Source organism: Cornus florida, unplaced genomic scaffold (genome assembly GCF_030987335.1).
Source record: "Cornus florida cultivar Cherokee Brave unplaced genomic scaffold, ASM3098733v1 CherokeeBrave_3.0.0_Hap2_Chr04, whole genome shotgun sequence".
In the NCBI taxonomy this organism is placed as follows: domain Eukaryota; kingdom Viridiplantae; phylum Streptophyta; class Magnoliopsida; order Cornales; family Cornaceae; genus Cornus; species Cornus florida.
The window spans coordinates 105,899,642-105,952,173 of NW_026775574.1; the positions used below are offsets into that span (position 1 = coordinate 105,899,642).

The 52,532-nt window shown below is 36.2% G+C and overlaps 2 protein-coding genes across 2 annotated transcripts; both read left to right on the forward strand.

Annotated features, from left to right (window-relative positions):
* Nucleotides 1-3,018: 3,018 nt before the first annotated feature.
* On the forward strand, nt 3,019-15,816 carry LOC132304526 (NADP-dependent glyceraldehyde-3-phosphate dehydrogenase-like). The gene is made up of 9 exons (XM_059802254.1): nt 3,019-3,368; nt 3,533-3,726; nt 4,121-4,249; nt 11,483-11,602; nt 11,755-11,891; nt 12,224-12,379; nt 12,725-13,103; nt 14,865-14,981; nt 15,330-15,816. Exons 1-9 carry the CDS (start codon nt 3,224-3,226, stop codon nt 15,441-15,443), a joined length of 1,491 nt encoding a protein of 496 aa, XP_059658237.1. The 5' UTR covers nt 3,019-3,223; the 3' UTR covers nt 15,444-15,816.
* Nucleotides 15,817-18,968: 3,152 nt separating this feature from the next.
* LOC132304527 (sister chromatid cohesion protein PDS5 homolog C-like) lies at nt 18,969-31,044 on the forward strand. Its single transcript, XM_059802255.1, has 15 exons — nt 18,969-19,537; nt 22,025-22,228; nt 22,333-22,514; nt 23,151-23,277; nt 23,361-23,555; nt 24,278-24,325; nt 24,489-24,536; nt 24,658-25,854; nt 25,979-26,089; nt 27,320-27,393; nt 27,912-27,963; nt 28,081-28,173; nt 28,308-28,351; nt 30,054-30,128; nt 30,220-31,044. Exons 1-15 carry the CDS (start codon nt 19,436-19,438, stop codon nt 30,749-30,751), a joined length of 3,084 nt encoding a protein of 1,027 aa, XP_059658238.1. The 5' UTR covers nt 18,969-19,435; the 3' UTR covers nt 30,752-31,044.
* The last annotated feature ends 21,488 nt before the right edge of the window (nt 31,045-52,532 follow it).

Consider the following 52,532-nt stretch of genomic DNA (forward strand, 5'->3'; position numbering starts at 1 on the left):
GGAGTTGCATAAAAAGAGAAAAAAAAATGCATCGGTAATGCTCCATTTTTGTCAACGATTGATGCAACAACTCTTGAGATAAACATTCCAAGAGGAGAAATAGTCTATATTATATTAAAGTGTTGTTTGATAAAATTTAAAATTAAGGTCTTGTTTGCAAATGTTTTTGTTTAGTGTTATTTTTACTTCGGACGTTGGAATGCAATAGAATAGTACGCAGAAGCGTGTTTGTTAATGTTTATTGTAATTTAAATAATATTGAAACGGTGGAATGCAATAGAGTAGTACGCAGAAGCGTGTTTGTTAATGTTTATTGTAATTTAAATAATATTGAAACCTTTATGAAAAAGAGGCCAAAACTGGAAGCACCAAATTAGTGTTTCCGATTCCTTCTGCACCGTAGTAAAAATACTGTAGTAATGAACAATATCAAATAAAAAATAAATGACCCCTTTAACTAACTATTTTATTTTTCCAATTTGTAACATTTTTTTAACCAAAGGTGCTTTCATGCTTTGCTTGTAAAAATTTTGTAATAAATATTTTTTTGAATTTTCAATATTCAGTATGGGGTAAATATTCTTGACACTTAAAATTTTACTCCATAAGATACTTACTATTTTGAATGACATTTAAATTTTGTTATCGACTGTACTTAATTAATATAAACACTTAATCCATTAAAATTAAGCAATAAAATGGATTATCAAACACGCCGAGAATCTTTGTGAGATAATATTTACTATAGTAGCATAAAACGTTAAAAACACACATTGATATGTCGTAATTCTTAACTCGATAGTCTCACCAACTTGACATGTGAAAAACAGGACATGATTCTGAAACACTCTTGAAAGTATATAACAGATTCCAAAAAAACTATAAAAGAATTCTCAGAAAATAGGATTTGTATTTCAACTCAAGTTTTAGAAAATAATAATTAATTTTTTTCCCAATTTAAAATTGTTTTGAGAAATGAAATAAGCATCTATGGAGCCATTCCCAAAAACCCTAATCTCTCATCGATGGCACAACAGTCAGTCCCATATAAAAATCTTAGTTTAGGTGGGGCCCTTATTTCTGAAGAATATGGAACCCTTGTTGACATTGATGAACTTTCGCTATGGTGGGGGACATCACACACCTACCTCCCCTCAGTTGCACCACTCTTGTCGAGTCTCTCTCTTCATGGACTTTTTTTAATTCCTCCGTTTGTGATCGTGTGTATAAAATATAGGTGTATATAATTATGTATATATATATATATATGTACCATATTTTGTCAGATATTATTGAACAAAAGTTGAAGTTGATGTAATACTTAATAAATTTGTGATCACCATGAAGATGCGTGTTCAGACCACACCCACCACCATTTGCATTTCTCAACTCTAATCTGTCAAAAAAAATATTGATTAGGCTCTGTTCAGTAGATGTTATGGTTTTCCAATTTTCACAACAATGAAAACGTGTGACACTCAAGATTTTCCCGCATTTTCTTGACAACCAAATAGGAATTCATTGTGCTGCGTATAACTCGAAAGAGCATTTTTATTGTTGCATAACTAATGTAATAATATACTATACGTACATGATAAGTATAAGAGAGTAGAAAATCGAAACCTAACACTTTAAAAACACTGATCACCGGATTATTGAGGCATCTTTACAAAATTATAGAATTAAAGTTTCTTTTAGAAGAACTCCTGATCTATCTTGGAATGTTACCAAACAGAATACATGGCTTGACTTGAATATGATTTGTTTGGTTCTCGAGAAACTATATGAAGTAAATGATAGGAAACCGCGCATTGATGAGTCCCCTTTCACGTATGAGGTGCCACCAAAATCAATTAAACATGTCTTCTGATTTTCAAATATGTCAAATAAACGTAAGTGGTGGAAATGAAGCATTTTCATGATTCAATTGAATTGAGCCAAACTTGAGGCTGTTCGATTTCAATTCTTTCATTTGTGAACATGTTCACGTTTGGTTCGACTCGTGAAGTCGGGTCATTCATGTATCATGGGTGTGTGTGTGTGTGTATATATATATATATATATATTAAACAAACTTGTACCACTGAGACCAATTAAATAAAATTGAATAAATGCTAACTTCCCATGTCGTCATCATCAATCAAATCTGGTACTATCAGATGAGTCATACAAGTCATAAATAATTAGGAAAAAGGATGGGTGCCAATCTAAATGAAGGAAACCCAACATATATTAAAGTGTGGTAGGGTGGGTGATGGAGATGAGCGTGTAAGGTTTATATGATGAGGTACTTGGAATGCCAAATTGTTTGGTACCAATATAAATGGGGTTTAGGTTAGGGTTGTAAATGAGCCGGCCTATTATTGGCTTGTTCGAGCTCAACTCGGTCATGTAGTCAAATAGTTCGAGCTCGGGTCGAACTCAATTCAAGCTCACAGTATTTTCTTCACCTATTTGAGCTCAGCTCGACCAAGCTTATTTACATTCAAATTTATGCATTTGTGTGTGAATATCATGTGTGTGTGTTTCACCTACTTGAGCCTATGTTTTTTTTAATCTCTTCACTTAGACATAGGGCGCGGACTAGTGATTCTAAGAGGGCACTGATTAGTGTGGCGGCTAGGGTTTGGTTTGGAAGAAGAGGGTGAAAATGATGAGACAAGGGTTATACTAGTTTTATATATCTATATATGATGGGCTTGAGTTATTGAATTTTTTAAAAAATGAAACTACAGTATTAGGCTTTAGGTTGGGCTTTATAAATGAGTATTAATGTTGAGTTGGGCTTTAAAATTTGTGTAAGTGAATAAATGGTTAATTTGGGTCAAACATATTTATATGATGTACTCCGTGTGTGTGTGTGTGTATACATGGGCTTCGAGGGTGAATTTGATGCACACTTGTTGCATTTTATTACCACGTGGCAGCCCAAATGAAATAGTAAATTAGCCCAACCCAAAACAAAAACAATTGGCCACTTGGCTCTTTCATGAACCAGCCAACAAAATCAATGTCCGCATACAAATGTTCCAGAAAAAGAAAAGAAATATACTAGCGTTCATCTTACTAGTCAAATACTACTACTCACCTCTGAAATTTTCTCACACCTTCACCAAATCACCATAATTCCCAAACCCACCTTCTCTCTCTACCCTTTCTCTCTGTAATTCTAATACTCACTCAGAAAAAGAACAACAACAAGAACTAAGATAGATTTTTAAGAATGGCAGGAACTGGTGTGTTTGCAGAGATCATAGAAGGTGATGTATTCAAATACTACGCAGATGGCGAATGGAAAGTGTCAACCTCTGGTAAATCTGTATCTAACATCAACCCAACAACCAGAAAGACCCAGTACAAGGTCCAAGGTATATATCTACATCGAGCTTTGATGATCAATTTGGTTTCTGATTAAAAAAGAAAAAAATTGGTGTCATAAAAAGGGTTTCCAAAGTTGTAAGATTTTAATGTGTGTGTGTGTATATATATATATATATATATATATATATTTATGGGTATTGAATTTGAGCAGCTTGTACGCAAGAAGAAGTGAACAAGGTCATGGAATCTTCAAAGCAAGCACAGAAATCGTGGGCGAAGACGCCCTTGTGGAAGCGAGCTGAGTTACTTCACAAGGCAGCAGCAATCCTGAAAGAGCACAAAAATGCCATGGCTGAGTGCCTTGTCAAAGAAATTGCCAAGCCAGCCAAGGATGCTGTGACTGAAGTAAGTTGTACTAGTACTACTAGTCTTCTTTGGTTGCAAGCTAAATGGTCATTTTGGGCAGAAATTGAAACTATTCATATAAATAAATACATACATATATCCCTATATTATACAACTTCTCCCTTGGGCATCATCCCCTTGTGGCTTGACCCTCGTGGGCTTGTACACTCTCTTCATATTTCTAGAGATTGGCTCTGATACCACATATTAGGATCCACTATTTAGATATTATCCGCTTTGCACAAGCTCGGTTTTAAAACATGTCAGAGGGGCTTACTAGATACACACATAATATTTGACATTATTTGCACAAAGTTTCGCTTTGGCACAGTTAACAATTAATGCGTTATGTGAGTATATATTGATTTTGTGTTTAATGTGATTTTTAATGAAGGTTGTGAGGTCTGGGGACTTGGTGTCATATTGTGCTGAGGATGGTGTAAGAACTCTTGGGGAAGGGAAATTTCTGGTGTCTGATAGTTTTCCTGGGAATGAAAGGACCAAATATTGTCTCACTTCCAAGGTAATTTCTTTCAATTTTGCTATGCATTTATTATATTTATTTACTTTTTGGCCAAGTGTCTCTGCTTTGGTTATGCTGATAAAGTCACTTCAGTAAAGCTGTTTTGTCTTCATATGGAACTAAAATTTATCAAGGGAATATTTTTGGGATATTCTCATGAGATCCATTCTTCTATTTGGAGATTATGAAATGAACCTCTCCATATATATTTTTTATGTAGGGATTCATTGACTATTCCTCATATGAAGCAGAACACCTCATGTAGCAAAGTCAATTCCAATATCCCAGATCATTGTTTTTTATTTAAGTAGACCCATATTAAAAATTAATAAAATAGCTAGAAGAATCCTTGTAAAAAAGTTTTATCCTTTATTTTTATTTTTTATTACTTCATTTGGAGCAGTTGACCAACGTAAGTATGGTTGGAGGTGAGCAGGCTTGAGTGCTTGACTAATATATAACATGTGTAATGAAGACAATGACTACACTAACAAGGAGGTGTCATTGATTCAAGCTAAAAGTATTGCAAGGAATAAGGATAACATTGAGGCTTATGAGTTGAGGGCCTTGAGGATGTGAGAATGATGTGATCCCATTTTAATGCAATTTCAGTTCAGTGAATAAAAATACAAAACAAACAAAACAAATTTGGCGAATTTTTTGTGTCTTTTGACTGTGCTGTGTGATTTTCCGTCTGAATCACTTCAAGGGTGGTTAAGCTGTTACTTGGTGATTTTATTTTTCTAAGAGAAAATGTAGACAGTTAACCACCGTGCATCCCTAAACCATAAAATACTTTATTATAGGCAACCGAAAAGAACGTGAACATAACTAATTTTATCTCAAATAAGGGTCTACTAATACCAGTGAACTTTTCTTGGGGACAAGACATCTATGAAGTTCCCTCCTGGATTGAACGGTCGAGTGCCTTGTCTTAAACCTTTCCAGTAATGACAGTAAGCTTGCTTTACATCTGAATACTGGCTTAATTTGGTTGTTGTATTCACGAGGTAGGCATATACTCAATGTCTTGAATGGAGTGAGCTTTTTGGATAGTGGTAAAACTTGATTACTTCTTGTTTCTAAAAATTTTGTTATCGTCTTCGGTTTTCTGTGGCTTCATCATGATACAAACAATTATTGTTTCCTCTTGTAAGTTGGCTTTCTGAAAACACATTATGAACATAACTAGAGATGGCAACTGGGCTGGCAACCCCTTTCCATCCCCAAATGGAATAGGAAATATTCTTCCCATGCCCATTCCGAACTCGTGACGTTTTTGAGATGGGCTTTTCGTCCCCATTGCAGCTAGTATCAAAAAACCCCTCCCCGCCCGTGCTACTCACGTTCTACACAAATTCAGTGACAATAATGAGAAGAAGAAACACTATTTTTTTTAAGTACACTTAAATTCCATATATTCATGTTATTCACAGACTTATACATAAATACAAATATATAAAAAAACCTATATATACAAACCAATAGAGCAAGCATGTACCAGTGATGAGCCGAACTTGGTGGCATACAACTTCAAGCAATGATCCGCCGATTTCATCCTCCTTATATAGCGGCATATTGAAGCCTAAGAAGAGAGATCTAACATTGGTTCATGAGCTACAGAATAATACTTATGAAATCAAGCCGTCATTCATGCCTAATTAGAGGTTGCAACTGAAAATATAGGTGACTATGAATGGGTTTGAGGGAGAGAGAAGAGTTTTGTGGGCTGAAGGGGTTGTGATAGAAGGGGAGAAGCATAGCGTCGAAGAGACGGGAGAGGTGATGACATAGTAGTGCGGAAAGAATATTCGGGTTAGGTATAAAGACATTTATATATAGGGGTATGTGACGTCCCACGTTGCCTTAAGGGAAGAAGTTGTTGGCACATATAGGGGGATGCGTCCCATCTGTGCAGATGCATGTTTCTAGGTACTATTCATGGTTGTATTTCTGCAAGTGTTATATTGATTTACTTATAAAAAATAATAGGCGATTTCAAGATTGAAAGAAATCTGTATATTGCCTTCTTTTGAATGGTTTACAATGCTTTAGTTAAATAGGACATACAAGGGGCTAAAAAAAAAGGAAACTACAAGCTGACTACAAGCTGTGACAGCAAACTATAGGCTGTAATTACAGGCTGTATACTAACAGAAGTTACAGGCTGTGCACTAATAGAAGCTATAGGTTATACACTAAAATATCCCCTAAAATCTGGTCATTGACTATCTATATTTACACGCCTATTATATCCCCTAAAATATGGTCTTATTAAAACCAAATATCTCTTTTTCAACACTCCCCCTCAAGCTGGCTTGTAGATGTCTTCCATAGCTAGCTTGCTTCTTAAAACTTCAAACTGTTTCTTGTGTAGTCCTTTGGTAAGGATGTCTGCAGCTTGTTCAGTAGTAGAGACATAAGGAATGCAAATCATACCACAGTCAAGCTTTTCCTTGATAAAGTGTTTGTCAACTTCCACATGTTTGGTTCTGTCGTGGAGGACTGGATTATGAGCAATTGAAATGGCAGCTTTGTTGTCACAGTAGACTCTCATTGGAGGAGAAACAATAACCTTCAAATCTTCAAGGAGTCTTTTTAACCATATAGCTTCGCAAATCCCATGGGCGAGTGCTCTGAACTCGGCTTCTGCACTACTCCTCGCTACTACATTTTGTTTCTTGCTTCGCCACGTGACTAAGTTTCCTCCAACGAAGGTGCAATATCCTGAGGTAGATCGTCTATCAACTATACTGCCTGCCCAATCAGCATCTGTGTACACCTCCACTTGTAAATGACCTTGTTTCTTGAACATAAGTCCTTTACCTGGTGAGCCCTTTAAGTACCTCAGAATCCTGTACACTGCTTCAAAGTGTTCCTGTCCAGGAGAGTGCATGAACTGACTCACCATACTGACTGCAAATGCTATATCTGGGCGTGTGTGAGATAAGTAAATTAGTCTTCCCACCAATCTCTGATATCTTTCACAATCAACCATATTCTCGGGTTCGGCAGTATCTAACTTCAAGTTGGCTTCAATTGGAGTGTCAGCAGCTTTACACCCGAGTAGTCCTGTCTCATTAAGCAAATCAAGTACATATTTTCGTTGATTCACGAAAATTCCTTCTCTTGACTTGGCAAATTCCATTCCAAGGAAGTATTTTAATGCTCCCAGATCTTTGACTTCAAAATCTTTAGCAAGTTTCTTCTTCAGTCTGGTCAACTCTTCAATGTCATCACCTGTCAAAATTATATCATCCACATACACAATTAAAATGGCAATTTTCCCTTCCTCACCGTGTTTGTAGAACATGGTATGGTCTGCCTGACTCTGATGATACCCATGACTCTTCACAGCCTTTCCAAAACGTTCAAACCACGCTCTTGGAGACTGTTTCAAACCGTACAGGGATTTTTTGGAGTTTACAAACTTTGCTCTGACTGTGTTTTCCTTCGAACCCAGGTGGCAAGCTCATAAACACTTCTTCTTCCAAGTCTCCATTTAAAAAGGCATTTTTTATGTCCAATTGATGTAATGGCCAATTAGAATTGACTGCCAACGACAATAAGACTCGGATAGAATTTATTTTTGCTACAGGAGCAAACGTCTCTTGGTAATCAATGCCATACGTTTGCGTAAAACCTTTCGCCACAAGTCTTGCCTTGTACCTTTCCACACTACCATCAGCTTTACACTTAATAGTGAAAACCCATTTACACCCAACAGTTTTCTTTCCTTTGGGTAAGTCAACTATCTCCCACGTTCCACTCCTTTTAAGAGCATTCATCTCCTCTAACACTGCTGATTTCCAATTCGGATCATCTAGTGCTTCCTGAATGTTTCCTGGAACAAACAAGTGAGAAATATTTGAAGTAAAGGCCCTATGTTTATGGGAAAGTTTATCATAAGACAAGTATTTGGCAATGGGATGCTGGGTACAGGTTCGGATTCCTTTTCTAACAGCTATAGGGATATCAAGGTCTACAGGAACTTGGCTAGGTGTCTCTGTACGGTTAGAAATAATAGGGACAACTGTAGACAAGTTAGGATTTAGAGTACCTTGAGTGTTCAGGGAGTCATTGCTCGGGACCTCTGATTGGCCTTGCTCAGGTACAATAGTAGGCTCTCTACTCTTTTGATGAGTCTTTTTTCTGTTATAAACCAGAAGCTCAGGATTCGGTTTTTTTGGAACCGTTGGTAGGATTTTTCCCCCTGTTGGAGATACAGTAAGGCTCGGCAGATTAGGACTAGGAGGCCCCGGGTTTCCTGATTCTAGAACATCATTTTCTTGTTTAAAAAGATCAGTGTTTGGAGTAATAGAGTGTGAGACAATAGTTTTAGGTAAGGGAATATTAGTAGAAATCTCCCAAAAATTTTCTTCACTCTCTTTCTCCCCCTGAAGAAAAGTTTTCTGAAAATAAGGATGATTTTCTAGAAAAAAAAACATCCATACTGATAAACATTTTTTTTGTTGTTGGATTGAAGCATTTGTACCCCTTTTTATTCGGGGCATACCCAACAAATACACATTTTTCAGCCCGAGGATCCAATTTAGATCGAAGTCTACTAGGTAAATGGACAAAGACAGTGCACCCAAATACTTTCAAAGGCAGGTTTGAATAAATCCGAGTTTCAGGAAAAGATTTTTTAAGGCTTTCAAGGGGTGTAAAATAATTAAGAACACGAGTCGGCATCCTGTTAATCAAATATGTTGCTGTTAAAACGGCTTCACCCCACAAATACTTAGGAACATTCATTGAAAACATGATGGCACGAGAAACTTCAAGTAAATGGTTATTCTTTCTTTCAGCAATTCCGTTTTGTTGGGGTGTGTCAACACAAGTGGATTGGTGAAAAATTCCTTTTTCTGTTAAAAAACTTCCTAAAACTTCATTAAAGTATTCGGTGCCGTTATCAGTATGAAGAATGCCAATTTTTGTTTGAAATTGATTTTTAATCATCATATAAAAATCCTTGAATAATTTTTCAACTCCAGATTTTTCATTCATTAAATACACCCAACACAAACGTGTATGATCATCAATAAAAGTCACAAACCATTTTTTTCCAGAAAGAGTTGTGATCCTAGAAGGGCCCCAAACATCGCTATGGATTAAATAAAATAGTTTTGATGTTTGGTAAGGTTTAGGAGAATACGTAGTACGATGACTCTTTGATAAAAAACAATTCTCACAATAAAAAGATGAACAATCCAATCCTTTAAACAAAGAAGGAAATAATTTTTTAAGATAAGGGAAACTAGGATGCCCTAGTCTAAAATGCCATAGCATTATTTGTTCTCTAATAGGGATAGAACGAAAACTACTCAAACCTTGAGCCTTTTTATTACTTGAAATATCATCTTCAAAATAGTAGAGACCATCTATCATCTTAGCACTGCCAATCGTCTTCCCCAAGCTCTGGTCCTGAAATTCACAATAGGATTCAAAAAAGATAACACGACAATTAGAGTCTTTGGACAATTTACTAACTGATAAAAGGTTACAAGCAAGCTTAAGGACATGAAGGACAGACTTAAGATCAATAATTTTTGAAAGTTTCACTAAACCTTTGCCTGCAATAGGAGAATAAGAACCATCAGCTATTCTGATTTTTTTTTCAGAGCCAGAACAGGGTGAATAAGTTTGAAATAAATGAGAACAACTTGTCATATGGTCAGAAGCCCCTGAATCAATGATCCATGGGGTAACACTGGAATTTGAACGACAAGATAAGGCCTTCGGGTTGTTACCTGTTTGAGCAAGAGAAACATTAGGAGTACCAGATGAGGAATTGAATTTCAGCAATTTTAGAAGATGATCCATTTGTTCTTTGCTGAAGGGAAGTGCCTCGGCTTCATGAGCTGATGGGGCTCGGTTGAATCTGCCTTCCTGGTTGAATCTACCTTCCTGCTTACTCTTCCAATTCGCTGGTTTACCATGAATTTTCCAGCAGGTTTCACGGGTATGGTGAGGCTTGTTGCAGTGGTCACACCAAAGACAGGGTTTTTAATTATGTTTCTTGCCAATATTTGCTTCAGATGCGACCAAGGCAGAGGTCTCAACAGCACCATTTGATAACTTTTTTCCAAGCATGACCAGCCTGCGACTTTCCTCTCTTCGAACCTCGGAGAAGACTTCACCGATTAAAGGCAAGGGTTGTCGTCCAATTATTCTGCCTCTCACTTCATCAAACTCGACATTGAGTCCAATGAGAAACTTGAAGATGCGGTTGTCTTCCACCTTCTTTTTGTAATGGTTGCAATCTTCAGATGATTTCCACTCATAATCGCTGAACAAATCAAGGTCCTGCCACAAACGTTTCAGAGAGTTGAAATATTTTGTAACACTGTTATCTCCTTGACGGATCTCTCCGAGTTTCTGCGTTAGTTCATAGACTTGAGACTGATTTCCCAAGTCTGAATACATTTTGTTGACATTGTCCCAAAGTTCTTTTGCTGTGTGGTAACACATATAATTAGAACTGATGTCCTCCTCCATAGAATTCACCAACCAGGTCATCACCATCGAATTCTCTGCATCCCAGGTCGAGTAGGATGGATCTTCAGGTTTTGGTTCCTTCTTTTCTCCTGTTAGGTAGCTGATTTTGCCTCTGCCTCGGATATACATCCGCACGGACTGGGACCAGAGAAGGAAGTTTTCACCATTTAGCCGAATTGTGGTAATTTGGACGTAGTGTGTCTGAGAGTTTTGGACTTGGGACTCAAAGGTCTTGGTCTTGGACTCAGGTATGTCATCAGACATGGTGATTAGAGTTGTTTGGAAGAGAAAAAAAAGGAACAGCTAGGGGTTTTTTTTTCAGAAGAATCGGTAAGATGCTCTGATACCAAATAGGCGATTTCAAGATTGAAAGAAATCTGTATATTGCCTTCTTTTGAATGGTTTACAATGCTTTAGTTAAATAGGACATACAAGGGGCTAAAAAAAAAGGAAACTACAAGCTGACTACAAGCTGTGACAGCAAACTACAGGCTGTAATTACAGGCTGTATACTAACAGAAGCTACAGGCTGTGCACTAATAGAAGCTATAGGTTATACACTAAAATATCCCCTAAAATCTGGTCATTGACTATCTATATTTACACGCCTATCATATCCCCTAAAATATGGTCTTATTAAAACCAAATATCTCTTTTTCAACAAAAATAAGAAAATATATAAATTGCATATTGAATTTGACTTGCATGGCTGATGGTTGCAACCAAATGCAGATTCCAATTGGAGTGGTTTTAGCTATTCCACCATTTAATTATCCTGTCAATCTTGCTGTCTCAAAAATTGCACCTGCACTTATTGCGGGAAACTCCCTTGTTCTCAAACCTCCAACCCAGGTATTGAACCTTTGAGATTTTATCTTTCTCCTGTTCCATGCATGGAAAATTGTTATATGAAACTGCCTTTCATTTAACAAAATAGCCACCCCAATAGACTCATTTTTGATAAATTTAGTGATTCCATTGAATCACGGATTTATTCCTTGTAGGGTGCTGTAGCTGCACTCCACATGGTGCATTGCTTTCACTTGGCTGGTTTCCCTAAAGGCCTTATTAGCTGTGTTACAGGAAAAGGTTCTGAGATTGGTGATTTCCTTACAATGCATCCAGGAGTGAACTGTATAAGGTATTTATTTACTTACCTTGAAATGCTTAAAACTCTACTAATTTCTTGTGTTCTTTGACCTTTTCTGACTATATAGTGCCATTCATATCATGCATTGCAAACCACATGCAGGCGCTTTTCTCATTCTAATAAAGAAAAAGCTTTCACCTACGTTATTTGGTGGAATGAAAAATGTGCCCCCTTCATTACTTGGCCTGTAAATTGGGAACCAAACAAACTTCAAAATCAGGAACAAAATGGAAACATTGTTCAAGCTTCTTTCTTTCACATGCTTCTAGCTATCACTGACTGCCCCATGCTCCAAGCTAATGAGTTTCCCTACTCTTACTCAGCTTCACAGGTGGAGACACTGGAATTGCAATCTCAAAGAAGGCAGGCATGATCCCTCTTCAAATGGAACTGGGTGGAAAAGATGCCTGTATTGTTCTTGAAGATGCTGATTTGGATTTGGCAGCATCTAGCATTGTCAAAGGAGGTTTTTCTTACAGGTGATTGAACATGCAATACTTCATATTTGCAGTCTTTCTGATACATTGTTCACAATGTTGAACAAGTCCAACTTTTGAATTAAGGTGTGGATTTGTGGCCCGAATTCTAAAAAATTCATGTATATCATCTAACAATAAACTACGCACTCTCAAATCGTCCAGAAAAATACACCGGTTCCTTCCATGGGTGTACTTACATATCACAAATTTTCTGGTACCTTAGATTATCTCAAATAGTAAATGACTTCTAGAGGCTGTTCTGCTCTATGAATGCTTTGGATCAACATGGCTTAATATACCAGTGATGCAATCATCCTAATTGCTGTGTACTTTCACATCTAACAGTGGTCAGAGATGCACTGCCGTTAAGGTTGTCCTGGTAATGGAATCCGTTGCTGATGATCTTGTCAAGAAAGTTAATGCGAAAGTTGAAAAGTTGACTGTTGGACCGCCTGAGAATGACTGTGATATCACTCCAGTTGTCACAGAGTCCTCTGCTAACTTCATTGAAGGGCTTGTAATGGATGCCAAGCAGAAGGGGGCAACATTTTGCCAGGAGTACAAGCGGGAGGGCAACCTTATTTGGCCATTATTGTTAGACAATGTTCGACCGGATATGAGGATAGCTTGGGAGGAGCCATTTGGCCCAGTTGTACCAGTCATCAGGATCAACTCTGTTGAAGAAGGAATCCACCATTGTAATGCTAGTAATTTTGGCCTCCAGGTATGATGACATCTATTGATCTTCCTCTTCTAGGTTTATGTAAAGTTAAGCATATAGGTGGTATTTTTTAGTCAGAGCCCAATTGCCAAAGTCCCACTTGGTCATCTCTTTTGACTTACTTTCTTTGTTTGTTTTTATCAAAAAAAATTCCCACTCCTAATGCTAATTGGTTTCATAGTTGTAAATAATAAGTGATAGGAACATAGCAATCTTTACTGTCTCTAGTAAATGATCAAATTTCAAATCTTGTTAGGATTTTTTTAGAGATAGTGAAGAATTTATTGAATGATGAGGGGCTCCTAAAGAACACAAAAGATACAAAGAGTCAGATTCATTTGGAAACTACGTTTCTAACTTTGAGCTGCTAACATTTTTCATTTTCAAGATGTTCGATTTCAAAATTTCTATATGGCCCGTCTATAGTTAATTTCAATGAGATTTTGCATTTTTGTTAATTGAATGCTTCCTATCCTTGATTTTGATGAAAATTGCAAGTTATAATAATAGTACTGATCAGTACAGGCACTAGCCGATATGGATTAAATTTTTGTTGGAAACTGAAAAAATATGTCGTTCTTTATTATTTCCATCAGATATTTATGCACAATCAGCAAAACATGAAAACAAGGCCTTCACTCTTTTTGTTTCCCATCTTTCCTTTATTTTGGAACTTTTCTCTGAGTATCGAAATAAGAGATTGATTTCCACCTCTCATTTGCATAATGTGCAATTGCTTCAATGACATTTCATGCCTCCACTTGGGTCATATGGATGTTTTTCCTATCTGATGGGCATCCTACCCTCTACCACATTATCTTGGCACTGGCATCAGCTCCTGTTTTGGTCTTAGTCAGCTTTTGTTTCTCTTTGTTAAGCCACCCCCTCTATTAGGGGACGAAGCCAAAAATACTTTTAAATTATAAAAAAATATATAAAAACATTATGATGTGTTGTTTTTTTGAAAACATTGATCTTAATATAGATTATTACGAGCATGTCTATCACGAGGACTTTCACAGGGTTGCATCCTAGCAACTGTTAGATTGAGAGACTGACATTTACAGCCTTGCAGCTCAATGGTCAGATTGAGCAAACTTAGTGAGAGTACTTGCATAATAACTTTTCTATTCTTAATATAACCTGAATAATGAGGAACTTATAACCTAAAAAATTAGGATAAAACAACTTAAATAAATAAAATGAAGAAACTAATACGAAAAGGCAAATCAAAAAGAGAGAGAGATAGAAGAGCACACTTCCAGCCAATAAATGAGACTGTCAAGTGCTGAACTTCCCTCTCGTGAATTTATATAGATAATAGATATTATATATATAAATATTGAATATAACATTGATATTTTGTTTGTAAGGACTACCCCCAAAATAAAATTATTTTTTCTTTCCCTGGATTTGAATTTTCTAAAGCAAGAATAAAAAGGTGTTAATGAATTTTTAATGAGTCTCATGTAAGTTTTTTAAACTCAACATTAATAATTATTAAGATAACTCTATAAACAATATTTTTCAAAAAAGGAAAAAGAAGAAAAGAATTGTGTGGGGCAATGTAGTTTTTTTTTTCAAAGACCCACCATTAATGATTATTATAAGGGACCTATAAACAAAAAAATTCAGTGAGAGAGAGAGCAACCAGCGCATGTGCATTCCATTTGTGGAATATTGAAGAAATGACTAATAATATGCGACAGTTGCAGAGAAGAGACTTTTCTTTCCTTACTGATACTAAACCATGCATAAACACAGGGCTGTGTCTTTACGAAAGATATCAACAAAGGAATTTTAATTGGTGATGCCATGGAAACTGGAACGGTTCAGATTAACTCAGCCCCTGCTCGTGGACCAGATCATTTCCCTTTCCAGGTGCGTTCTCGTCCCATACTCCTGATTCAACATACTGAAGTTGTACATTTTTAGTTTGGATCGAAGTCTTCAATTGTTGAATCATATTATTTTGACATTTTGAGAAAGTTATGGATGACTTCACACGATTTTACAAGAGCTTTGCAGAGAAAATCACTCATCATAAACAATTTGGGACCTTTTCGCAATTCAAATGAATGACATCTTCTGATCTATTTCCTTGACTTAAACCACTTTCTGTACCGCACTTTTTGTTCCGGAAACTTGATTTTCAAGTCTAAAAGTTTGTAGCTGATTTTTTTTTACCTTGCTTCGAGAATTGAATGCTCAATCATTGGTTTGTGACAGGGCTTGAAAGACAGTGGAATTGGTTCTCAAGGGATTACCAACAGTATAAATATGATGACGAAAATCAAGAGCACTGTAATCAACTTCCCCACTCCTACTTATAGCATGGGTTGATATTGTCATTAGGTTATAAATTTACTTGTATCAGTATATATATATATATATTATTCCGGCTAGTTTCAAGCCGTTTTTATGATGACGAAAATCAAGAGCACTGTAATCAACTTCCCCACTCCTACTTATAGCATGGGTTGATATTGTCATTAGGTTATAAATTTACTTGTATCAGTATATATATATATATATTATTCCGGCTAGTTTCAAGCCGTTTTTATGATGACGAAAATCAAGAGCACTGTAATCAACTTCCCCACTCCTACTATAGCATGGGTTGATATTGTCATTAGGTTATAAATTTACTTGTATCTGTGTGTGTTTATTTATATATATTATTCCGGTTAGTTTCAAGCCGGAGTAGTTTTTTTTTTTTTTTTGGTCAGTTTGGTTTGATTAAACAGGCTGTTCGAATGTTTAGTGTTGGTAACATAAAACATTGTTTAATTCTGTGTGATGAAATAGGATTAGGATTCATATTGTCTTAACTCCAAGCAGTTGGGAAAAGTTCAATTGAATTGTGTTCTACTTTATAAAAAAGTGTTTGTACTGCCTACTTTTCTTTCAACTAAGCTAGTTGATCTGTCATATGCAGTACTTCTGAATTTATTCCTCTGGAATGATGTATCTGACAAACTGCTTTATGTTAATAAATAAAATAAGGAAAATGATTCTTTGATATTTATAAATAAAATAAGGACAATCATTCTTAGGTCGATTTGTTTATTTGGCTAAACAAATAGGCTTAACTAGCATTATCCATATATTAAATTGTGTAGAAACCTCAGAAGAATAAGACAGAATATACAAGTATGATTGGGGCATACCCCCAATGAGCCGTATGTACCAAAAGGCCATTCCAAAATTGGGCAATTCTGAAAACAGTTTTTAGAAAATAGAGAATAGTTTTTATGATTGGGGCATACCTCCAATGAGCCGTATATACCAGAAGGCCATTTCAAAATTGGGCAATTCTGAAAACAGTTTTTAGAAAATACAGAATAATTTTTATGATTGGGGCAGACCCCCAATGAGTCGTATGTACCAGAAGGCCATTTCAAAATTGGGCAATTCTGAAAACAGTTTTGAGAAAATAGAGAATAGTTTTCAGAAAACTATAAAAGACTGTCTTCTAAAAATAGACATTTTTATAATTGAGTATGAACATATTCCTTCGGGGGCGATTGGGACGTACAAAATAATTTTCAGAAAACTAAACCAAGTAGAGTTTTTTGTTTTCAGTTTTTCGAAAACAGAAAACTGTTTCTATAGTTACAAACCAAGCAAGCCAAAAATACCCATATGTTTTTCGGTGTTAGAGGGGTGGAACTTGGGTCGGCCTAATCGGAGCAACCTAGTTTTACAGGAGTGGGCAAGGTTATTGAGATTACGGGATGAGATTGGATTTGAACTTTAGAGCCCGAATTTATTATGGATGGGATTTGGACAAAAAATTTAGTAACCCAAGAACCCAAAGAATCAAAAATAAATTAGTATGATACATTGTAGAGTTGGATTACTTTGATGGGCTTCAATGTAAACGTCTTCGATGACTATGATAGATGAAAAATATGAATCTTTATACTTTTGGAAAGAGAATATTGAGAGAGTAACTCACCTAAAAAAGAGGAAAAGGTGACTTTGGTGAAGAAATATGACATCGTATTTACCATTTGTGATACAATCTTGATTTTTTTTTTTTTGAAGTTTAGCACTGCTCTAAATGAAATTAGTCATGGATAATTGTTTGATGCATTAAATAGGAGAACTACTTTGACGGGCTTCAATGTTGACGTTTGACTATGGTAGAAGAAGAATATGGATCTTTATATTTTTGAAAAGAAAATATTATCAAAAATATTAAGAGAGTAACTAGCCTAAAAAAAGAGAAAAAAGTGACTTTGATGGAAAATTTACGATACAATATTGATTTTTTTTGGGTGAAGTCTAGCACGCTCTTAATTGAATTTTAGTTAAAGAAACAAAATATTAAAGAATATTAAATATTGAGTTCTTTCCAAGTTAATATTATGGGAACTTTTTGGACCACCATGTTACCTATTTTTAATTACTAGAAATTATTTCTTATTGCTATAGGATTATATTACACATAATTTTGTTGTTTTTTTCACACACACACACACACACATATATATATATTTTTATGTCTAAGTTTATGTAGTTATACAAGTTGAAGTCGATGTTGATGTTGAAGACAATTGAAAAGATACATCACGCAGCTAAATCCAGCTAAGGAAGCTTCCTTTACATTTTCTTGAAGACTGTTAAAGGTGTCCAACACGTTGTAATGTGGATTGCTTGGCCCAGTGGTTGCGTCATCTTTCTGAAGCCCAGTTTATTGGAAGGTAATGGAAGGAAAAAAAACAAAAAAAAAAAACAATTAATGAAAAAAAAAATATATGTCTGGTATAAATTATTAAAGGAAAAGAAAAGGAGGAGTTAAATTAGGCACGTTATGTTAGTTTTGTTATAGAAGGAAAGGAAAAGAAAGATAACATTTTATATAGAAAAGGGTGTATAATAGTAAATTTATTAAAATAAATTTTTTTTTCTTTTCTAAACATAATTATTATTATTTCTTTATTAATTAACTAAATACCATAAATAATTAATAATATTATCTTATTTTATTTATTTATTTTTCACTTCTAATTAACAATATCATTTTTTTTTCTTTTTCACTATACTAAACATAATTTATCTTTTCTAAAAAAAAAAAAAACAAAAAATTAATGAGGGAGAGCTTCATTTTACGCCCTTCATAATTCATGACCTGAAAAATGGAGTCGGTTACAATTACCTGAAAAAGAAAAAGAAAAAAAATAAAATTATTACATATAAATAGTGTTAATGATTCATATTTATCATTTAATAGAGTTAAAGTTTCATAGTTTCGAAAAAATAAATACATAAAAAAATATTGTTTACCTTCATAGAGGTACCACATTTAAGCAAATAGGTACTACTTTTTGTGCATCATGTATTATTTTTTGTAAAAGTGATACTTATATGTATAAAAGTGGTACCTCTATGTTCAAAATAAAAGTGATATTTGATACATAAAAAGTGGTACCTATGTGTCAAAAAGTGGTACCTCTATAAGAATGGATAATGTTTTTTTCATGTTTATGTCAGCATTTTTGTCAATTTTATTTTTTTCAAAATTACTAGAGTTTAATTTCATTAAATAATAAATATGGGCCATTAAAACCATTTATACGTAAAACTTTCAAAAAAAAAAAAAAAAAAATTGTCAACACCATCATTTCACGTGTATGTACTTACGTAGTGCATGGTGATAAAATGTCAATGCGCAGCTGTTTCCAAATGTCAATACATGGAGCCAAGTGTCTCAACCCCTGAAAATCTATTGGCGGACTCGAATCAAAAAATTTAACTCAAATCCAGAAACTTGACGATTCCGACCCTCCCCCTGGACCATTTCACAATATTTCAAAAAAAAAATTAGTAACAGCATTACAATTAATTTTACTTTCTTTTAATAAGTGCTCCCCTCTTTTCGATTTCCCTTTTTCTCTCTCTAAAAAACCGCACTCTCTCTCTCTCTATCTATAAATATTTATATTTGTATAAAATAGTCTTCGATTTATTTTTTATTTGAAAGGCCTTGTAATCTTCGATTTCTGTCTTTTAAAACTTTTGATTTTCTCCTCTCTCTACAAAATTGTTTTGCCTCTCAAAGATCCCTTTTTTGTTTCTTTTGTTTTTGGTGACTGTTGGTTCATCTGTGCTCGTGCTGGTAAAACTAGGGTTCCGTCAGCTCTGTCAATAGATTACGATTTCTCTCTCAAAACGTTCCAGGGCTCTATAAGGATACTATTGGCAGGATCGTTCAGGCTTGGCGCCGTGTTTTTGAATTTTTCCGTTTGGTTTCTAGGTTTAGGATGGTGTGAATTTGAATTGGAATCTGGGGATTTTATTTGAAGGTCTTGATTCTAGACAGAGAAACAATGGCGTCTGCAGACAAAGAGCTTGCGGAACAGCTCATGGAAGCTGGGAATAGGCTTCTTGAGGAGGCTTCTTCGGTCGACGAGCTCCTTCCTTTGCTCGACGTAAGCCCTAATTTTATTTTTTATTTTGGTCTGTTTGATAGTATCTTCATGTTGGTAGTGTTATTTATAGAGTATATCCTTGTTTTCAGTTGGATATCAGTGTATTTCTGATTATTTTCCTTCAAATTGTCTTCAAACTTTGAATCATTTAACGCTTTTATATGGGTTTTGAGTATTTTTGTAATCTATATCGTCTTTGTCGTGTTGCATGTTGTTTATGGAATTTGGTGATAGTTTGGAAAATTTATCTCCCCTAAAACAGGATACGTTCTCTAATTTTGTCACGTTCGAATGGTTGGATAAAGCCTTGCTTCAGGGAAGATGGTTGATAGTAGTAGATGATAGTAGTAGATTTTAACATCACTTCTATGAGTTGATTCACTGAATTATGATGGAGAAATTAGAGGCTGGACTTTTTCCCCCGCTGTTGCTATGCCAATGAAAAAAAAATTGTTGCTGTTCTATGGGTTCAATCTTTAGATTTGGTTTATTAATGTGCCTGTAGGGCAATTTTTTTGTGAACATATGTAGATGTTTTCTGGCATAGGTTTTTACATTTGGAAGCACAAATGATGTTTTGCTTGCCATTACCATTTTTCATCCTTAATTATTAGTAACTTCAAACATTCAAAGAATGACCCCGAGCGAGGAAATTCCTATTTTGCACAATTAAAGTTGGGTTTAGTAGAGCAGAAGTACTTTTATTTGAGTTGTGCTATCTCATGGTTCATCTCTCAAAAAATGTCAGAAGGGAAGAAATAAGAGGGACAAGAAGAGAAATTTCTTCAGATCCCCTTCCTTCAATAAAAGGAAAAGGCAAAAAAGTACGATTTACCTTTTTCTTGTGAAAATACAAATAACATTTGACACTTGGAGATTTTGACTTTAATTGGTAACTTAAAAATATTATGAGATTTGTATCGTGCGAAGGATCTCCTAGTTTGTGGAACATCATGTGCACAACTAAAGGTTAGATTCAGGCAGAGAAGAAAATTTGGATTTGGATTTGGATTATGCTGACTCATGGTTCAATGTGGAGGAAATATCACTGAGGACAGAAATAAAAGAGTGACACGAGCATAGTTTTCCAAACACTCTGTCCCTTCTGACAAAAGAAATGGCAAAAATAAAATTTTGTAAAATTAGAGGAACATTGACGGAAATGAAGGGGGGAAAAGGAGAAAAAAAAAAAAAGGGTCGGTTTTGGAAGGAAAAGAAGTTTAACAGCCTGAGTGTATCATTATACACCTACATATTTATGAATTCACATTGATATGCATTTTTCCTTTATAAGTTCCTAGTTGTTTTCGACTCTTCCCTGAAAAAGGGGAAGTCATTACACTCCCCCCCCCCCCAACAAATGAAGTGAGCAGAAAGACTCTACACCAACAAGTGCCTCTGAATGGTGTAATGGAATTTGTTAATTTAGCACTTAGTTTCCATTATTCAACATTCTTTAAAGTGAGTTATACACAAGTTTTATTGTATATTGTATACAAAGTTCTCATCATTGTTAATAAAAAAGTTCTTTTGGCTTAAATATTGCGTATAATTTATTAAAGAAGGTTACAAGACTCCGTTTGCTGTGAACTACAGAAATATATGGGTGTTGTCATGAGACATTTGAGGGAAAAATTAATTATTGAAATTCAGAGCATATTAGTAGTGAATAACATATAACTATCAATTTTGTGTTGATTGAGAATTTTTATATGTTGAAATTTGGCATGTCCTTTTAGTAGATCTAGAAGTCTTGCATCTGTTTTTCTTTGATATACTATTATGAAGTAGTCATGAGAGATTTTGAGGGAAAAATTAATTATTGAAAATTAAGAACATATTGGTAGTAAATAACATATAACTATCAACGTTTTGTTGATTGAGAATTTTTATATGTTGAAATATGGTTTGTTCTTTTGATAGATCTGGGACTCTTGCATGTTCTGATTTTCTTTGATATACTGTTATGAAGTTATCTTTTAATTATTTATTGTGCTCAATTTGTTTAGTTCATTGGTGAATTTTTTTATCTTTTGCTCATGTACTTTGCTCTCACTGCAACTGCATTCATTATCATGCAATTGCTAATTTACTCATTGAGGTGTTGAATCTGTTACTTAGTTTATTGCAAACTGTACACTAACTTCACCCACATGCACTGGACCAATTGTAAGATTGAAACTTGATTTTGGTTGACTTGCTGTCCTTCCCCCTTCTTATTGGTGTGTCTTCTTTGAAAGTAACGCACATAAGCATGTCAATGAATATTGTAAAATCCCATTTAATTGGACAAACCATGAGATTTGTCACTGTTGTGCTTTTAACTGTTGAGCTTCAGGTTGATATAATATCACGATGGATTGATAAATATCTTAATTTTCTATTAAATTTTCAGTTGTGGGAATGTTAAATTTGTCCTTTTTTTTTTTAATTTTATTTTCTGTAAATGCATTTGTATAATATAATTTTTTCTTTTATGCTTTTAAGCAAGTTGAGAATTTTCTATCAAGGGTGGAACAGTCACCATCCAAATCTATGCAAACTGCACTCGCTCCATCATTGAAGGCATTGGTTGCAGACAAACTTTTAAGGCATTCTGATACTGATGTGAAAGTTGCAGTTGCCTCGTGCATCAGTGAAATAACAAGAATTACAGCACCAGATGCTCCTTATAATGATAATGAGATGAAGGTAGTTGACTCTCCTAAATTCACTTAATTTGCTTACAACCCCCACCTTTTCCCCCTCCCCTTTTCTCTCCCCTACTCTTTAACTTATATTTCATTGGTATACAGGATGTCTTTCAGCTAATTGTATCATCCTTTGAAAATCTACCTGACAAGTCCAGTCGATCTTATAATAAGAGGACATCGATACTTGAAACTGTAGCCAAGGTCCGGTCATGTGTGGTCATGTTGGATCTAGAATGTGATGGGCTGATTATTGAGATGTTCCAGCACTTCTTAAAGTCAATTAGGTATGAACTGCTATTTTAGACTGATCAAATTATTTTGCTTGTGCAATTGTTAGAAACAGTCCTGGCTGTGCAAATATCATGCCATTCTTTTCTTTACATTTTATTTTACTTTGTGGAATTGGATTTTTGTTCTTTTAAAAATAAGTTTCTATTAGATTTTAAACATTAATATCTTTCACTTCTTATTTTCCTTCTTGGCTCACATATAAAATTATCATGATCCACGTTTTAGGTAGATAATTCTACTAGCTGTTTGATGTAAATAGTTATGAGCTACCAGTTGGGGACCATTCCTACTCATGGGCATGTACCTGCCCAATTTATCTTTGCTACATAAATATGCCTTAATGCATGATTTGTGAGATTCTTCGGACCTTTATATGATGTAATATTATGTTGTCACCTTCTTAAGTTCCAATCATAATTGATGGTACGAAAATCAAATAAGGGAAAGAAACATCAATTATATTTAAAAGTTTGACGTTATAGTTTCAGGAATAGAAGTTGATAGAATATTTTTCAACTTCAACGTTCCCTTCCATGGGAATACAATTCGAGATTCAAAATTTTAAGAAACTTATTTTCTTCTAAAGAAGTAGATTCAGATGTTGATTATTGCTTTTGTTCAACATTCAGGGATTATCACCCAGAGAACGTCTTTTCATCCATGGAGACAATTATAACTCTTGTACTGGAAGAAAGTGAAGATATTTCACTAGAGCTGCTCTCCCCCATCCTAGAAAGTTTAAAAAGGGACAATAAGGTTAATTAAGTTTGAGGGATGGATTACTTTAGTTATCTATGCCGTTCATTATTAACTTCACTGATCAGTACTATTGTTTTCAGGAAGCTTTGCCAATTGCTCAGAAATTGGGGGAGAGAGTGTTTGAAAACTGTGCATTTAAGCTTAAACCTTACCTAAAAGAAGCTGTGAAGTCCTTGCGCCTTCATTTAGATGATTATAGTAAAGTTATTGCTTCTATATGCGAAGGAAAAGGTGCTGTTGAGCATAATGATGACAATGTTTTTGGAGAACAGCTGGTATGTTTCCTTTGATGCTCAAGATAATATCATTATTGTGTTTGTGTGGGTCATTTTTAGTCACTTAATTCAGCTGGTCTGCCTTTTTTTTTTTTTTCTCTTTAAAAAAAAAAAAAATCAAATCTGTATTATTTCCAATAACCTACGAATCACATGTGCCTGACAACGCCATTTTTATTTTCTCTGGTCATTTTGATTAGCATTGTCGTAAGTTTTTCACATTATTCCACTGTTATTGGAATTTGGAATGGTTTGGATTAGCTTTTGTTGAAAAGAAAGTTTTACTTATAATGCTCTTGATGAATGAAGGAGTGATTGTGCTAGTTACTTGATCAATTACTCTTTTTTATTTATTGTAATTGAGCTTGAATATTGTTGTAGCTTTTGACTGGTGTTCTTCAAAATGTCATAGCTTTCCTTGTTGAGAAAGCTAATTTGTAAAAGGTGGTGCTGTGGCACATTGTCTAATTTGTAAAAGTTTGTAAAAGTTGCTACTGCCCCACTGTCAGCAGTCTCACTTCGCCATACAACCATGGAAATCTTGCACAATAACCTCAATCGGCACCACCACAACTACCACCAATCTAATGCCAGGTCTCCACCGTTAGTATCATAACTTCACTGCAAGTCTGCAATGTTGCTGCATTGGTTTATTAATGTTATTATTTGTCATTTATACATAAATGAATCATGTTTTGGCCTTTGTGACTTCTGTTCTTCAGGCAGATGGAGGCAAATTGGCTAGGACATCGTTAGAAGAGTCAGCTCAGGCACGTTGCGCAGTTAATTGATTTTTTTCACCGATTCTTTTTTGTTTAAGTGTAAATTTCCAATATTGGCTTCATTCGCCATGAAAATCATGTATAATGTAGTGTTTATCATTTCTTTTGCATCTGTTGAGATAATGTCAAGTGTTGGATTATTATGCTTCAGGCTGATGTGGGCAAGGTGGCTACAGCATCTTCGGATGAGGCAGGCCAGGCATGTCCTTTAGTTATCTTTTATATAATTTGTCTACCTGTAGTGTATGCTTCATCAATAAAATATAGTTGAGCATCTGAAACCTGAACTAATTATTTGAAACTAATTGTTTGTTGATCAGGTGGCCAAAGAGAGTATGACGGAGGCGGCGACTGCTCCTGAAGACGTTAATCCTTCTAAGGACAGGTCTCCGAAATCGGTGATGAGTAATGGTGCTGCAGAGACTGGGAATGAAGGCACTTCTGTGAATCCAGAGTCTTTAATGAAGCCGGAGGATGGTCACCATGCTAATAAGTCCATCAATGTTGATGAAACAAGCGATGTTGAACCTGTTGATTCGGATGCTAGGAAGGTAGATATATCAGAGGTTAAGCAAGAACAAACTGCCAAGAGAAGAGGAAGGAAACCTAGCTCTTCAAAAAAACCTTCTGACACTCCTCAAGTTGATAGTGAGAAAGAAACTGAGAGACTTCCAGACCGTAGAGGAAGTCGTAGCAAGGAAGTTCATAGTTCAACTAGCAAGGACCCGTCTGTTGAGGCAGCTGTGCCTTCAGAAAATGAAAAAGAAACTGTTATTGAGCTTTCCTCACCGAAAGCAGTAGATGGTGATTCTGTAAATGCTGCTAATCCATCGCAAAGTGGGAGCCTTCCTGATGAGAATCGTCCGAAAAAGCTTGGTAGGCCAAAGAAGAAAGGAAAGTTAAGTCAAAAAGCTTCACCATCTACTGCTGATAGTTCTATCAAGGCATCTGAAAGGACAAGTGATTCAGAAATAAAATCACAGAAACGCTCAAGGACAAAGGCACATACTGGATTTGCTAATGAGGATAAGACTTCAGCACCAATAGATACGTCCAAGAATGAAGGTGAGGCCACCAGTGATTCAGAGGCGAAACTGAAGGAGTTAGGTAAGAAGATGGATGCAAACAATAATATTGATGGATCCCCATTAAAGGAGGACGGGAAACGCCGTGGACGGGGAAAGGATGTAATGAAATCCTCTGCTAAGGATGAAGGTGAGGCCACCAGTGATTCAGAGGCGAAAGTGAAGGAGTTAGGTAAGAAGATGGACGCAAACAATAATATCGATGGATCCCCATTAAAGGATGGGAAACGCCGTGGACGGGGAAAGGATGTAATGAAATCCTCTGCTAAGGATGAAGGTGAGGCCACCGGTGATTCAGAGGCGAAACTGAAGGAGTTAGGTAAGAAGATGGACGCAAACAATAATATTGATGGATCCCCATTAAAGGAGGATGGGAAACGCCGTGGACGGGGAAAGGATGTAATGAAATCCTCTGCTAAGGATGATGACAAAGTACTTTTCTATTAGCTTGGGAATTGTTCTTTTCATGATTCTTTTAATGCTTGAGCTCACCTTTTTTTATTTTTCCCTCCTTGATGCCACTTTCTAAGAAAATTCTTGTTATGAATTTTTATAGAAAATTGTTTCTTCTCCGAGGTCTACCAGAAAGTCGGCTAAAGATGAAGGCCACTTAGAGGAAACCCCTAAGACGAATTCAAAGAGAAAGCGTACTCCCCAAATTGAAAAAGTAAGTAATTGCATTATGTATTTTTTCTGATTCATGTTGATGATTGTCTTGGATTGTATCCTCATTTTTATAGATATAAGACACAGACAAGGTGTATCCCAGCAAATTTAGCTGGATTATTGGCTTAAAATTTCCTTGTATCCTTGGTTTTCTATTCCTGTGATAATTTTTCAGGACCCAGTTTTGAGTACTTTTTGAAGCATCAAAGTGATTGTGATGGGGTCAGAATTATTTTGCATTTGGTCATGTATCTTTCACATTATCTTACTTGCTTGTTCAGTATACCGTTTGCCTACTAAAATATTCGCCAACATTCTTCATGGAATTTTGTTCCTTAAATATTCCTTAAACACCTCCACTTGGCTTCCAATATTTGCTGGTCTCAGGTTGAGTTGCCAGGCAACCTGTCCTGCCGAGCTGATTGTGAATTTGTGACGTAGTGCCATGTCATGGGTTACTCTCCGAAGACCTCCAAAAAGCATGTTTTTTCTTATAACCTTTAGCTGTTATCCATGGTTGCAGAGTTTGTCTCTGCTGCAGAAAGTCCAGCAACTTCTCTTCTTTCAAACTTTCTTCTTCAAACTCTCTCAAGCTTCAAGGAATTAGGAGGGTATAGTTTTTCCAAGGTGGATTTGCCAAGCATTTTTAGTTCACAGAAAAGAAAGGATAAGGATATCTGAACATGGAGATATTAGTACTTAAAAAACTACTAGAAAAATTGATAAAAGCAGAGTAGAAAGTGAAAAAGGAGTCAGAGAGAAGAGATTGAATGAACATAGAAGTTGGCCGACAAGCTTGAACTTTATTAAAGCTTGACCCTGCTTGATGTAATCATTATATCAAGTACAGTAACTGCTTGTTGAGCTTGTGTTGAACAGCATGGTTTTGTGGTCGCTGGTTGAGGTGCCTGTACTTTAAGGTTGCATTTAGGATGGCCACTAACCTTCGTTAAATATCTTGAGCTACATTACATCCCTTGCCTAATTCCTCTCTCTCTCTCTCTCTCACACACACACATCAACCTCAATTAAATCGACTCTTCTTTAAATGCCAGGCATCTGATACACTAAGGTTGCATTTAGGATGGCCACTAACCTTCGTTAAATATCTTAAGCTACATTACCTCCCTTGCCTAATTCCTCTCTCTCTCTCTCTCTCTCTCTCACACACACACACACACACACACACACACACCAACCTCTATTAAATCGATTCTTCTTTAAATGCCAGGCATCTGATACAGTAGAATGTGATGAGAATCTGGTTGGTTCAAAGGTCAAAGTTTGGTGGCCAGAGGACAAAATGTAAGTATTCTATGTCTCTATACTTCTCCTTTTTTTTTTTTTTTTTTTTTTTTTTTTCTGTCTTTTCTAAAAAAAAATGTAGTAGTGAGTGGTTTGCTCAGGGAATGAGTTTTGGTTCTCCATTTTTGTTCTACTCATGTTTCAGTTATATGATACCTTGTTTTCAGTTGTGCAACATTTGTCCTCTTTTATTAGCTTTTTAATGTGTGGTTATGTTTAGTAATCGCATTATGTTCCCTACTCTATTGTCTAATAATGTCATCCGTAACGCATCCCCTCTTTTAGTGATTTTTGCAGAGTGGGTAGAAGCCTTCTCTTGCTGCTCTAAACTCTGCATTAATAAGTGATATTTTGATCTCAATATTAAATTTCAGTTTCTGCATTGACTACCAGAAAAATGAAGATAATTCTATTGCGACTTTAAATTATTGTCTATTGAAGTTTGCAATCAATCAAGGAACCTTCTTAAAAATGTTCTGCCTACTCAAAGTTGATAACGTTGAGTTTACTAATTTCAGGTTTTATGAAGGTGTTATTGATACTTTTGATTCTGTTAAAAAGAAACATAAGGTAAGGGCATTACACACTGATGCTAATCCATTTAAGTTATACTTTTCGTGCAGGATTTGTAGCCTTTTTGGGTTACATAGCTGATTTTGACCTGACATTATTGCAATTATCAAACAGGTTCTATATCGTGACGGTGATGAAGAAGTATTAAATCTTAAAAAGGAACGGTGGGAGTTGATCAGTGGTGATTCTGACTCTGTGGAAGACGGGGTAGGTTATCAGTTGATTTTTGTTTTGTAACCTCTTTCTCATGTTTCTATATTTATTTTATCCTGATATATTTTTCTCCATTTTGCTACCTTTGCTTTGTCTCATGTTCTATATCTGTGATGTTTGTTTGACAGGAACAAGAAACTGAACATCCAAGTCCTGATGCTTCCTCTGACAGGTACATGTTACTTTCTGTTGATTATGACTTTCTTAATACAGGTGTCACATTATTCTTTGTTATCAAATAATTAAAGTAACGATGCTACTAGCTATTTTTAAGATTTTCTTATTATTTATTTTTAATGAACTCACCCTTGTATTTTATAAATAGGTATAGTCTTAATTTATTAAGCAGGTTCTGACTTGAACTTCATTCTCACAAGTTTGTCTTGTTAAGCTGCTGCCTGCTGTTTGGGTTGCAGAAATACAAGTTTAAGATTGACCGACTAAGACCATATACCTAGTTGCACTGATGTATCCAGCTGTCGTATGTAACTAATTTACCGGGGAAAAAGGGAGTCATATGTAACTAATAAGATTCAAGTTCTCAACAATAAATGCGTCGGATAGATATTTCTTTGTATAACCACATTATGTTGTGTCCAGAACCTGTACTTCGATAGTTTTGAAGTGTCCCTGTAACAAAGCAACTTGGATCTATCTAGTATATCTCAACTCAAATTTCTCATGTAGAATTGATTTTAAAAGGGCAATGGCATTGGCAACAATGTACTTGCCATTGCTATGCGGCCTACACCAGCTATTGCTTTGTGGAACTGGAATTGTTTGTTGTCAAATCTTATTAAGCAAAGACATCCTTTTGGGATCAAAGAGGGTTTTTTATTTATTTTATTTTTCTTTCTTCTTTTGGTCTGTGTTTCTTTCATTTCTTCTTTCTTGTCCCTCACAGTTATCATCCTAGGTATTCTGGTATTATTGCCTTGTGCATGGTTTATTTACTATTAAGTTCATCCTTTTTCTGGCAAATGTTTATGGTCTATTGACTCTATTTTCAAACTTCATTACTATTAATTATGAATGTAATTAGTTCATTAAGTAGCTTGCAAATAATGTTGCTAGTCAGAGTGTAATGATCAAGGTTGGAAACTGTAGGTAGTGGTGCCTCAGGGAATGGTAAGTAGGTCCTAGGCACGCCAGCTTGGAGCATGGAAAATTTTCAGATATGACGATTGGCCATGCAGTTTATTTAGGTCATTTAGGTAACAATGTAACATTAGTTTTTGGCGCGCTCTTAAATTTTTTGGCTTGTGTACATATACTTGTTGGGATCTTTAGATACACTGGAATGGCAAAACAGGATTCATGTATCCCAAATAGTTAGAAAAAGACTCTGTCGTGTGCATACATTTGCTGCTGTCTGAACATGCAATAAAATATTAACTGATATATGTTGACTTGTTTTTAAGGTTTGTACGGTTGAGATCTATTTGAATATTAACGGGTTTCTATATCAACTAGTTTGTACCGTTGAAATCATAGAAGTAAAAATATTGTCCATTAGGTGTATGTGCTAGTAACTAATTTTATGTAAAAACGAAGATGTTGTAACATTGCTTGTGTTATTTATTTCTTCTGTTTGGTGTCCCTGACTTTTAGGTTGGAATAGTGTTGTCTATTAGTTATAGTTCGTCTCCCAGGTTTATCTTCATTCATGTCTACATTTCTATGCGCTGGTTAACGGAACTGTAGTCCAAATCAACTGATGAGAATGGCATTTTGAATTTTAAATTATTAAAACGTTTAAAGTTGGTTATGGGTTTTGGGTGGTAGGGTTGTCGATTAGTTTTGTTTGTTCCCTTGATGCTACCTGACTTGTTTGTTGGATTTGGCTGACTTGTGATTTACTTGCTGGCTACCAGGCACAGAAAAAAAAAGGCAAAAACAAATTCTGATCCATCAGCTAAGCAAGGAAAGATGGAGGTTTCACCCAAAAGGTGTTTGCAATTCTTTTAACTCAAATTTTAGTGCTCTATTCAAGTAAACTTGTAAAAAATGGTCTCAGAATGTATGAATAATGGTCTCCAGGGGTGGAGCTTCATCCAGCAAATTGAAAGGTGCAGCTGCAAAATCTAGTCGTAAACCGAGAGATGATGGTATAGTCGATAACAAAAAGAAAGATAACAGTGGTACATCTGAGGACGATGCCAGTGGTACATCTAAGGATCATCCTCGAAGTGGTAAATCTGTTGTTGATGCCTCTAAAAGAGCCAGAAAATCCAAAGACGATGGTGGCACACCAAAGACAAATGCCAAGTCCAAGCATGACACCCCAAAATTTGTCCCCAAAGATACCCCAAAAAGTATCACCAAAGGCGCCCCAAAAAATGCCACCAAGTCCAATGCAAAATCATCCAAGAGTGGCAGCAAGCCCAATGTTAATGGTACTGGCAAGGTAAAATCTAGTTCGGTGAAGGTGAGAGGAACTGAGGATGAGAAGGGAAAATCACCTGAGCTATCGAAAACACCAGAAAGTGCAAAGGGGAAGAAGTCACTGAGTGCATCAAAATCAAGAGAAACCGGGGCAAAGAGTGGAAAAAAGCGCAGGAGGAGGGGTTAAAAGCTAATATTTAACTCATCTGCTTCCTGTTTACGCTGTTAAGCAGTCGTCTTTTCAGCTGCATGCCTACCAACCTTTTGTTAAGGTTCCTCCCGAGGTTGAAGTTAGCAGCAAGCCATGCATTTGGTTTTTGTAATCTTATTTGACATAGTTCCAATATAATGGCTAGCATTGTTATATTCCTAGGTTTTGTAGTGGGTGCTATGGTTCAGTTAGTCTTTCTATATATTCTTGTTTCTTAGATGGCGTTTCTGTTATTTTTTAATACTAAGGTAGAACTAATTTTAAGTTTAGCTTATGATTTGCAAAAAGAAGTCTTAGATAATGTGATAGTATATAAGTTTTGCTGCAAATGGTTTTATTTTTCCTGTCATAATCCACTGACTCTCCGTCTTGCAAGTTTAACAACTTTAACAGCAGTTGCATCTGTAGATGATTGTGACGAGCGCGCACAATTGTGTTAGCACAAAGAAGTGCTTGCCTTCAGAGTTCAGACCTGGTGCTATCAATGAACATAGCGAGCCGGGTTATTCGTGAGTTGTGTGTACCATGCTCGCTCTGATGTGTATTGAACTGAACTTATTCTTTGAGTTCTTACGCCGTGTAATTTGATGGGCTTAGTTTTCTCTTTTAGTTAATATTTATTCTTTGTTAAAGGAGTTATATAATAAAAGTTTTATGGGGTTGATTAAGATATTCTGTTGAGAGCTCCTCTCTCTAAGGTGTCACGACATTCTCTGCAGTCTGTATTTGTGTTGAGGTCGAAGATGATTGAGAGTTCTCTTTAGGGTTTCTTGACAGTTCCTGTTTGTTCCCTGGTAATTCAAACTAATATCTCTCCTGCAATGCTTTCCCGGAAGGTTTTGGCAAGATTCTTGGGGAGAGAACTTTTTTCATGTCGATGGGAATCAGGTTTTCTAGCGATGCTTTACAAGAAAAAAATGAAGCACGCAATGGTGTGGATAATAAGAGTCAGGAAATGGGAGTGGAATGAAGATGAGTGAAAATGAGGGAAAATAATTGGATGAGGAACTTGGGACACAGATTCTGAAATTAGATGTTTTTTAAATTGTGAAAGAAGAAATCTCTTAGGATATGATCGGTCACATGAAATTGGAGCGGAATTGAAATTTTAGAATTAAAATTGGTAGGATTTGAAAAAAATAATTAAAAAAATTAAATCAAAATTTTATCAAGCTCCAATCTTGGTGTGACCTAACAACGAAATGGGGAAATGTTTAATTTGGGCCATCGAGGTGGTGCAATGCTGGCGGAGGTGAATCTGTTGGTCGTAGTCTGACAATTTCTGTCTCTAGATCGAAGAAGGGCGCGTGAGCTGCAAGTTCTTGTGAAGTCGGTGGAAAGGAACGGTTCCTGATGAAACACGTGGCCACTAAAAGCAATGTAACGACTAGCTAGGGTATGACTAAATCTCAGTAATCCAATTTTAACTTCTCAGATCAAACGGACAAGGATGTAAGTAGTACTGGAAGTGGCAGCGGCCGGCGGATGTCATTGTACTTTATATTTATAAACACGCAATTATATCATTATTTAGGGAAATGATATAGGGGCAGAAGGTTTTTGGCCGAACAGGGCCGAACAAGGCCACATCAGATTCTTAAATCTGACCTCGCGTGAAAAACTAGAAGTCCCACGGAGGAGAGTACACTGCCTCATAGAGTATTCTTTTGAATAACACCATCATGATATATAGAATTAATCCTTTATTTGAAGCTCGCAGAATCATGGCGAACTAAAAAAAAAAAAGGTGTAAAAGTAAATAAAAATATAGAAATATAAATGATTATGGGTGTTCAAAGAGATATAAATGTATATATACACCCAAATTACATTGTTTAGTATTATTGAATTTGGATGATTTCTGACTTTATATAGCATTATCCATTTTTAGCTGACCAATTTTCCATTGCTTCCCTTTTGATTACTAATTGGCTATGGTGCATGACAGCATATCCCTCCTCTTCAAGGTTTATTTAGGTTTTTGTGAAGGAAATTGGGTCTTTTGATTTATGCAATGGTGGATTGTTATTGAGCTGGGTCTCATTTGAAAGAAAGAAGACCATAGAAAAGAAAAGGCTATTTGAACAGATTTTGATGTGCGAGATGATGGCCGGCCCTAGTGGAGTCATGAGGATGGAACAAATTTAAAGGTTTTTAAAGCGAGATAGTGAAGATGCAAAACAGATAAACGTTGATGGGGAGGACAGAGAAGAAAGAGATTGAGAAATCCAGAGAGTTTTGAGACGGATAGAGATGACTTTCATAGGCTAAGGAGTTCTTGAATGTTCTATTTCAATCTGAAAGGCTATTAAATGAAAATTATGCTAAACATTTAGGGTACATTAGTCTTTTTCTTGTTTCACTTAGATTTAATCATATGAGGTGGCCTTGCCACATCAGATTCGGCCCTTGTTCGGCCAAAAACCTTCAGCACCTGTAACATTGCTCCACGTATATTATCCTATATCACACTATAATAAAAGTTAAAATTTTATTAAATTGATTTTGATTAGAGATGTTTTATTTATCTTTTTAAAAATTTTATAGATGGAGCTTGCTCGTGGGTTTTATCCACTTTATTTTTATATCTTTTAGTTTTTTAGAAGTTCAAGTCTCGGGATTAAGAATCCGCAACTTAAAGACTTATTTATCGTCCACTCTTGGCTTATTTCAAATTAGGACATTATTCTATTATCTGTCCTTACTATTATTTATTTGGGTTTATCCGTTGATAAATTATGATTAAAGGATCCTTAATTGAGGTATGGGATTTCCGAGTTGTACCTTTTGAAAAATTAATAGCAATGGAATTATTATCTATTAAACCAAAAATCGCTTTGTTTTCATCATTCATGCCACTGTTGAGAGATAAAAAGAAGTGAGACCAGCAAAGTGCAAGAGAGAAGTGGAGGACATATCACTTAAATTTATATAACTATTTTTTTTTTTCCCGGTAAATATATAACTAAAATCTTGTTTATGTCATTTTCCCGAATTTATATACTGAATTCTCATTTACTTGAATTCGTACAAACTGGAATATTAGTGACATTTTGTCAAATTTACCATCAAATCTTTTAACCATGCAAAACTAAGTTCACAAAAAATTGAAAAAAATATTATTAGAGTAACCCCGGGTCCCCGGCAAAGTACTGAATTGGATAAGGATTTTGGGTGTTGATGCAAGAATCTGTACGCTCCGGAACCCTGGCGATTCCTGCAAGACAAGAGAAGTGATGACCGGCGTGGTACCGGCCGAGTGCACTCCTACGGTTAAGTTAGTACTTGAGGATTCCATATTCGATAAACATTACATATGAAATTTATGGCGTACCTTTTTAGGTTGACCAATCACTTCTTTTATAGAAGCATTAATGGTAGTAGTTGTTGAAGCGAGATTCTCCCCGATCCAAAATGATATTGTTTCCTTCTTATAGGAATGGTAACTGTCGTTACATATGGTAACCAGAAATTTTTTATGATTCCATAGAGATTTTGGGGAGAATAAATTCCTTACCCTTATCTTATTTCTCATTTGAATTTGAGTTATTCCTTATCTAATCAAATATTCCGTATCAGTAGCCCTCCATTCCCGTAATCTTGCTTGTCAAGCGTCGGGAATGTCAAGCCTTTCCAAGCTAAGCATGCTTGATGATTACTTTCTTGCCCCTTGTATTAAGGGAGTGGATTTGCTCGAGCTTTGTGAGCTTACCCTTTAATAAGGGAGTAGTGAACCCCTGGTCTCTTTACCGAGGAAAGAAAATGAAGTTGACCCTTCGTTCTTTTATGGGGGAAAGAGGTGTAGTCTTAATGAGGGTGACCCTTTTAATATGCGAGGTAGTCGTCTCGTCTCTCTAGTAAATGAAGGAAGCTTTAATTATCTCACCCTTCTATGTATAGGGAGTAGTTGGATTCTTGTCCCTTTAATGAGGGAAGAACATGTAGTCGGCCTCTGGTCCCTTTAATGAGGAAACCTTGAATAAGGTGTAGTCGGCCCCTCGTCCCTTTAATGAAGAAACCTTGAATAAGGTGTAGTCAGCCTCTCGTCCCTTTAATAAGAAAACCTTGAATAAAGTGTAGTCGGCCTCTTGTCCCTTTACTAAAGGAAGTAGATTAATACGAGCTTCACTCAACTCTCCCTTTAACAAGGGAAGTAGATTATTATGAGCTTCACCCAGCTCATCCTTTAATAAGGTAAATAAATTAATATGAGCTTCACTCAGTCGGACCCTTTCAAAAAGGAGTAGTTTCTACCGAGCTTCATGAGCTCGCCCCTTTAATAAGGGAAGTTGAATGTCTTGAGTTTTGTGATCCCTTTTATAAGGGAAGTTGATTTTCTTGAGATCATCTCTTTAATAATATAGGTTAATTTTCTGCCCCCCATTCCCAAGCTTACCTCTCACGCGCAAGTAAGGCCAACATGCCTATGTTCCCTCTTATTTGCCAAGTTAGCAAAGCAATAATAAAGAAACATATATATAATGTGAACATATTAATAAATGGTTGTACCAGAGTAATCATATTAGTATGTCAATATTTGAAATAGGACTAATTACTATAAATATCGTATAAGACCGGCAAAAATAAAGCCCATATTACTATAACAATATTGGCTCTTGTGATAAGAAATACTTTCAATGGTGGTGCGTATAATGATCTGCAATGACAGACCTTGATGTCCCAACGACAGACTTCAAAGTAAACAAACAAATAGAGATTGCCCACAACTTTTTTCACAGGTGCAACCTCAATAAGCAAAAGCTCTAATACCACGACAGAATTTTGGGTCTTCCGAAGACTAAAGATGTTAGGGCATGAGCCTAACAATCTAATCCAATCAAATTTGTAAATCAAAAGGTGTTAGATGATCGTTTCAGCACTTAATCGTTTTTATTGACCCTATTATTATTTTGTTGAGTCTATTGATGAGCGTTGAAAAGTGCGTATTTAAACCCCTTAAGCTTAGGTATTCTGATACCTTTATCTATCTTACTTTACCATTTTAGATTGATTTTGTGTTATTTTCATTTTCAGGCACTTATCCCGAAAATAAGCTAACTCAGCCAAATAAGAGCAGAAATGAAGCAATTCTGGGATGAATCAAAGAAATGAGCCAAGTAGAAGCAAAAGGAAGCAAAATGTGGAAATTAACATCTTCGATCGATCTCAGATCAAAGTTCGATCGATCCAACATGATCGATCTCAGCACTTCAAGATGGATCAGAGCTATGATGACATTTTCAGAGATCTCAAAAGTTTGATCGATCCAACATCATTCTTCGATCGATCGAACTACCTTGTCCTTATCCAAATGATTGATCTTATCCAGTTGTACCACCCTACCAACCACTTTTGTCCTTTTCCCAAAAATATCTTTGAAATATCTCAGATTTGTTTTTATCCAAAAAGCGTCGCCATTAAGGATCAATCCAACTTCAGTTCGATAGATCTCAGCTATGTTCGATCGATCCAAGTCTAAGGTTCGATCGATCGAACTTCCTCAAGTGCGAAAAAGTTAAATTTCCAACTCATTGAAAGCTGTCCTTATCCAATCATTGGGGAACATTTTGTGCACGACCCCAGCTCATTTTGTGTGTCACTTGACCTACCTATATATAGAATATGATACACTTTTTGAGGAGGAGATACTAGGGGGACTAGAGATTGATCTATCACAATAGAGGCTATTCTTAGGGAGGAAGAATGGAGGAGGAGAAGTACTACCATGAGTGGCTAGACATCCTCTTGGGGCTAGGTTAGCCCCAAGCATGCTTTCTACATCTTGATTTTGTGTATTATTGAGGGATTAGTGTTGTAATACATGTTTTGGCACTTTTATATATATAGATCTTGTTTATTCAATGATTTATGTAGTTTAATGCTTCCAATTGATCATTTCATTCTATCCATATGTTTATGTATGCTAGAATAGATGTTCATGTGTTTGTCTCTATTTCTTGTATTATTGATGCATGTTATGTGTATTAATGCCATAGATCTAGAGATTGTCAAAACATAGTACTTAATGGAATACTTTTGTAATTTTCTTGATGGTTCATGCTCATTTCTTGATGGATTGTACCTCTCCCTTAGCTTAATTAGTTTAATTTCATGTCATTAGCTTAATTGTAGTGTAGTGGTAGCATAGTTGTTAGATGGGAGGACAATTCATGCTTGTTGTTTGATGTTCCATACTTTTGAATGCAAGTAGCATATGTCTCTAACCTTGTGGTGTATTTGGCTTGTGAGCTTAATGAAATGATTAATAACTTGCTAGATATATTGTGCTTTTCACATGCTATTTAGATAATATATACTTAATTGGTCACCCTTGCTAATTGAATCAACCAAACACACACACACACACACACACACACACACACACACACACACATCAATATTGCAACACACATTTCCCTCATTAGTCACTCGATAAGGATGTAGAAAAGTATTGTTTGGTAGTGACCTCTAAACCCCAAGATCTCTCTCTCTCTTACTTACTCTTTATTGCATTCAATTATTTAGTTTAATTTATTCTCTAGTTTAATCAACCAACCAACTATTTGTTTGATCACTCGACCTACTAACCCTAATTGTGATTCCACAACCAAATTCGACTCAAATCCCTTGGGACGATCCCTACTCACCTTAACTATATTTTTAGTGAAGGTAGTAGCGACTTTTATAAATGTAAAACTTGGCCCTCGCCTTAATGCACACTTTCTAAGCTTGTGGTGTAGCGACCAGCCATCAGTTTTTGGCGCCGTTGCCGGGGATTAGGCAACGTCGAATTTGTGGAATCAATTAGGAATTAGTACTCATTTGATCGTGTCTTTACTTTGTTTTTATTTTTCTTTTTGTTGCTTATTGTGTTTGTTCATCATTGACAAGGAGCATTGAGCTAGGAAGCAAGTAAATGAGCATTCAAGCAAAGGAGCGAAGTAAGCAAGGAAAAATGCTAAAAATTTAAAAAATTGCTAAGCTAAGCTATAAATTTGGAGTTGAAGTGCTAAAGGACCTTTGTGAAACTTTCTTTACTCAATCCCTTAGTTAAATCGTCGGCCCGCGTGGAGGCTTGTTTTTAACTTCTTAGATAAATCGTGAGCCCACGTGGAGGCATTCTTAATTGTTCTTTGCATCATTGTTGTTAAAGCATAGGAGTATGGGTTAAGTGTTTGTGGAGGAAGTTTCATTGAATTGTTGTGAAGTCGAAGTGCTTGTTCATTCATTGTGTTTGTGTGTTTTACATTATGCATGCATGGTCGCAGATCACTAAGATCAACTCTTGTCCCTTTTGATTTACATCTTGAATCCGTAGTTAGAAATCCTTGGGGAAGAGGAAGTTCGAGTTCTACCCAATCCATTCCATCAATGGAAGGCCATAATGAAGAGCATGAGAGGACTTTGGTCACATAGACCAACAAGGTATCCTCCATCCAAATATGCATCATGAGAACATTCAAGTACCATTAGACATGCCTGGGCTATTCATTCACCAACCACAACAACAACAAGGCCAAGTTCCATTTGGAATGCCAAGGCCAATGTATGCTCCACAACCTCCCATCATTCAAGGAAATCAAAATCAAGGTGCCCATGTTGCACCTCAAATTATAATCCTCCACTTACTTTAAGATATCACTATGTGCCTAATGAATATAATGCACCCACATGCATTCAATTGCCACCATTTAGAGCACATCACTGTGAAATTAAGCCACAAACCATTTAAATGCTTCCTAACTATCATGGACTTCCAAGTGAAGAACCTTACAAGCATTTGGATGAGTTTCTTGAAGTATGTTTTACCGTAAAATATACGGACATGCCAGAGGAGGTCTTAAGACTCAAACTTTTTTCATTCACCTTAAAAGACAAGGCAAAGTATTGGTTTAACAATCTTGGCCTTTTTCAATCACTTCTTGGGCAGAAATGCAACAAGAGTTCTTGAAGAAGTACTATCCGGTTTCTAAGACCAATGCCATGAGAACTTCCATTAGAGGATTCACATATGGGAATGGAGAAACATTTCATGAGGCATGGGAACGCTTTAATGAATTGCTTAGGAAGTGTCCACATCATGACATGCCCAAATGGCAATTAGTTCAATATTTCTTTGAGAGCTTATCGGACAATTACAAAGGCATGGTTAATGCTTCCATGGGTGGCTCTTACATTGATAGGCATGAGGATGACGTGTGACGTCTTTATGAGAGCATGAGTGAAAATTCTTTGCATAGAACATTATCATCCAAAAATGGTAGAAATTTACAAGGTAGGAAGAGTGTTGGCTTACATCAAGTTGACCATTCAAATGAAATAGCCGTCGAAATGAAGTCTTTATCTCAAAGGTTTCATCAATTTTTGATTAACCAAAACTCGACGAACCAAGTATCTTCCTTCCCTAACCATTCTCATCGTGTATCAAATGAAACATGTATAACTTGTTCTAGTGTTCTTCATTCTACTTCTCATTGTCCTCACGGACAAGTGCAAAATAAACCTAATGAATAAGTCAATGCAGCTTTTGTGAACCAAGGGAACAATTCTTATGGTACTCATTATAATCCAAGTTGGAGAAATCATCCGAACTTCTCTTGGAAAAACCAAGGAGAGGGCTCAACCCTTCCCAAGGCGGTTTTCAAGGGAAGTACATTCCACCTCCACTTCAAAACCAAGGATCCCAAGGTTATAGATCTTATCAATCACAAGGGAATCAATTTGCTAACTCTCATTTTCCCAACCAATCTTATTCCCAAGGAAATGCTAGAAGTCCCGCCTTTGAAGAAAAAGTTTTGAATGCTTTGGGCACTCTTGAGGCAAACACACAATTGCTTCATTCCCATTCTCAATCTATTGCGAAGCTAGAAACTAAAGTAGGGCAAATAACAAGCACTCTTAATGCAAGAGAGAAGGGAAAGATGCCTATGAATGCCCCACTTAAGCAATAATGTGTTGTGAAAACCCATTCCTCATCGGAAGGCCACACCATTGAGCATGTCAATGCGGTGACTACCTTGCGGAGTGGTAGGATTGTAGACAATCAAGTTGAAATGTCCAATGAAGAGAGTGAACCAGTACAACCTCAAGTTGTCACCCTCCCGTTTCACATCCCATTCCTCCTTCATTGCATACACATGATCTTGTGAATGACAAAGCTTCAAAATGTGATTTGAAGAATGATTTTAAAAATGATTTGAAGAAAGATTTGCTGAAAAATGAATTTGAAAAGGTTTTGTTGAAAAATGATTTGAAATAAAGTGATTTGAAAAATTCTTGTGTTGAAGAGTTTTCAAAAGAAAATGTTGAAAAAGTGTTTGAGCCAAAAGCTCAATTTCCGGATGCCTTAAAAAGATCTATTTCAAAAGACAAGCAAAAGGCAAAAATTAATGAAATCGTGGAAATATTTAGGCAAGTGAAAGTCAATCTTCCACTTTTGGATGCAATCAAGCAAATTCCGGCTTATGCCAAATTCTTGAAAGACTTGTGCACCCAAAAGCGGAAGAACAAGAGCCAAGCACCAAGAAAAGTAGTTTTGACCGAGCAAGTAAGCTCAATTTTGCAACATAACACTTTACCAAAGTTTAAGGACCCCGGTTCACCTACTACTTCATGCATCATTGGTGATTATATCATTAATCGGGCGCTCTTGACTTAGGAGCAAGTGTTAACCTTTTTCCATACTCGGTTTATGTCAAATTGGGCCTAGGTGAATTGAAACCGACGTCGGTAGTTTTACAACTTGCCGACCGATCCATTAAGAAGCCTAGGGGTATAATCGAGGATGTATTGATTAAAATTGATAAATTTTTCTTCCCCGTTGATTTCGTTGTCATTGACACGGAACCGGTCCCCAATCCTAAAAGTCAAATTCCTGTTATCCTTGGCCGTCTTTTTTTGGCAACTGCTAATGGCAACATCAATTATAGGACGGGGATAATGAAGATCTCATTTGGCCACATGAAGGTGAAGTTGAATATCTTTAATCTTACACCCAATTCATTTGACAAATATGAAGGAGAGGTTAATGTTGTAGATAAATGTCATGATCTTCAATGTCAAGGAAGTGAGCTTTTGTGTAAGACCAAAACTTCAAAGGGATCATCTTCAACCTTGCATTCTCAAAGTGTTGTTTCAAATTCTTCCTTTGATTGGGCATGGAAGCCCAAAGATTGTGATTGCATTGACAAGGGATCAAAAGTTTCTTTTGAACTTAATTCAACAAGTTCTTCAAAGAACCATTTGTTGGGTGGAGTTCAAAGTATCTGTCACCCCAACAAGGAGGGGATGCATTACAAGATATTTGATCCGAGCTAAAAGAGGCTAATGTCTTGCTAGAGACGTTAAAGACTAGCATGACATTTCGTAGGGTGTCAAAACCCTATTCCTCCCTCATTTCTATCTTTAATTTCATTTCTTGCGAAGTCAAGTATACTTGTTTTTGGTTCATATGCATTGCTAGGAACTGTGGTTAGGATTGCATGAGCTTTTATGTTGTGATTGAGCATTTTGCATAAGTTCGATCGATCTCAAATGAGAGTTCGATCGATCGAACTTCCATCTGCATCCAACACTTAGAAAAATTTTGAGCCTGTATCAACCTGCATATTTCAGCTCTCTGTCTCATCGATCAAAAACATTTCAAGATCGATCTAAAGTTCTTCTATCGATCCAATTTCAAAGTTCGATCGATCTGCAAGTTCCAACACTTTACTAAAATTTTGAACCAAAAACCTGCATATTTTTGCTCTCTGTTTGATCGATCGAACATTTTGTTCAGATCGATCTCAGTTCTTCATCTCACCATCTTTGACTTCGTTTAACTTTTTAATTTTAAAAATCCAAAAATATTTTTATTTTATTTTCAAAAAAAAAAAAACACCAAAAAGATTTTCTTTTATTTACTTAATTTTTCAAATTTAAAAAAAAAAAGATTTTATTTTATTTATTTCAAAAATCCAAAAAGATTTTATTTTATTTTTATTCTTATTTTTCAAAAATCCAAAAATATTTTATATTTTTCAATTTTAATTTTTAATTTTTAATTTTAGTTTTTAATTTTTCAAAAATTTCAAAAATTCCAAAAATATTTTGAAGAGAGATCATCACAGTTCGATCGATCTGAAATCTCAGTTCAGTTTCGATCGAACTGAACGGGAAAAGTTTTTAAAAATAGAACCTGAGGGTCTCAAGATCGATTCATTAGATCGATCCAACCCTCCAAACCCTTGTCCCTCATTCCTGTTGCCACTATGCATCCACCCATCTCTATCATCATCTCCGGCGAACCTCAGGCAAGATCCGGTGAGCGTTGACTTCTCTCTTCTTTCGGATTCCATCACCCCCTTCGCATCTCATCCACTTCTCTCATATTTTAGGTGAGATCCAAGATCCACTTTGTGATTTAAGTTTCTATTTTATGTATTCGTACTTTACATGCTAGATCTAAGATGTATTGTTAATGATTTCCTCCATTGATAAAGCTTGAAGCATGCTATGTATATATATGTTTACATGTTGTGTATATATTTTATGTTTTGATTCGATCTGTGGGAGTATGGGCTTTGTAAAATGAGTAGGATTGATTGTATGTTGTGTTGATAGGCCCACGACATTGTTCGTGAAGGCCCCGTGCCATCCACGTCACAGATCTGTGACCTTTCGACTTTCATCTTCGCACAGTTTGATCTATTGATCTTATTTCTCATATCGATATTGAGAGATCGATCGAACTCAGTTTTTCAGTTTCTCAGATCGATCGAAATTTTGAGATCGATCTCAAACCTTTTTATGATCGATCGAACTTCACAGATCTTATTCACACACTTCATTCATCATGTATTATATTCATGATATCTTATATATGCCCAATGCCTGTGATATTCCACATTGGATACATTTTACACTTATATTGCTTATCATGTTCACCTCCTATCACTTGTATAGATTCATGTCATATATGTTTTGTCTATCTTATTTGACATGCATGTTTCTATTTTGTACTTTAAATTCTTTATTCTGGCACTGACTCCCCTTGCAAGTTTTTAAATTATTTTTCAAGCCATGACTAAGCACAAGACTGTTGCTAGGAGGCAACACGGGCCTCAGAGACAAATCAGACCTAGGATAGAGGAGCCAGCAGAGCCCTCTCATATACAGGAGGAGCCATTAGAGCCTACTCCACCTCAGTCACCTTCTCATGAGGCTGAGACTGATCATATTCCATCTACTTCTGAGGCTCAGCCTGCATTTACACCATCTCTGTGACGGCCCAAGTTTTGTAAACCCGGTGCGTCAGTGATGACCAAAAGATGACCCGATAATGGATCCGAAATGCGGAAACGAAAGGTGAAACAACGGTCTCTAGAGATACAATACGCCTCTAAGACACCAATGTGACCCTCAATGAGGTCATGAAACCCAAAGGAAACAAATGCAGAAGTGTCGTTTCAAAAACGGACAAAAAGAACTAGGGGCAAAATGGTCATTCTGCAAAAAGTGGATTCAGGTGCTATCGAGCACCCGCTGGAAAGACAATGACAAATTAGTCAAGTTCAAAAAAAAGTTTACTCAATTTGGAGTCCGGACGGGGGAGAAAGGTCAAAAACAAAAATGATGTCGTGGCGGCCCGATTAGGACAACCCACCACTGCTGCAACTGAGAGTAAAAACGGGCATCTAAACGGATTTTTTTGGAAAAACTCAAAGAAAAAACCCCCCCTAAAATCAAGTTTCATACCCCGATTGCGGATGGAAACAAAAAAAATGCATTGTAAAATGCCCAGAATGCCCCCAAGAAAATCAAGTCAAGAGGAAAAAAACTAATCCGAGCTGCTGCCCAAGTTTTGGAAATAGGGTTTCGGGAGGTTTTTAAATTGCCTAAATTAAAAATGCAATCTTAAAATACACTCACAAGACCTTCGGAAGTTTCGGATCGGTCGTGACGATTTTCAAAAAAAAAGTCGATGAATAGTACCAACTACATTTGTACTAAAAATTTGCAAAACTTGGCAGCAAGGATTTTCTGGAAAAATATGGATTTTTGAGGGCCAAGATGATGTTTTCAGGAAAAATACAAAAAAAAAACCTCCCTCAAAATCAAGTTTTCTACGTGACTTATGTGGAAAAATGAAAAAAACTCATTTTGAAATACCCGAAATGACCCTGTAACAGAATAGGGTCAAACAAAAAAATATGCAACTTTAGGTTTTTGTTTCATCAAGGAAGGTATTGTTTGCCAAAGTGAGCATGCAAGTGTATGTAATATGATAAAATAGATGTGCTAAAATGGCCTATGGCCTCATTACAATACATTTACAACATTTGACATGTCAAACCTCCGAGTTAGAAAAATTACATTTTCATAGACAAATCATGAACATACTAACACTTGCATGTGAACAAGAATGTTTCTAAAAAAGCTCAACACAGCAAATCACCCAAGCAATTGCAATCTCCAATCTTGTATCCTGTACCTGAAATATGCCCCAGTATCGTAGGGGTGAGTAACATAAAGCTACTCGTAGGAAATGAGCATGCATCGACCTACGTTTTACAAGTTTACATGATTTAATTATTGTAGTTCATTCCACCTAATGTCTATGTCAATGTCAGACTCAGGGAGCATCCTAAGCTACCTAAGATCATTTCTAGCATAAATCACATCATTCATGCAATTCAAACAACATAGGAGCATGCTATTCAAAGCAACAAAATATAGATTCTCAAGTCATCAATTTGAAATCCAAAATACGAAAATGACAAAAGTGATCATATCACCTAACGTCTATGTTCCAAATGAATCTATAGGATCATTCCTAAACTATATTTGAACAATATAGCATGGATGTACTTATCAACATCAAAAGCTTATAATGATTCATTAAAAATCATAAAACAAGAATGTACTTAACAACATTTAAAAGCTCACAATGATTTATGGAAAATTATAAACATGAATGTACTTAACAACATTAAAATGATTCATTAAAATCATAAACATAGATGTACTTAACAACATCAAAATCGCCAATAACCAAAACCACAAGTCACAATATAAACATGATTGTTAACCTGGAATTGCACGCGAAAACAAATAGTGGGAGACTTGGACATCACGTCTCAGACTAAACCAAGAACAAATTGGTTATTCCGGGCATTAACCCGCTGGGAAGACCATCCTAGTGCGCACTATCTCAATTGGGGAGAATTCATATCTCCCGCACTAAAGCTGGACTTTAGCCATATCACAGTAACAATGTCCCAAGACTCCAAAATAATCAAATAAGTTCACAACTTATATGTAATTTATATAATGCACTAAGTCACCTTCCATGCACAAGTAGATTGTATCCACACAACACATGCTCTAAATCCACAACTACTATAGGATGACAATGTCGAATCTTCAAAGTGCGATTCGTTACATGCTATAACAATATAATCCAATATTGAAAACATAAACTCATAAATTCATTATAAGTCAAAAGTCATACTTTAAACATACTATCAATGTCAAATACATGAGTTAATCAATAATACCATAGAAACGGAATTTAATCTATAAACTAATTAAATTCCCTAGGTTTCAAATCTCAATCAAATGGCCTCCAATTAATACATGATAAACAATATAGCATGGTCATTACATACACCACATCAAAACTTGATTTGGCCATAAGAACAATAAAGTGAAATTTAATTAAATCATGATAATCAAATCCCTAACTTCTAAAACAACATCAAATGGTTCCAAATTAACATATGCTAGAACATAAGTCATAGTTATCACAAATATCAAGTTAAACACTTAATTAGGCCAATGGAACCCTTAATTAGATTTTAATTAATCATTTAAATTAAAATCTCTAGATTTTCATACTTGTCCAAATGCTCTCAAATTAAAGTATGTTAAACAACATGCCAAGACATAATTTAAAAGTATATCACAAGTTAATTTCATACAAGGTACGGCCATGGGATTTAATCTTTCACAAAAGATAAATATTAAATAAAATATGCAATTTTTATTCAATCAATACCAATTTAATATATGTTAACAAACATATTAAAACATGATTTTCTAGCATGCCATAATTCAAATCAAAGTTATATATAATCATGAATTTTAAATCTTATACAAAGAAATAAAAATTACCAACTTTCTAAATTTGATGCAAGGCATACATATAAGTTGTATAGTCATGAGAAACACTCAATACAACACATATAAATCCTAAAACATTTCCTACCTCAATTTGAGATGAAAATCTCAAAAGCCATCAAAATGGAACGGCTCCGAATCCGACGAAACTACTAGGTTTTGTCGGGGACAACGCCGTGAACATAACTCCCATAAAAGCCCCATCAAAATCATAACTTGACCTCAAAACCAAACTCAAGAAATGGTCAAAACTGAATTCTAATAAGGGGGAAAGGTAGAGCACGGCGAGGGGAACAACAAACGTTAAGGCCGAAGACTTTCCATCAAGGAAAAGTGAACCAAAAGAGGAGAGAAAAGATGGCAGCACCCCTTAGGCTGCCATGGGAGCTCCAGGTCGTGCATGAAGAGGGAGAAGATGAAAAATGAAATATCTCATCCCCCTTTTATAGAAATCTCAAAAAGTGCCCCGAACGGGCCCCACCGGTCCGAAAAAGTAAAATTTGAGCAGACGCGCTCAAATGGCAAAACTTTGTGAACAAAAAAGATTCAAAATGATAAAATATGAACAACGAAAGAAATAGCGTCGAAAACTGAGTCCCGAACAGAAATTTATGCCCAAAACAAGTTTGGTGTAAACCGGGGCCAGAAATCCTGAAACTGGAAAACATCGACCAGGAGGAAATTCCAAGAGTACACAACTTGACAAAATGTGAAAATGAATCCCATATGAGGATCCAGGCTCAAAACAAGACATTTTGCAATAACTTTCATTAATTGCACAATGGCCCCTCCAAAAAGTGAAAACTGCACTTATGGCCCAGAATGAAAATATCTTCCAAAAATATTTTCTTAAAAACCCCTGAAATAAAATATCTTCAAAAGATATTTACGAAAAACACCCCAAGAAAAGAAAATAATTTCAAAGAATTTTGCATCCATACCCCTATGGACACCGGGAGCAACCAGAGTACTTTCTTGCAAAAGTAAAGATACGTATTTCGTGGAAACCACTCAAGATGGAGATACATGAAGTCAAAAACCAACTCCGAACATAAGAAGTGTGGTTACGCCAACAAAGTGTCAAACGGGGAAAAGACAAAATAGGGAAAAGGACAAAATAGGGAAAATGACGAAAAGTGAATAGTGTCAAAAAACGAAAAACGAAAAATACGGAAATGACTTGGTCCTCAAAGGAAGTTGTCAATCCACAGGAAAGAGTCTCAGAAATCACTCCAGAGCACTCGAGACGACACTAAGCGAAGAGGAACTGAACTCAGAAAGGAAAGACAACGGAAAAAAAAAATATCCGCGAAAATCCGGGTCATTACCATCTCCACCACATCAGCCACTTCAGCCAGCTCGAGTGTGTGACACGCCCGTGCCTAGATATGCACATATGACAGTGGACTATGAGTCAGTTTTCGACACAGATTTCTTCTCCAGATCGGTGCTGACCCGATCAGCTTACGATGATATTATCCAGAGGGGCCTTGCAGCTATTCTTGCCCCAGTTACTGAGCCAGTCTACCTGCGGCTAGTACGAATATTCTTCCAGAACCTCTAACCGTCCCCGCGTACCACGACAGAGCTGGTCACTACCATAGATGGCCATCAGATTACTATTACTGTGGACACGCTAGCCAGATCATGTCATTGTCCACACCGATGCCCTCCAGAGCTACAGGAGCTTTATCCCAGGCTATACAGGCCTTCTTATGTCGACATAGTAGTGTTCTTGACAGGTCACCATGCCGATGGCGAGACTTTCGCCACCCACACTTATCTTCCAGATGACCTATGGTTCTTTGATTCCGTTCTCTTTCGGAACATATATATGGCCGGGCACAAGATTCAGTGGCAAGGAGACTATCTGACAGCCCTCTACGTATTTTATATAGGCCACTGGGTATCTATTCCCGCGCTCATCTGGAGCGTGATGAGGAAGCTCTATGATGAGTATACCAGTAAGGAGAAGCCCAGAAGGGCTAAGTCTCTCCCGTTTGGCCACCTTGTGATACCCTTCGGATCCGAGACACGGGTTGATCAGGCCCAGGCCCAAACCCGAGGGAATATCAAACAATTAAAGTATTTAAAAGCGAACACAGATGACAAAATGAATTTAATAAATAAAGTTTAAGCTAGAAGAAACTAAAAGTAAAATCCAAAACTCCATCAGTTTAACAATTCGGGAATCCATTTCTAGTGGACCCCTAATAAAAATCCCAAACTAAATGAAAGTAAAACTGAAAATAAAATCCAAATCTAATATTTGGAAATAAGTCTTACGTCGTCGGTAGAATGGAAGATCGTCTCTGCTCAGCACGAACCAGCTCTAGATTGGAAATGTCCGATAACTGAAAAATGATGAGTGGGTCAGGCCCACATGCAAGTTCTATACTACTACTACCCAAGCAGAGACCCGATACATATGTACATCCTAACCAATCCAACAATAGCTAATAGTCCGTAGATAAATATATATATATATAATCACACTACAGGATTCTCACTGGACTACAGGCCTGTCTCAACCTGACTAGTAGGTACCATGCGAAAACGCACCCAAAGGTGGGCATGACTACCTAGTCCTAGCAGGGTACACATCCAACCATCATAGCCAGCTATGTATCCCAATGCATATACGCTCCTTAACCAACGACTCTGAGACTCAGGCTCATATCGTGGCATCATAAAAATATATTTAAATTCCATTCCAAACCAAAGTGTCACTCAATTATTTATTGATCTGACACAGAAGACAGGTAGGACTTAACTTTTGTAGTTAATCCATCCCTTAATCCAGAGTAGGTAGGACTTAGCATTTTTGAGTTAATCCCCCTAGTATAACACCGTCCCATACCGGTGTATACAAACCATCCATCCAGTATTGATAATATATATATGATAGCATAACATATCAATATCAACATATCCAATCATAAGCATAACAAGAATGTTTAATTAGCATGCTTGTTCCATACATCTAGTACCTGATTCTCTGACAAATTTTTTAAACGCAGAGAAGAAATATAACCATCCCGTAACTCACAATAAGCATCATAATAATAACAATAGTATATACATGCTTACTTGTAATTATTCCACAACATCCCACAAGTTGACATAAATAAATTCTTGGTAACATCAACTGGTTTCATATTAAGTATCAACTGAATTTATATTAGTTAATAGGCTTAATCCCATACCACTGATATATGATTTACATATCAAACTCCTAATTCAATTGCTAAATTAAAATTTAAACAATTTGAATCATCCGCACAAAGCAACCATGTAAACTTTCTTAACAGTTTCATAACGTCCCTTCTACTAACCTTCTATGGTATAATATGTATTTTCATGCCTTCTGAAGTTTTAGTAGAATTAAAACATCACTGAGAACCTCTAACTAAACTCTCAGTTGCTCCTGGAAACCCATTAACCCAAACACAGTAGCTAGCAGTTTCGCAGAAAACCAAAAAAATGAAAACCCACAAAAGAGCCGGCTCCACCCAAAGTAGAGCCGGCTCTACTACAAAGTAGAGCCTACTCCACTTTTTAATTGAGCCTGCTCTACTTGAAATAGAGCAGGCTCCTTCCCCTGTGCGTCGTTTTTTTCAATTCCGGCGGTGTCCGGCTGTGTTGGTCTTCCAAACCAAATTTCTTGCTGATTTAAATTATGTCCTTGGGTGTTCAAAAGTTAATTTACTTCCTTGATTAATAATCGCATTCAGTGGGAACAAGAATTAAACAAAATAATTTAAAAACGGTTAACATGCACCTACAAGGAAACATGCTGTTCAACTTCTTCTCCAACTCCGGCAACTTTGTTCCTCCAACCCAAGTTTCCTATGGATTAAAGCTAAGTCCCAAAGTGCTCTAAAGTTATTTAAGTTCATTACTTGTTAATCAAATTCAATTAAAACAAGAACAAGCACAAACAGTTTCATCACGAACGAAAAATACATACAAGAACCCATACTGTTTGAAACAAATAATTACAACCAAATTAATTTAGCTTTATTTCTTCCTGGAACTGAATTAGAGATGCAAAGAACACAGGACAAAGAGATAGAGTTAGTAATAAAACTTGCCTGTGAGATTCGGTTCAAAAATCTCAACGTCTTTCTTCTAAGTTTTCCGGCGAACTACCTTCTCCTAACTCCCCTGATACTTCTGCCTCCAATACATGTGGTTAGGGTTCTAAACCCTTGGCAGTCTTATACAGATATATATATATAGGCCAACTAAACCTAGGTGCAATTAAACCCTAATCCTATTACTAGACAGAAAAATAAGTCGGCTAACGATAAATCCTAAAACCCTAAATTTAGATAAATAAAATAATTACCCCGTGAAAAAATTAAACATTTAAATTAAACTAATTAAGTTAAATAAATTAAATTAAGTCAATTAATCAATTCAAACAACACCAAAACCAATTAAAATAACAATTAAATAAAATCACAATTAATTCAAACATTCCAGCAAGCAAATAATCAATTAAATAAAATAAAATGCAATTAAACAAATAAATAAATACCAATTAAATACATGTCATATAGGTAAACAATTGAATAAAATAATTAAACCAAATAATCATGCAAAAATACAATAAAAATAACAAATAAATGCCGAGACTATCCTTTTTAAAATTAGGGGTATTACACACCTCATCACCCAGATACTGATTGATCAGCGCTATCCTTTCCATCCTCGGGAATACCCTGAGAGAGGTTCCTGTCACTTCTTGAAGAAGGACTGGGACAAGAGCTATAATGCTATTATTACCCAATTACAGCAGGCTGCAGGTTAGGCGGCAGAGGACTTAGATTTAGAGGATTTAGATGCTGATGAGCCAGCAGCAGCAGCAGACCCGGCAGCGGACGACACACCAGTTGATCCGGCTGTCGAGCGTATGGATATTGATTTAGAGCGACCTGCAGATGACGCAGAGCAACACTCTCCAGCTGGGTCGCCGGTATACGAGGAAGCGCAGACTCAGTATCTTTCTTCATATTCATCCGTACCTGAGGTTCCTAGTCAGACCCCCGGCTTTGGAGAGCGTCTTCAGGCTCTTGAGGATGCAGTGGTTGCTATCAGAGCTGATACTACTGCCATTCGAGCCGATGCTGTGGCCCACCGAGCTGATTTTGCTACATTACGCACGGACGTCATGACTGCACTCCGAGACTTATCTCACGATATCCGCGAAGCTCGCCCTGCCCGTCCTGCCTCGTCCACCTGAGATTCCCAATTTTTTTCTATCTTTTCATACTACACCTCTGTGATCTATACTTCATTTTTGTCACTGTATATTATTTGCAGCCGGATCTGTCGGCTTTGATCTTTTGATGTATCAAGTACTCTATTTTCTTTATATATGTTTTTGCTATGGATGTCATCTATTATGTTCTCATATCTATCTGTTTGACTTCATCAGGTGCATCACAGTGACTTCAGTGAGAGAGTGCTACCCGATTTTCAGGACTACCCTTATACCTCTCTCATTGCTTTATTCCATTATCTCATTTATACTTGCATATCCACTATGCACTGTTTATCCCTTTTTGTTATCTGATGAGTTTATCCAAGTTCCATATTTCCAGGACCACAGTTAATCCCAAGTTTGGAAGGGGGGGGGGGGGGGGGGGACATGCCACCCACTTTGGATACTTCTGTCCCAGCCATTATTTGCCTTAATTGCACCGGTATACTCTTTCTTTTTGTTCTCTTTGCACATTGAGGACATTGTGCCATTTAAGTTTGGGGATAACGGTGTACTTTACAGTGTCAGCTTTAAATTTTAAAATTTTGAGCATGACTTGTGTATTTGAGAGATTTTCTATGATTGGTCCATATCTAGCTATGAATTTGATCTTTTGAGGACTATATTGTTTAAAATTTAAAAATTGCTTGATTTGAGAGTCCAATACTCCTTGTATGCCTTGTGGAAGCCATTTAAGAGTAAATTTTTCGAAAGATTGATATCTTGCTTGCACTTGTGATCCATATCATCTTGATTTTGTGATTGTTTTGAGATTCACTCTAGGATTCTACACTAGCACAGGCGCACACTAGCATTCATTTGTGGGGCACATGCTTTGTTGATTATTGAATTGGTTATATCCCAATTAAGCTAGTAGTGCATTGAAAGTTTTCATTCTTGATAAATGTGGATAACAACCCCTTTTCACTAAGTAGCCGGGATTCTAGCTTCATCAAGCACTGAACTTCTCGCGCCGAAAGGTGGAGGACCCAAACTTTAGGTTAATAACTGAACTTGCTTACAAAAAAAGAAAAAAAAAAGAAAACGAAAAAAAGAGCAAAAGCAAAAGCAATAAAAAGTTAGGACTTCTCCCAAATAGTGAGAAGTGGGAAATGATTAGATGGAGGTTGTCTTAATTTGTAGCCTAGTTGATTTGAGCTTGTAAGTCCGTAGGGGTGTTTGAACACCTAGTGCCCTAAAACCGTCTGGTTTGGGAGTCATTGACCTAATGCTCGACCTCATGAATCGCTAGAAAACTTAATAGATCAATACATTGCACCATACTTCCATCTTTGATCCTAAAAAAAAAAAAAAAAAAAAAAAAAA

Bases quoted from the DNA above. Each gene is read 5' to 3' on its own strand.
- LOC132304526 (XM_059802254.1), top strand. From the start codon at position 3,224: ATGGCAGGAACTGGTGTGTTTGCAGAGATCATAGAAGGTGATGTATTC. The intron at 3,727-4,120 runs GTAAGTTGTACT...TTTTTAATGAAG, and splicing joins CCAAGGATGCTGTGACTGAA to GTTGTGAGGTCTGGGGACTT. The intron at 4,250-11,482 runs GTAATTTCTTTC...AACCAAATGCAG, and splicing joins AATATTGTCTCACTTCCAAG to ATTCCAATTGGAGTGGTTTT.
- LOC132304527 (XM_059802255.1), top strand. From the start codon at position 19,436: ATGGCGTCTGCAGACAAAGAGCTTGCGGAACAGCTCATGGAAGCTGGG. The intron at 22,229-22,332 runs GTAGTTGACTCT...ATTGGTATACAG, and splicing joins ATAATGATAATGAGATGAAG to GATGTCTTTCAGCTAATTGT. The intron at 28,352-30,053 runs GTACATGTTACT...GCTGGCTACCAG, and splicing joins CCTGATGCTTCCTCTGACAG to GCACAGAAAAAAAAAGGCAA.